Source organism: Dipteris shenzhenensis, chromosome 4 (assembly GCF_047967505.1).
Source record: "Dipteris shenzhenensis isolate YYH24624 ecotype China chromosome 4, Dip_SZ_1.0, whole genome shotgun sequence".
Taxonomy (NCBI): Eukaryota; Viridiplantae; Streptophyta; class Polypodiopsida; order Gleicheniales; family Dipteridaceae; genus Dipteris; species Dipteris shenzhenensis.
This window is the reverse complement of record NC_141599.1, coordinates 56,245,559-56,317,647: the sequence shown is the minus strand read 5'-3', so window position 1 is coordinate 56,317,647 and position 72,089 is coordinate 56,245,559. Positions and strand designations below refer to the sequence as shown.

Here is a 72,089-nt window from a genome sequence, read left to right as displayed (position 1 = left end):
CTCTCTCTCTCTCTCCTTCTTTTGTTCTTGCTTCCGTTGAGAGCACTCTCAATTGGTATCAGAGCCCGGGTGATCTAGCTAAGCGTGCGTGAATGCTCGAAGCTCAACAGCTCTGTGGGAGGAAGGAGAAGCTCTGTGGGAAGCTTTGTGGACAACTTTACTTGCATTCGAGTGTGCAGAGACCTTGGAGGAACCTTTGGAAAAGTCACTTTGGATTTGCGAAGTGGTTTTGAGAGCCTGTAAAGTGTTTTCAAAGAAAAAGTCATTTTTTGAGCTTTTCCCTGTTCTGTTCGATGACAGAGACTCTGTATCGACTTATAGAGGCAACTATTGCTTGCTTTTGGTGTCCACTTCACTTCAGGAGCTTGGAAACACCTTCATTCTTGAATCTGGGATCATTTCATTGGATTTCTGACTCACTGTGTCAGTTTCTGCGTTTTTTGCCTGGGTGTTAGAACTCAAGTTTGGAGCAACCATTTGCAGATCTGTCAGTTCCAGTGGACTCAAGGGGTCCTAAAACTTCTATGTTGCTCATCATTTGCACTCCAGTGGCATTTACAAATAGCTCTGTTTTCAAAAACGTTTTTCAGTCCGTGTGTTGGACCCTGTGATTGAGACCACGATTTCCAAAACCGTCTGTCCCATTGCATTTCGGACGCCTAAAAACCCCTACTTGTCAGTTCTTGTGCAATTCGGTGGAGGATTTTCAGAGTTATAGATCTTTGTGTATTCGATTTCGTCTCTCTATTATGCATTTTTCATTCTAAGGTTTTGAAACCTTAGATTTATGCCACATGGCAGTGGATAAGTGTTGACTCCCATTTCTCACTCATCGGTTGGGATTTTGGAGTTTTGGTAGAAGATAGATATTTGCAGATTTTCTTGCTGAGTCTGATTATGCAATGGCGCCCATGTTTTGAGGCATCTCAGGTTCTATTTTCAATAGCGGTCATTATCGTGGGACTATGATTTCTTGAGCATACCTTATGCAGATCACTCTGGTTGCAGTTTGAGTAGTGTGCGCTCATTCGTAGTATGCATCGGGTTGTAGTGGATGATTTATAGGCCATTTGGATGTATTGCGGTCCTTATTGGATTCGCTGATAGGCCCAAATTGCCTTGTGGGATGCTATTTTTTATGGACGCTTTGCACATAGATGCTATTTTATGCTGAGGGACAGCTTTGACACATTGCAGGTGATGCACTGATAGTGCTATGCTCTCTTGGATGAGATATTATTGATGCATATGCTAGTGGACGGTGTTTATGCTTAAATCATTTGGCACTTATTGGCGTTTTCTTTTGGGCCAGATTTGCTCATATGGATGCATAGTATATGCATCTTTTGATGCTTTGAGCTTTGAGTTTTGGTGATATTTCACTCTATTGTGGCATACACATTTGGGTGCACCTGGTATTTGGTGTGATTCTCTCTTACAGGCACTAGCATTTGGGATTTTGTTTCATTTGCATCATGGCATTCTCTTCCATGTCTGAAAAGGAGTTTTTCAGCATTAAAAAGTTTGATGGGACAAACTTTTCTTTGTGGAAAGAACAAATAAGCGATGTGCTTATTCAAAAGAAGTAGATTAAACCCTTGGCATGGATTGAAGCTAAGCCTGCAAATATGTCTAAGGATGATTGGAATGAATTGGATGCATTAGCAAAGTCTACTATTAGACTTCATCTTGTAGAGTCAGTTTATTTCACAGTAGTAAATGAGCAGACTACAGAAGATTTGTGGAAGAAACTGTGTGCCACTTATGAGAAGGAAACTGCCTCTAATAAAGCTTACCTCATGAAGAGGTTGTTTGAGCTACAGATGAAGGAAGGGGTCTCCATTGCTTCTCACTTGAATGAATTCAATATTATTTTCAGCCAGCTTCAGGCTCAGAAGATGAATTTTGATGTGGAGACTAAGGCAATATTTCTCTTATGTTCATTGCCATCCTCATGGGATACCTTCCGTACAGCTGTCAGTAACTCTGCACCTGGTGGAGTACTGAAATTTGATGATGTTGTGGGTAGCTTGTTGGCCGAGGAGATTAGACGAAAGTCTATGGATGGCAACAAGCAAGATGCATCCTTAAATGTGCAAAGGGGCAGATCACAGTTCAGGGGGAAGTCCCAAGAAATAGGGAAGTCTTGTAGCAAATCCAGGGCACAGAACATTGAGTGTTACCATTGTGGCAAGAAGGACCATATGAAAAAGGATTGCTACAAGCTGAAAAGAGAGCAAAAGGATAAGAAAAAGAATGCAAATTGGGGTGCAAATCAAAAGGAAGAGAGTCCAACAGAGGACAAAGGAAAAGTGAAGACCGAGGAGATCAATGTAGTCACACATAATAGTGACAATGACGTTCTCTTCATGTCTAGTTTATCTGCAGAGTTGCTTACCACTTTAGATGATGCATATTCCCAGGATTGGATTTTGGATTCTAGTGCTTCATTCCATGTTACTCCCCATAGGGAATGGTTCTCCACTTATGACAGTGGAAAGACAAGTTGTATGCATCTTGGAAATGACTATGCATGCGACATAGTGGGAGCAGGTGACATAAAGTTTTCTTTTGCAAATGGGTCTGCATTTGTTTTGAAACATGTGAGACATGTGCCTAAGCTGACCAAGAGTCTTATTTCAGTGGGTCAGCTAGATGATGCTAGTATTCACACCACTTTTGGCTTTCAGAGTTGAAAAATTCAGAAGGGCTCTATGCTTTTGGCTAGGGGTGCCAAGTGTGGGACTTTGTATCCCTTACATGTATCAAGGGTATGTGATCATGTTGTTGCAATAACCGAGCAGCCAAGCACTTCTTTGTGGCATTGCAGGTTGGGGCACATGAGCCAGAATGGAATGAAACTCTTATGCCATTTGGGTTATGTACCGCATTTGAGTTTCTCTGATTTTGAATTTTGTGAGCATTGTCTCTATGGGAAGCAGACTAAATCAGCCCATAAAAGAAGGGGAAAGAAAGAGTTTGAAAAGCTTGATTTGGTGCACTCAGACGTATGTGGTCCCATGCCTACACGGTGATTAGGCAGGGCTGAATACTATGTGACATTCATTGATGATGCAACTAGGAAAGTGTGGGCTTATGCTATAGCTCGGAAGAGTGATGTGTTCCAGGTATTTCAGAAATGGCTGGCCTTGGTTGAGAATCAGTTAGGTAGAACGCTTAAATGCCTACGGACTAACAATGGTGGAGAGTATCTCTCTCATGACTTTCAGCATTTATGTGATACACGTGGGATTAAGAGGGAGCTCACATCCCCTTGTACTCCAGAGCAAAATCCAACTGCAGAAAAGATGAATCGTACCATTCAAGAAAGGTTGCGATGCATGCTTTCCAATGCAAGTCTTTCTGGTGGTTTTTGCGTTGAGGCAATGAAGACTGCAGTGCATGTGATCAATAGATCACCTAGTAAGAGTTTGGATGGTGGTATTCCTGAAGAGGCATAGAGTGGCAAGAAGCCATCTTACTCTCATTTGCATATATTTGGGTGTGAGGCATATGCACATGTGCCAAAAGAGCTTCGAAAGAAGCTAGATCCTAAGTCTAGGAAATGCATCTTTCTAGGTTATGGTGAAAGTGGAGAGATGGGCTATCATCTCTCGGATCCAGAAGCAAAGAAGATCATACGCAGCCACGATGTGGTCTTCAATGAGAAGAAGATGCATAAGGCACCCATGAGGGATGTGGAAATGAGGAGAATCACTTTCCAGGATGTGAATCCACCTGCATATGTTGATAGACAGCAAGCTGTCCATGCACCAAATGTGCAAGAAATGGTACCACCAAGTACTCCCACAGGTATACAATCAAGGGTAGATGATGGAACATCTATTGGTGGAAATGATGAGCAAAATGTGGCTAATATGTAGGTGGGACAGCAAGCTGAAATGCCCTTGAGAAGATCTTCTAGAGTGTTTAGACCGCCTGATAAGTTTATTCCAAGGGTAGACTATGTGATGCTTACTGATTGCGGGGAGCCTTCTTGCCACAGAGAGGCTATGATGCACGAGGATCAATGCAAGTGGGAGTATGCTATGCAATCAGAGATGAGTTCACTTATGAAGAATAAGACTTGGGACTTGGTTTCTTTGCCACATGGAAAGAAAGTGTTGCCATGTAAATGGGTCTACAAAATGAAGGTCACAGGTGATGATGTGCCTAGGTACAAGGCCCGTTTGGTCGCTAAAGGATTCAAGCAAGAGAAGGGTGTGGACTTTGATGAGATATTCTCTCCAGTTGTGAAGATGACCACACTTAGATGCATGCTTGGACTAGTGGCATTGGAGGATATGGAGCTTATGCAGATGGATGTCAAGACAGCTTTCTTGCATGGGGATTTGCATGAGGAAATTTACATGGTGCAGCCGAAAGGCTTTGAAGAAAAGGGCAAAGAGCATTTAGTTTGCAAGTTGAAGAAGAGTCTCTATGGTCTTAAGCAAGCGCCTAGAGAATGGTATCAGAAGTTTGATGCTTTCATTCGGTCCCAGGGTTTTAGAAGGAGTGAAATTGATCACTGCCTCTACAATAAAAGGGCTAAGGATAATAGCATGATAATCCTAGCACTATATGTGGATGATATGCTATTGGCTAGCAAGAATACTTATGAGCTAGATGCATTAAAGGCCAAGTTGCATGAGGCCTTTGATATGAAGGATTTGGGACTTGCAGGTCATATTCTTGGTATGCGCATCATGCATGATCGGAGTAGGAAACTCCTTTGGCTTTCATAAAAAGAGTATGTTACAAAAGTATTGCAGCGTTTCAATATGGAGGGGGGGAAGGCAGTGAGTACTCCATTGCCTCCACATTTGAAACTGAGTCATACAGATAGTCCCAAATCAGATGAGGAAAGGGCCATGATGGCGAAGGTTCCTTATGCATTAGCAGTTGGGAGTCTTATGTATGCTATGATAGCTACTAGACCAAACATTGCATTTGCAATGGGAGTTGTTAGCCGATATACAGCTAATCTAGAAAGAGGCATTGGGAGGCAATTAAGTGCATCATGAGGTACATGAAGGGTACCAAGGAGATGTGCATCTGCTTTGGTAAAGCAGACATGCGTGTACTTAGGTACACAGATTCAGACTATGCAGGGCATGTGGATAGTAGGAGATCTACTTCTGGTTATGTGTTCATCTTTGCAGGTGGTGCAGTGTCATGGATGTCTCGTGCACAGAAGTGCGTTACTTTGTCTACCACAGAGGCTGAGTATGTTGCAACCACAGAGGGTTGCAAGGAGGCTATATGGCTTGATCGGCTAGTGGGACATTTGGGGATTCATACAAGTGTACCGACATTGCATAGTGATTCCATGAGTGCTATTCAACTAGCACGGAATCCGATCTTTCATGCAAAGACCAAACACATTGAGATCAGGTACCATTTCATCAAGGAGGTACTTGAGGACAAGCGCATAGAGCTTGTCAAGGTTCATACAGATGATAACCCTACAGATATGCTGACGAAGAGTCTACCTAGTCAGCGGTTTGAGTATTGTCATGTATTGATGGGCATTGGATAGTATGCTCACTGGTTGTTCTCCCTTAAAGGCACATTGTCCTTTAAGTGGGAGGTTGTGGGGGTTAAAGGTCACTATGCCTTTACCCCGATTATGTACAATACTCAAACACATATATAAATGAATGAAAAAGAAGATTAGGGTGGTTCTGCACCCACCAAAACAAGTGTGGCTCTCTGTCTCTCTCTCTCTCTCTCCTTCTTCCGTTCTTGCTTCCATTTATAGCACTCTCAATGAAGAAGTCATTCTTCGAAACGTCAGTAGCATCTTGGCTCGCTTTGGAGAGAGATTACCTCTTAAAGGTCAATGGAAGGGTGTTTCAGAGCATTCATAAGGAGGATATCGAAGCAACTATTAAGACTTATCATATGATGTCCCAGTGCTGGTTTACTTAGACTCGCTTTTTTAATGGTGGAATCCCAAGGCCTCATCTATTCTCTAGCCTATGGCCTGATGAACGTGCATGCAATATCTCTTTGTGTGTAGTGATGTATTAAAGACTGGAAAATAATATAAGCTTGTATGTGCAACTCAACAGTTGTTTCCTGCTTTGTATGAAAGAAGACAGTATAGAAGGTATTTATGACACAGTGTGCTATCATTAGCAAGTCGGCAGGAGGAATTGGGGTCTCTGTCCATAGTATTCGTGCAATAAGTAGATACATCCGAGGAACCAATGGAACTTCGAATGGCATTGTGCCTATGCTTCAAGTATTTAATGATACTACCCGCTATGTAGACCAAGGTGGAGGCAAAAGAAAGGGTATGGGGATTGCTTAAGACTGTGCCTTAGAATCACATTGGGATATTATATATAGCTTTGAGCCTTTTGAAAACAAAATTTACACATGCATGTGATGGTAGGTGCATTTGCAATTTATCTGGAACCATGGCATGCATATATTTTTGATTGGTTAGATTTGAGGAAAAATCATGGAAAGGTAAGAGTGAGTCCCGTTTTTTGAAATAGGGCCCACACTGATAATTGTATTGTGTGATTGGAGCATGGCATCTTCTTATGTGGAATACCTTTGACAGGAAGAAAGTAGTGCACGTGATTTATTTTATGGGTTATGGATGCTAGACTTGTTCATCAGGTGTGTTCAGATAATGGACCCTGGTCTCTGTTTTTCCCTAATGAAGCTCCAGAATTGATAGACTACTGGGGTGAAAAGTTTGAAAACCTTTATACCCAGTATGAGAGAGAGGTGGGTGTACTGTCAGTGCTTGATATGCTAGGGATGCATTTTTTTTAAAGCGCTTCTTTGATAAATCAGAGATTACCCTTGTAGGGGAAGGCAAAGAAGGTAATCAAAGCTCAGAAGTTATGGTTTGCAATTTTGGAATCACGAGTCAAAATAGGAATTCCTTATATGATCTTTAAGGTTTGCATTCCTCCAACCTGAAACTAGCCATTCTCCAGTTTTTATGGCAGGCATTTTGTTCAAAGTATTTTCTCTGTTTGTCTGCAGGACTCTTCCACTAGTCAAATATTATTATGGCTATATACCTCTAACATCTACAGCAAAAGAGTACTGAGGTTAGTGTTTACATTGCCAGTGCCCATTGATTGTGTCCTACTTGGAATTTGTAAAATGTCATTTGAGCTTATGAATCATCTTTGTGGAATTTTTGTTTGCAATGGAGAGTTTGTGGTGGTGACGCTAAGGTAAGAGGAAAGTGCCTATCTCACATCAAACGATTTGGTTTCTATAGGCAAGAGAACTGCCTATCTCATGTCGAATTGTTTCGTCTCCATCTCACACCAAACTATTTCGTCTCCATACTTGTGCTAGAGGTCTTCATTCGCTTTTCCTAATCACCCCTACCTAATACCTAATGGCAGGCCAAAAACATAGGAATTCAATGATGAAAATGTGATATCAGTATGAGAGTTTTGCAAAATGATACGATCAACTACACAGATGCTGGAAAATCAGAAGTAGGCTCCTCTATCCAGCAGAATCTCTCCGTATGGTTCTGTCTGATCTACAGAGATAAATCGGTTTGAAGCGAGGACTGCATGGCAACCACAAGAATATCGAATCAATTATTTTGCCGGTCGGCAGGCAACGCGAAGGAAACAAGGGTTGGCTTTGGCAGTACTGCATATGTGGTAGAACAATTTTACTGCTTGGGACTTGATCAGCCCTTTGGTGAGATTATTGGAGGAAATGTGGTGTGATGGCTGTCGATTGAATTGCTCACGCAGGGATCTGAGAAAACGTGGACAAGGATCAAAGAAATGAAGGGCGAAAGCCTAAGGAAGGACTGGGGTGGGATGAAAAAATGCGTACTGGACCATGGAAGATGAAATCTTGTCGATTGATTGCATCTGCAGATGAAGAGGTTCCTGTGCTGGCCACATTTCCTCTAACTCTGCAAGTACGCTGGAGACAGCCATTCTAAAGGGTGGCTAATTCCAAGTTTTAACTCAAATTGACTTTTTGCTATGATCGAATTATCTTACCGAATTGGCTTCGATTGAATTATCTTACCGAATTGGCTTAGATTGATTGCTACGAAATTCAGGAACCCTGTCATTGTGTAATTTGGAGTTATTGCCTCCTTGAGGTAGTCATCTGGCAGGAGCTCCAGCCCAGATGACATGTTCCTTACCAAGCCCTCAAATATGCGGGACCTAGTCGACCTGTGCAAAAGCGGAAATTTTATTGCAAATCTGTTGTGTCAGTCCTCTGGATATGAATTGTGGGTATATATTACCTTGTCTCTATAGGAAATTCCATGTCTTTGTCCAGGGAGAGCTGCCCTAAACCGGGCGTTGTTATTCTTATGGCTGTCCTTGAATTTCTGCTTTTACCTGTTGATCATCTTTGTCAACTTCACTTTTCCTGGGGCTGAAGAGAATTTGAGCTCGACTTTTCACAATGAACCTGGCCAAGGAGAGTTGAATTTGCCATACCTAAAAGCATAGGTGTAAGGCCCAACTGGTTTACCATAAGTTGATTGGCGTTCTCTGGATTGGGGGTGTGCATTGCGGATCGGAGTCTCTCAACAGACCCGTACTCTGCATAGTCTGGGGCTTTTACTCCATTTTGAATACCTTGAAGCTAGGATGATTGTAGAAAGCATTTGCTCAGATCTGTGTTTGCATCAGTGCCAGATGTAGTTGTGACTGAAAGTCCAGCGTCTTTCTTCTTCTTTTCAGAAGCAATCCTCTTCCTACATTCAGCAATTTCATGGCTCGGCTTCCTGCAATAATTGAAGATCACTACCAAAGTGTACTATTGCCCACTGTTAAATGGTACATCAAAAGCCAAGTCCAGAGACACAAGGGCCTTGCCAACTGTGCAACAAAAAGAACAGAAGCTTACCAGGTGAGCCTGTGGAAGAAAGACACCAAATGTCCACTAAAGAATGACCAAATATCAGCCCAGAAGCTGAGAAAAGTCAATGACAAGCACACAGCCTGTATGTAGCAGTCAATACTGACTGAAAATCAGCAAATGGTTTCTGAATATCACTCCAGATGCCACCAAAATCAATTCGTCCAACAAAAGGGAGGATTCTGGTGCAAGATCTGAGTGTCTCGGGCACAAATCCAAGTGGAAATGAACTAAATACAGCAAAATACAGTTGCTACAGCAAAACAGCAAATGGTTGCCTGAAAAGAGGTCACCCTGGCCAAGAGAAGCCACAAAACAGGTCGCCCAGGGAAAGAACAGCCAAGAGAAGTGTCGCCCAGCTCAAATCTGCTCTAAAGTGCAGTTGCCCAGCACAATGCAGTAGGTAGATGCAATCTTTCACAACAGAAATCCACGAGAGTGCTCCAGATGGCCAGAAAGGTAGGCAACCTGCTGAAAAACAGCTCTAGAAGTAGACAATCAGCAAATGATAGATCCACGGGAAGCTTGCAAGTGGGGGAAGACCAGGAACTAAGGCAAAGCCTGCTCTGATACCATTGTTGGGTGGAGTGGACAACGGAAGCAAAGGAGACGGAGGCAAGAAGCAAAACATGCTGCTGTAGTAGAATAACTAAGTGTGTTGAAAAGTACAAAGACTACACCCACACCCAATATGATGAAACCCTAAGATAGGTGTCCCAACACAACTAGGTGTCATAAAAGGTACATGTACTAACTGTGGCATGTAACCTAAACTCTAATAATTAGACCTACAATGCACATACCAAGGAATGAGCAGTTCCTATAAATAGCCCATAGAGTATCCTACATATGTGCTAAATGCAAACTACTATAAGCCAAATGCAAAGTCCTATATGCCAGATTCAAAATGCTAATAATGTTCAAAAGTACTCTATGGCAAATGCAAATTAAAATTAGCAAGAAGATGAATTCTGTTGAAGTATATGACAAGTGCAAAGTGCAATGTAACAAATGCAATGTGTTATGCATTAATCTCAAATTGCTATGTGCTAGATACAAATTAATCTAAACCTAAGGAAGGGCATATTCCTTGGTCTTATAATTTTTGGAGAGGAAGCATGCCAACTCTCCCCCCACACAATGTGTGGTTATGTGCTAAATGCAAAGTACGATAAGCCACATGCAAAGTGCTATATGCCAGATTCAAGATGCTATGTGGAAAATTAAAAGTGCTTTGTGGGAAATGTAAATTAAAATGAATAAGAAGACAATTTTTGCTAAAGTTTACAACAAGTGCAAAGTGCTATGTCCCAAATGCAAAGTACTATTTGTTAAACTCAAATTGCTATGTGCTAGATACAAATTGATATGAACCCAAGGAAGGGTACATTCCTTGGTCTTGTAATTTTTGGAGAGGAAGTGTGCCAACTCTCCTCCCACACAATGTGTGGTTATGTGCTAAATACAAAGTAGTATAAGCCTAATGCGAAGTGCTATATGCCAGATTCAAATGCTATGTGCAAGATTAAAAATTCTTTGTGGCAAATGCAAATTGAAATGTACCCAAAGAAGAACACATTCCTTGGTCTTATAATTTTAGTGAGGAAGTGTGGTAACTATATCCCAAACTCAAATTGCTACATTCTATATTGCAAATCCTATGTGCAAAATACAAAATCATACATTCCTAAATGCAAAGTACCATGTGCAAAATGCAAAGTGCTATGTTCTATATCCCAAACTTAAATTGTTCATGCTATATGCAAAATACTAAGTGCAAAATGCAAAATGATATGAACCCAAGGAAAGGCACGTTCCTTGGTATTATAATTTTTGGAGAGGAAATGTGCCAACTCTCCCCCCACACGAATGTGTGGTTAAGTTTATTTGTTTATGTGTTGGATACAAAGTGCTATGTCCTAAATGCAAAAATGCTAGTTGCTCAGTGCTATGTGTTATATGCAAAATACTATGTACAAAATACAAAATCATACATTTCTAAAAACAAAGTACCATGTACAAAATGCAAAGTGCTATGTTCTATATCCCAAACTCAAATTGCTACATAGTATATGCAAAATACTATGAGCAAAATGCAGAATGATATGAATCCAAGAAAGGGCACGTTCCTTCGTCTTATAATTTTTGGAGAGAAAATGTGCCGACTCCCCCCTCCACACGAATGTGTGGTTAAGTTTATTTGTTTATGTGTTGGATACAAAGTGCTATATGCTAAATACAAAAATGCTAGTTGCTCAATGCTAAGTGCTAATTCGAAATGCAAAATGCTATGTATGAAATTCAGAGTGCTATATCTCAAATTTAAATTGCTACCAAATATATACAAAGTGATAAATGAAAAGTGCTATATCCCAAATTCAAATAGCTACAAAACATATGCAAAATAATATATGCTAAACACAAACTCCTATGTACAAAAAGAAAGCGCTATTTACCATGTTCTATATTCGAAATGCTATATGCTACATTCAAATTGCTATATGCTATATTCAAATTGGTATCAACATAAACTAAAGATGTTATAAATTTTATGTGAAAAATATGAAGTGTTAACAACCTTGATATTTTGTTTGCAGATTATTCGAATTGGTGAATTTCAAGTCATTTTTCACACTCTGATCTACAACAAGAAAATAAAGTAGGTGCTTCTACTTTAACATATAATTTACTTTACAAATATGAAAAGGTCACTTATCGAAAGGAAAGAATGTGCTTTCTACGTTAGCATATGAAAAAATTTGAGTAATATATGCTATGAATTAAGAGTCCTTCAATACTATGACTTTACTATAGTTTTAAATAGGAAGTGCCAACACATTTCCTCTCCAAAAATTATAAGACCAAGAAACGTGCCCTTCCTTGGGTATATTTTGCATTTTGCACATACTATTTTGCATATAGTATGTAGCAATTTGAGTTTGGGATATAGAACATAGCACTTTGCATTTTGCACATGGTACTTTGTTTTTAGAACTGTATGATTTTGTATTTTGTACATAGTATTTTGCATTTAGTACATAGCATTGAGCAACTAGCATTTTTGCATTTAGCACATAGCACTTTTTATCAAACACATAAATTAATAAACTTAACCACACATTCGTGTGGGGGGAGAGTCGACACATTTCCTCTCCAAAAATTATAAGACCAAGGAACGTGCCCTTCCTTGGGTTCATATCATTTTGTATTTTGCACATAGTATTTTGCATATTGTATGTAGCAATTTGAGTTTGGGATATAGAACATAGCACTTTGCATTTTGCACATGGTACTTTGTTTTTAGAACAGTATGATTTTGTATTTTGTACATAGTATTTTTCATTTAGTACATAGCATTGAGCAACCAACATTTTTGCATTTAGCACATATAGCACTTTTTATCGAACACATAAATTAATAAACTTAACCACACATTCGTGTGGGGGGAGAGTTGGCACATTTCCTCTCCAAAAATTATAAGACCAAGGAATGTGCCCTTCCTTGGGTTCATATCATTTTGCATTTTGCACTTAGTATTTTGCATTTTGCACTTACTAAGTTTGGGACATAGAACATAGCACTTTGCATTTTGCACATGGTGCTTTGCATTTAGGAATGTATGATTTTGTATTTTGCACATAGTATTTTGCATATAGCATGTAGCAATTTGAGTTTGGTATAAAGAACTTTGCATTTAGTATATAGCAATTTTCTTTTAGGTATTAGTGTTAAAATGGCTAACATGCCATATCAACATCTTGGGTGGTCGTTGTTCTAGGTATATGTGCATTGAGCTATATGGTGCGCTGAGCTCCATTAATGATCCTCATACTGCATGAAGAGGGAAAAGCTATGAAAGGAAGCATTAACCCTGTTTTTATATACAATGAAACATCTAGTATAGCTTCTAATTTCTACAATTATGTTGGAAACTTGCAAAGAGCTTAGCTTTACAAAATTCCTATTGGAGTAGAGGGTTTCATTGTCTTACCTATAAGCTACTAATACGAGGAGAGCAAAGGGCCATGGTATCTGCATAGGATTGGGAGGCATGAGAGACAGCCCTGTGGGCATGAGGTATGCATGTCACATGGGCAAATGATCATGGGCTAAAGATGTAATAACTTTAAATGTTTAGGCATTTGAAATATGTCCGCACTTAATACATTCTATAAATAGTCTGGATCATAGGGAACCGAGTACAACTTTCTGAATGGACTATCTGTGCATGCTTTACAAGCCATTTTTTATCTATGTCCCAACATTACTAATTTTTTCCAAAACTCAAAAAATATTTCATGTATGAACTATTATTTAAAAATGCTTTTAAATACGTCATTTTTTTAGTGATATATAACTCCATTTAAAACAAATCCAATAATAACCACTTTTAAGTATACTACATAAATTTTCATGTATTGTTACTCTTATAAAATATTGTATTGTATTTCAAATATTTCTACTATTATAGTGCTCTTCTTGATATCATAATTAATTCTTCTCAAATTGCAAGTTTACATAATGCATCCTATAGATACATATTGCGGTCATCCAAGTGTCATGGAGAAATTGACCTACTCAAATTGCAAGTTTACATAAATCTATGTTATAAATTCACTTTATAAATTAAGTCAAAATGGAAAATGTTATTTAAAAATTTATAGGAAATAGCACTAAATTCATTTATACATATTCTAGCTCAATACAGCTACCTGCTCGAATCTAGTTTATATTATGTGGATTAACATAATATTAAAATCATAATGCTATTATTATTAATAGAACTTTAAATTTATAAGACTATGAAAATAGAATTGATTTTTTCCATAAATTTGCATAATGAATGGTTATGCCTTTCTTAGATATAATTAGGAAAAAAAGAAAAAAAAATAAAGATATTGCAAAAAAATATGTAGAGGTACTTCATAATTAAAAAGTAAAAAAAAATCAAGATATTGCAAAAAAATATATAGAGGTACTTCAGAATTATTCTTTTTGGAAATTAATGTAATTATTTAAAATATAATTTGGTTCTTCAACTACTTATTAATAAAATATCATTCTTGATCTTTAATCTAAAGAAAATAAAATGAAATCTTATGTCATCTATGCGTTATAAAATATGCAACCTTATAATTTTTAAAAACTTGTTGATTAAAGAAATTGCATTACAATTCACAAAAGTGCCACATTGCAAATTTTAAAAGCAAACTTTATTGGCTACAATAAAATATAAAATACAAGCGTTGCAGTATAAAGGTTTGGATTGACATAAAATTGGGAACAAATCCGAGTAAGGCTTTGTTGGAGTTGCATCCAAAAGAAAGTTTCATCTCTTTGAAGCGTGTGACGTGTCTTGAACAGTGTCATTTCTCAGGCTAGGTTTTTGGGGCTACACAAATACCGCAGAATCATCTAGGCAGCGATGGCAGGTCGGAATTTCTTCTCGCGTGTTCTTCAGTACGTCGCGAATGAATTGATAGTTGAACGCCTCGCTAATAGGTATGTATGGGGACACATACCAGGTAAGAGGAGAGGGGTGGGGGGTGCGTGCGGGCGGGAAGGAGAGAGACTTAGGGAGATCCCAAATTTCCAATTTGCAAGCTTTGCGTCTTTCGATCACTTAATTTCTGCTATCTAATAAACGTCAACTGTGGACCTTTTCGATAAAACAGTCACTCGTTTCAGAGGTTTGCCGTGCGATCAGCAAAAACAATCGAGGATTTGGGCCAGAAAGGTAATTCCATGCATCCTTTGTTTTCAATCGCCAAGGACGAATTTTTCGTGATCTCCTGAATAGGCTTATCATCTAGACTCAAAACTCGGACAGACGTATTTCTTTACCATCGCGTCGATAGGCTTATCATCTGGACTCAAAACTCGGACAGACGTATTTCTTTATTATCGCGTCTACTATTTGCGCCCAGTTTCATTCCCGTTTCATAAGTATAACTGGAATATTTTGAATCAGCATTACACACTGTCTTTCATAAACTGTCGTAAATATCAGAGAACAACGAAATGGGACTCGTTCCTTTCAATAAATGCAGGTGTAGGTGTCGGTAGACTGTACGAACCACACGTGCGAGATGGCTCAGCAATTAATGCAGTAAAAAGGCTGAAGTTCTGCAGCACTTCACGATTCTCTGCAAAAGACACGTTGAAATGCTGATTTCCTACGCAAGGAAGCAAGTTCTCGTGATGGAAATACTTGAGGAGGCCATAGGTGCTCACGAATGTGTAGAAAACCAGCAGACTAGCAAGAATGAGGGCTCAAGAGGCTGCCAAACAGCTTGGAAAAGCTGTCAATGGTTGAGGGAATGGATTCCCGACGTGCTCTAAAGCCTCCAAGATCCGGTGGAGAGAAGCCGGGGGTGTGGGTCGAGGAACCACTCTGAATGTGATCCCTGCACCAAAAGACCTACAACCCTGATAGGCTGGAAAGCAGACTCAAGCAAGATGTCCTCTGTGGACCTGAGCAATCTGCCACCATCATGCACACTAAAAACCAAAGCATCCTCATGTGCATCTCGAAAGGCCAAAACCTGAAGAGAACACCGCCTCTCGCAAAAGTACCTGTCCAAGTGGAGCAAGTGAGTGGCATATCATCTGTGTCTACCCAACGTTGGAAGGGTTGCCTCAATCCGCAAGATCCTCCCTGCACTCCCTCTGAGATGTCCTGTCAATTGAGATTTGGTCTCCTCTGGAAGCCTGCGGAAAGCTTTCCATGACCCCAATGATGAGGTGGGTCCCCTCTCCCACTTGGACCATTGCATGTAGAGTGAGGCACCAAGTGGTCTGCCATGATCATCCAATATACTGTCATTCCACATGATCGGTTGCCTATCAATCTCTTCACGAGAGGAAGGAGGAATCCTCTGAAGAGTGCTCTTGAAACTGGACCATGCTTTCAGTATGGCAACCATGAGAGGGGACGAAGGTGATCTAAGGTGTGCTGTGGTGAAAATCCACCTAATACTGCTCATCCAGTCTCCTCCTGAAGAAGGTGTGCACGTCTGTATGCTGCTAATAAAAAAGGCCTTCCACGGTTCCCGCCCTGGCATAAGTCCCCGCACCACCATCTTGCAGAGTAAAGCTCTGCATTGTAAATCTGGATCAATAATTTTGAGACCCCCTTCCTGTGTAGGGAGGATGAGGGTCTCCCAAGCCACTCTGGCTAGCGCATCTGCTGTGCCATCAAGCCCACTCCAAAGAAAATTTCTGATCGGTCTCCTGAGGTGAGTGATGCAGTCCCTAGAACGGCACCAGCATGAACAAACAAACGAGGCCGTGACCAAGAGGACCTAGTTGACCACCACAACTCTAGAGGCAAGATCTAGCTTGGTTGGGCTCCAAAAAAGGAGCTTCCTCCTGATGCTCTTTAACACGGGAGCAAACTGCTATGTGGAAGAAAGGGAAAACGATCTAGACGGTCCCCTTCTGTTCGGAGAGGAAGCAGTCCTAAGCCCCTCAAAAAGCAGAAAAAGAAGCATCGACGGAGATTCCGAGTTCTAGCCCATCCTCTTCTAGTTTCTCTTCCTAATCTTCTTCCTCCTCATTCAGTTCTTCTTCTACTTCCCCATCTCGAGAGTGCTCTTCATCTGAGCGTAAGAGCCGAAGATCCAGATCAAGAAGAAGAGATTTCAAACAAGGTGGCAAGTCTATTAAATTTACCACTTTTGATGGTAAATTTGGGGTAAGCGACAAGGCTGTGAATTTTATTTGTTAGTTCGACATCGCTTTTTAGACATGGCATTACCGTGAAAGGTCAAAGTTAAAGATTGTGAGCTTGCATCTCACAAACAATGCGTTTGCATGGTGGGGAGCACTTCTAGTGGCAGATGATGCTCCCAAGACATGCCGAAGAATTTCTATGATGATGTGCACACCACTTGGGAGATGTGATCATGACAGCCGCAGATACTGTTGAGTCCTACAACTAGAAGTTCTTTTCCGCCTATCTCCAGATCACTCCTTTCAAAGACATTTCAGAAAAGTCTGAGCTTCACAAGTACCAGGTTGGTTTGCAGCCCCATATTTAGACTCAAGTGAGCATCGAGCGCAAGATAAAGTTACGAGACCTAATGAATTCAGCCATCATAGTTGAAGCAATGAAGGCGGATTTGTTGCAGTTCTTGGCTGCCTCTAAAGGCGAGGATGGAGACATCACCACGAGAAATACGGCCGTGACAGTTCCAGGAGAGAAACAGCCCCAATTTCAAAAGCTGAGGGGTTTCTTCAAGCCCTATAAAGGGAAGTCAAAGTTTCATCTAGAGCAGATCGAGACCTTCTGAATGGAGGGTAAGTGTTTCCACTGTGGAAAAGAAGGGCATATGGCTGCCAGTGCCCCAAAAAGCCTCTGGGTTTTAGGGAGCAGAAAACGCCAAGAGAACCGCCAAAGCCCACGGCGGGAGGAATTTCAGATACGTTGGGGAGAACAACAGAACTAGAAGATTGAGAGCTTTGCCTCGCTTGGGGTAAAGTAAGAGACCAGATTGCGTTGATCCTTTTTGTTCCAGGAGCTACAGACAATTTTATATCGGAAGATCTAGCTCTGAGGCTAGGAATCAAGACTGAAGAATTGGGATTATCCCTAGATGCGGAGCATGTTTTTAAAGGGGATCCAATCAAAGTCACTCCTTTGATTGGAAAGCTCAAAATTCATGTACATGATTATGTGGACCACGAGGAGTTGTATGTTTCACCCCTCAAGCATTATGATTCTATCCTGGGTATGCCATGGTTCCACCGAAAAGTGGTGCACATTGATATCAAAGAAAGAACTCTCAGCTTCAAGCACCGGGATAGAGGCGAGACAATTCCAATTGTTTCCAATATTTATAGGATCGATAGGCAAAAGAGAGAATACAAAGAGTCAATGATAATCAGCTGTCACGTCAGCTAGGATAATGGGAAAAGGAGTACAAGGTACAAGTACCTAGACCTAGGACTAAGTGTCCTAGGTGTCACATAGGATTAAGTGTCCTATGTGGCCTAAAAGGCACTAACACTACAAGTGCCTATATTTATGCCTACAAGGCACATACCATGGCCTATAGGGCATCACTAGAACCACGAGGAGATGGCCTACAAACCCCCCTCCAAGGGATGGGCTGAAGTATTCTGGAAACGTCTCAGAATACCTGGTATTTTCTGGTCATGGTGGCACATGTTCATCTAAAAGGATATAGCCACCTATGAATATACAAGGGATGTCAGATCATGTAACAAAGGGAACCGAGTGTAAAGCCTGTCGGAAGACTTCGAACTTGGGACGAGGAAGTGCCTTTGTAAACATATCTGCTATGTTGCCCTCTGTGGGAAGATAGGACAACTGTATGTCTCCTACTGACAACCGCTCCCGAACATAATGATAGTGAACTTCAATATGCTTGGTACGCGCATGAAACACTGGGTTACGCGCAAAGGCCAAAGCACTCCGGCTGTCAGTGTAGACAATAGTGGAGGATGTCCGGGGAATACCAAGATCTGTAAGTAACTGTGGAAGCCAAACACACTCTACTGTAGCGGTGAAAGCTGCCCTGTACTCAGCCTCACAGCTAGATGTGGCAATTGTTGGTTGCTTCTTGCTGAGCCAAGAGATACATGAATTGCCAAGTAGAAAACAATTGCTAGTATGTGACACTTTGGTGTCGGAACATCCTGCCCAGTCACTATCCGTGTAAGCATGCATGGTAAGTGAACCCTGATCACCATAGAAGAGGGCTAAATTCTGAGTGCCTATGAGATATCTGAAGACTCTCTTCACTGCCTGCCAATGCTGTGAACTGGGCATGTGCATGAATCAGCTGAGCTGAGATACTGCATACTGCAAGTCGGGTCTGGTGTGACATAAATAAATAAGGCATCCAACAGCTTGCTGATAAAGAGTGATATCACATGGTGGGCTCCCATCATGAGCTGAGAATTTGAAGCCAAGGTCTACTGGAGTAGAGATTGGCTTGCAATCTTCGAACTGAAAACGATCAAGGAGCTGTCCAATATACTTGGACTGTGACATCATGATACCCCCCTCAACCTGAGCAAACTGAATGCCCAAATAATAATGGAGCTGTCCCATGTCTGACATGTCAAAAATCTGTTGCAAATCAGCCTTGAAAGCTGCAATTTGCTGAGTATCTGGGCCCATGATGAGCATATCATCCACATATAAAATCAGCACTAAAAAATCAGATCCACTCCCACGGACATAAAGAGTGGGTTCTATGGGACTACTCTGAAAACCAAGGGATAGTAAGTGTGCATGAATTTTGGCATACCATGCCCTGGGTGCCTGCTTCAAACCATAAAGGGCTTTTCTAAGCCGGCATACCTTATTTTCAGAATTAACAACCTCAAAGCCAGGAGGTTGTGTGACATATACTTCTTCCTGCAAATCCCCATGAAGAAAAGCAGTTTCGATGTCAAGCTGGTGCACTTGCCAATGATGATGGGCTGCAATGGCAATGCCACATCTAATGGTAGTAATCCTTGATGTAGGAGCAAAGGTCTCCTCAAAGTCAATGCCTTGTTGTTGGGCATACCCTTTTGCAACAAGACGGGTTTTGTGGCGATTTATACTGCCATCAGATTTTCTTTTTAATTTGTAGACCCACCGGGTTCCAATGGCATGCTTGCCGGAAGGGAGATCTACTAATTCCCATGTCTCATTTTTAGCAATGGAATGTAACTCAGCTCTCATTGCATCCATCCACTCTTTGCTGTCAAAAGCATCTTTATGGCACAGAGGCTCTTCATTGCAAGCTATAGCAAGGAGTGCAAACTCAAGAAAGTGACCATGCAGTCTATTCCCTGATCTTGTCCGGGCAGCAAAAGACTGATCTTGTTTGCTGTCCCTCAATGTATCAAGAAGCCATTTGGGAACTTGCCTTTGTTGTCTATTGACAGCTCTTTCTTCAATGACTGCATCATAATAGTGGGATTATTTTGTGCCGGAAGAGAAACCTGCAAATCTGCATGAGGTAGTGGCTGATTATTGCTTGGTGGAGGGCCTGGAGGAGGCTCATGTTGCTGGTCAAAGTCCTCCTCTGAGGATGGCAGAGGTAACCAAGATTCAAAGGCATCAAACATGTCAACATCTGGCTTAGCTTTGCAGTCCACAAGAGGAGAAGCTGAATGTTCAGCAAAGATTACATCTCTACTGACAATAATCTTCCCAGTATTTGGTTGGTATAACCGATACCCTCTGCTCACGTGGCTGTAACCAATAAATATGCATTTGATTGCCTTGTCATCAAGCTTATGTCTCAGCTGAGATAGTACATGAACATATGCAAGAGACCCAAAAACTCTCATGTGTGAAAGTGAAGGCTTCCTGCCTTTCCGTGCTTCATAAGGTGTAACAGTCTGCAATGCCCGTGTAGGTGATCTATTCAGCACATAGTTGGCACACATCACTACATCAAGCCAAAATTCATTGGGCAAAGACTTGGCCTTAAGCATGCATTTGGCCATCTCCATTGTGGACCTGTTTTTCCTTTCAGAAACAGGATTCTGCTGAGGAGTGTAAGGAGTAGTGCATGAGTGACCAATGCCTCGTGAAGACAGAAATGCATCAAACTCCTTTGACATATACTCTCCCCCCCTATATGTGTTGAGAGTGACAAGCTTGCATCCTGATTCATTCTCAACCATATTTAGCCACCTCTGAAAGGATGAGAAAACTTCAGCTTTGGCTTTTAAAGGATATACCCAGCAATATCTTGTGAAATCATCAATGAGAGTCATAAAATATTTGTACCCCCCAATGGCATTTGTCCTCATTGGGCCACAGACATCACTGTGCACTAGCTGCAATTTCCTTTGTGAGAGTTTTGGAGAATTCTTTTGAAAAAAAAACCGATGCATCTCACCCAAAAGACAACCCTCACACACATGTTTGGAAACTGTGTGAGTTTGAGGGTGACAAGCTTGTATCCTGATTCATTCTCAACCATATTCAACCACCTCTGAAAGGATGAGAAAACTTCAGCTTTGGCTTTTAAAGGATATACCCAGCAATATCTTGTGAAATCATCAATGAGAGTCATAAAATATTTGTACCCCCCAATGGCATTTGTCCTCATTGGGCCACAGACATCACTTTGCACTAGCTGCAATTTCCTTTGTGAGTTTTGGACAATTCTTTTGAAAAGGAAACCGATGCATCTTACCCAAAAGACAACCCTCACACACATGTTTGGAAACTATGTGAGTTTGAGGTACATCATTTGCCATCTGCTGTGAATGTAACTTTGCAAGAGCTCTATAATTCAGATGACCCATTCTCTCATGCCAAAGATGAGTTTCAGCAAGCTGTGTATCTGAAATTGCAAATGCTTCAATAGAAAGTGCAGCTGAGTGATGATCAAGGTGATAAAGCCCCTTTTGCAAAGTGCTAGTGAGAACTATGGCATTGTCATCACGAAGATCATAAACTAGGCATCTGTAGCCATCAAAAATCACTCTGAAACCTGAAGTAGCAATTGCTGAAATTGAGATCAAGTTGACTTCAATTCCAGGCACAAAGAGAACATTTGTGAAAGTGACAGAAGACTTGAAATAGATGTGAGCTGCACATCTCCAATTCCTTTTACAGCATATGAAGCATTATTAGCACATGTGACAGCCCCCCTCGAGGAGCATCAGCTAAAGAGTGAAACAACTGTGTGACATGCTTGGAAGCACCACTATCAAAGTACCAGGACTGAGCATCATCAGCAGTAAAGAGTGCATCAGCTTTGGAGGGATCAAATGAGCAATGGACAGCCCATGCCCAATCATCCTGAAGAGCATGTGCATGTGAAGCATCTGCTGGCTCATGGGATTCAATAGCATGTGAGGCATTAACTGTCAATCCTGCTTTCTTTTTCTCCGAAGCAATGCGCTTCCTGCATTTTGAAATGTCATGTCCAGGCTCACGACAATAGTTGCATCTTTTCTTCTTTGACTTATCTGCTGTATTTTTAGATGCATGGGAGGAATTGTAGCTGCTATGCACAGATTTTGGCTTACCCATAGGCTTGGACGCCTTGCCTCTTCCTATCTGCTGTGAAGCAAATGCATGATCAGGAATAATGGCTTGTCTATTAGCTCTACTTTGCTCTTCCTGCAAAAGCAAAGTAACTAGCTGATCAAAAGAATAGTGGTTTGGATTACCCATGGCCACTAATTGAAGGGTTATAGCAAACCCTTGATATGTATCTGGCAGCCCATTCAATGTGGTACTGACAAGCTGTGAATTTGGCACCACCTCATCAATGTTGGCAAGTTGTTCCATGAGGTCTTTGACCTTTGTCAGGTATGCATCCATAGAGTCACCTTCATTCATACTGACTTCCTGTAATTGCCTTCTCAAATATGCAACACGTGCTTCATTGCGAGAGAAGCCAATTTGTCCCAAGCATCCTTTGCTGTCCTGCAAGACCGGATGTGTGGAATAATGATTCTCTTGCATGATAAAGCAATACATGAATGTGCATTTGTATCTCTTGCATCCCATCTTGTCTGTTCCTGAGTTGGAAGAGTAGTAGCAGCAGTGCTAGAGGATCAGGCATCAGGAGTACCCCCTGCAGAGGAACCAGCAGTAGAGGCAACCACTGTAGCATTGGCTGGCCTCAGATAAACCCCAGAAACAATATTCCACAAATGCTTTGCAACTAGAATATGTTTCATAAGATAAGACCACATCGGATAGTTGGTGCCATCCAACTTATCATCTTCATGAAGAACGCCAAATAGATCTTGGTTGTTCCCAGCCATAGCAAATGTGATACCTTGAAAGAGACCTGAAAACCCAAAAGCCTCAAGGCTATCACTATCACTGCAAAAGCTGGCTGTCCACAAAAAAAATGACAGCAAATATCTGCAAATTTCCAACCCAAATCAAAGGGCACCCAAATATGACTGTGGCAGGCAATGTTCACTGCAAAAAATAGCAAATCTGGCAAAAGCCCCAAATTTAATGAGGGCAAATAGGCCAAAAAGAGGGCAAATGCAGAAAAGCCCCAAATTTTGCTGAAATTTTGCAAATGTGATCCAATGTACGCGAATCTGACTCAATGTCTTGCAGAAAAGACTCAATGTGTGAAAATCTGACTCAATGTCCTGTCCCAAAGTATGAACCTCAAAATGTAGGCTTTCCAAGCTGTTGAAATGTCTTGAGAAGATTTCAAACAGTGAAGGAAGATAAGGAGAGCAAAAGCCCTCAAAAGCCCCAAATTTTGAGAATACTATGCAAAGGATTTCACGCAAGGCTGTACCAAATCTCGGAGCAAATATAATGCAGGTACAACGTACGGTGAGCTGTATAATTGTACGGATGCAGAGTACGTTGGCTGTACGGAATGCATGACGAAGGTACGGAAAGCAGTACGGAGCACTGTACGATGGCGTACGGAACATGTACGTTGTACGGACAGCTGTTGTGTACGGTTGTACGGAGCAGATCCAATGTACAGTGCACAGCGTAGGTACGCTGTACGGAATAGTATGAAAGATATACGTGCAGTTATGATGTATTGAACTCAGGTACGGAAGTACTGAAGCAGTTACATACCTTTTGTACGATTGTACAGAAGGTGTATGGCGCATTACTTCTGTCGTACGGACGTCTGGTGTACGGAATCACTGGCACAGAGAAGAGTGTACGGCTATAGCAGGTACTGGTTGTTCCGTACGACAGGGGTCCTGATTGCAGGCTTGTTTGTACGTGGGTCCGTACAGTCGTACGGATGGAGGAGAAGGTAGCTGAAGGGAGCTTGTGCGAGTCAAGGAGCAGGAAACGAGTCAAATCGTGGCTCTGATACCACTGTAGGATCGATAGGCAAAAGAGAGAATACAAAGAGTCGATGATAATCAGCCGTCACGTCAACTAGGATAATGGGAAAAGGAGTACAAGGTACAAGTACCTAGACCTAGGACTAAGTGTCCTAGGTGTCACATAGGACTAAGTGTCCTATGTGGCCTAAAAGGCACTAACACTATAAGTGCCTATATTTATGCCTTCAAGGCACATACCATGGCCTATAGGGCATCACTAGAACCACCAGGAGATGGCCTACAATATTTCCATTTCTAAAGTAATAAAATCTGCAATTTCTACGTACATGGTTTTTGTCAAAAAGAGAGAGGATGAACCTCAAGTGGAGGTAAGTCCTGTGGATAAAGAAAAATTTCAGTTTCTAGAAACTTTGAAAGATCGCTTTTCAGATTCTATTTCCAGGAGAGCTTCCTCCAAAGCGGCCAGAAGATCATATCATAGAGCTCCTTCCAGGCAGTGCGCCTCCGAACCGCCCGCCTTATCGAGTGAGCGCAGCCCATATCATGGCTCAGGTACAAGATTTGCTCTCTAGAGGACTTATCAAGCCCAGTTCCTTACCCTTTTGTTCTCCCATGCTCGTAGTCCAGAAGGAGGACGGCTCCTACCGTATGTGTGTGGATTACATAGCTCTAAACAAGATGATGGTTAAGAACAAGTTTCCAATTCTAGGCATAGATGATATCTTGGACAGATTAAAAGGGGCTACGATTTTCAGTCGTATTGACTTGAAGAGTGGATACCACTAGATAAGGATTCATCCTCAAGATGTGCATAAGACAGCTTTCCGGACCACTTTTGGGCTTTATGAGTTTTTGGTGATGCCCTTTGGGTTAACCAATGCCCTAGCCACTTTCAATCGTATGATGGACAGGGTCTTCAGACCTTACAGGCACTTTACAGGTACTTTCTTTGATGACATCTTAGTCTTTTCAAAGACGGAGGAGGAGCATAAAGAGCATTTGGCCACCGTGCTCCAAGAACTCAGAAATCATAATCTCTACATCAATGCTAAAAAGAGTGAATTCTTTCTGGATGGGATTCACTTTTTGGGACAGAATTTTTTCAGGAAGGGATTCGGATGGATCCAGCCAAGGTAAAAGCTATTCAAGAATGGCCAGAACTCACCTTGGTACATGAAGTACGCAGTTTTCTTGGGCTTTGCTCCTATTACATACGCTTTATCAGACACTCTGCTGATATAGCAGCCCTCTTGCATGATTTGACCAATAAATCGGTAGTCTTCAGGTGGGGAGAACGGCAAGGACAGCCTTCACCACTTTCATAGAAAAATTAACGACCGAGCCGATTCTTATTGTTCCAGATCTGCACAAATAGGTCGATGTGGACTGCGATGCATGTGGAGAGTGTGTCGGAGCCGTCCTCCACCAAGAGGACGAGTCATAGCTTATGCTCAGGAAAGCTAGCCCCGGCTTTTTAGAAAGCTTTGCTTTCGGATTGGGGCCAAGCCTATAAAAGAAGAGCCCTTGAGCTCTAGAAAAAGAGGAGAGTTGTACTCAGCCCAAGCTTTTGTGAGCTCCAGTTGTATAAAAGACTATTCTATTGCAATAAAGACCTTTGAGGCGGTCACTCGCTTCCTTGAAGGCGCATGAGCTCCCATAGCCTCACCAAGCTCAGCCAGTGAATTCCAGCGCCTAGTCTGCATCCCTGGACTATTGCGATTAGTTCTAGAGCTTCCCTATCATGTGGCAATTGCAGCCCAGGCTTCCTATGTGCACCCCAAAGTGCTGCGATCTGTCCCATAGCCTCTCCAAGTGCTGCGATTCCATGCCAGAAGACCTTTCGTGCTGCGATCTGAGTTGCTAGCTGTATGCTATGTCCGGGGGTGTCCACAAACTGTTCCTTGAGTGCCCAGGATCAATTGCGATTTGATTGGGAAGGCGTTCCCTTGCTGCCCTTTGGAGTCCGGTCAGCCCAGAGCTCCATGAGATGCTGGAATATTATTGTAAAGGTGGACTTCGAGGTCTAGTTTCAGTTTCAAACAGCCTGGTGGAGGGACTATACAACCAGCGAATCCCTCACAGAGTAAAAATGTAGAAAACTCTTGTGGGCCAAGCCTTGCAGAAACGTGTGCGCCTCGCGACATTCACCCTAGAGCCCGAGGTCCCACGCTCCCAGGTGGAGCGCATGGTGTAGATGATATCCTGCCAGATGGCGACCAAGGTAGCCGAGGGTGGAACTGGATGCTCGCCCATCACCAGAGTACAGCGAGCAACCCAAATGTTCCATGCCATGATACTAGCTACTACCTCCCACACGCTATCCTTTGGAGGGGAATGACGATCTGGGCTATCAAGAGGGACCGCCTCATGGAGCTCTATGCTCTGAATGCTTAGACCTTGTATCTAGGAAGCTAGAGAGACCTCATTAATCTGGAATGCGTGACCTTCCTCAGACAACCACCCCAGGTGTAGTCCCTCCGAAGGCTCTGCATGCGGGTTATAATCCTAAGGGCTCCCATCCAAATCCTCACTGCGCTACGACAGCTCCAGAGGCAGTGAGGGAACATCTCCAGAAATCCAGCAGAGCAACAGTGACATTGCCCCTCCATCCTCATCTGCTCTAACCACGGGCCAACGGGCAAGCCTCCATGGGCGGCCAGTCAGAAGAACTAGGAGATCTTCCTTGGTCGCAAACTGGACCATAGATGCGTCCAAAACTTGGAACGGACCTTCTGGGACACTCTGTGGGCCACCCAATGCCTCTCCTTTGTAGGGGTCCAAATCGAAGAGTCCATCTGAAGCCTCTTGCCAATCCGAGTTGTGTAGGAAAAGAAGGGAACCTGTCCATCTGCTCGACGAGGCCGATCCTGGAGGGCCAAAACCAATCTCCCGGATCCCACTGGACCTCCCTCAGGGGCCTACCCTCTGGCGCCATCTGGGAGCGTCCTGCTCTAGGATGCTGGGAGGATCAATGTGCCACTCCTTCCCCAATCAGCCCACCACTCTGATCATCTGCCAATGAATCCCATCCAGACTCCCGTCCATCTCTGGGTCTCCCTTAGTGAGTGCCTACAATAGGCCTCCAGGCCCCACACGGAAAAAACCATGTTGCGTGTTGCCTCGCTGCATCTTCATCCTCAAGGGGATCCCAATTCGAGAAAACTGATCCAACCATTTGCTGTCCATCTACACAATTAGTTCCTCCCACCAAGACTCAGGGATGGCTAGGTTGATCTTTCTCATCCGCTGCCCTGCCCCTCGCATATGTGCTAAGGCTCCAAGCCTTGCCTCTGCCTCAATGGGTAATCTGTTCCATCTGCCAAAGGAGCAAGCTGGGCCACTGTCCCACTGTGCCCAACCAATGTGAGTCTGCATACGCCCATCCCAACCCCTAATCTTGGGTGCCAAATGAGGGGCTGATGCTTGAACTCCTTTGTGCGACGGGGCTGAGCACGGATGGTTGTACGAAATGCGTGCTCTCAGATGGATGCCACCATGACCCCTTTCACATTAACAAAAGGGCGCAATGCACCATTCATTCGGCACCAATCTGTCCCTACCCCTTCCTTACATTAGTATTAGAGCTCTGACCTTGGCACCTTTGTTTTTCCCTTCCTCCTATTTCAACTTAGCACCAACAAAACCAGCAATCGACGCTATGCAAGAAGTAAGAGAGTTGGGCACAACAAGTGACAACTTGATTCCTTTGCTGCAATCAAATCCAGCAATAGGCAATGGGGTGTAGCAATCGAAGTAAGCTATGCTTGAATATCTGACTATCGGATGCCCATAACACTCTCTCCGAACTGCCTCATTAGAGTACTGAATTGTGGCATAGGGAGGGTTGTGGAGGTGCTATACAGTACCCACATCACCAAGTCTTTGGGTCTTGAAATAGAGTCCTTCAAGGGGGCTGTGTGTAAAGGATTTGCTGTTTGCCGGTTTTGTCGCCTTGGAGGAGATTTTTGAGCATCTTCAATGTTGGAGGTCACCTTAACATTAGCTTGCCTATGTTTAGGGGGCGCTGCAACTTCAGCTTGAATTCTTGGAAACCGCGGGATCCGCATGTGCAGCCTTCACTCCCTTCTGTGTGTTGTCTGCCATCAACAACCAGCCCCCGCATCGACTATGCCACCTTATGCCCTTGTCTTTGCCACCCTTGATTACTGGCAGGACTGTCAGTGACACATGCATAGGTGCGTGCGTGCGTGTGTGCAGGTAGGTAGGTGGGTGTGTATTTATATATGTATGTATATATGTAAAGGGGTGTTTACAAGCATCCAGATGCCAAGTCCAAGATGCTTGCCCCACCAATGAAAAGCCTACTAGTGATGCAACCCTTTCACAAATGGGCTGACGGGCTGAAACCGGTCTTCAGTATCAACCAAAGGGCAGTAGACCAATAACTTGCAAGCACAATTTACTTAACTCAGCGAATCAGCAAATAAAGTCACAGCAAAGGGAGCTAGATTGCTCTTACTCAATACAAGAGACACAAATTAGCCCCAAAGCTTGGCGCCCCTTTGGGTATTTCTTTATAGATTTGGAAAATCCCTCAAACCAGGTCCCACAAAGTTTACACTTCCTCTTGCATCATGGGTGTTCCACTACCCAACACGCATCCCAGTCCAAAGCATAACCTTTGCAATCCTTGCTCTAGCCAATCATGGCAGAAGGCAACCCATTCCAATGCATATAACCACTTCAGGCGGTCCCAGCCTCACCAGAAGAACTCAAGGCATATCCGTTCTTTCCCAAGCTGTCATCGCATAAATTCATTGGCATTTAAGGCTTGCACACAGCCCAGAGCTGTTACTAGCAGCCACACTTGCAACACAGCTCTTCAAAGCTGTCCCTAGTGCTTTCCCTGGCTGCCCTCCTGTGAATTTCAATGCTATGGATTTGAAACAGGTCTGCCTTCATGAACGGCAGCCCACAAAAACGGAGAGAGAGAGAGAGACGCTCTAAGACCAGATCCGCCACCCACTTGAAGGGGAAAAGAGACATTCTCTGCCCCACCAAGACACATGACCAAGGAATCCCATGTGATGTGGATTCTCCATACAATTCACACACCAGCCAAGGCTGGCGACGAGATGAAAGGAGTCCAATGACATGAATACTCCGTACTATTTACGTGTTAGCTAAGACTAGTGATGAAATGTGTCTCGGCCCTCAGCCAACACAGTTGCCATGCCCCATAGAACTCCTACTCTATGTTTCGCCAAAAAAACCATGTGACGTGACGCTGAACACCCACGCAACGCGAAGCCTCTCATCCCATGCTCACGTAGTGAGCTCCTGGTTTAGAATCCTGCCACGTGGCATACGTCCCATGCCTCCCTTTTTAACAATCCAAGGCCTTGCCCACATATTCACATGTAAAATTCACAAATTTATCAGTTGAAAATTCACGTCCTCGTGAGTCGTGATATAGCCCCCACTTGAAAAATACCAAGCGACCTTGATTGCATGTAAGTGTGGCAAGACATCCATAAACTCAAATACGTATACAAGTAGGCATCTACTACCACCATAAACATGTTCCCACATGTATTGCAAAACCAATGCTACATGTATGATTCTTAGAGCCCAAGATAGTAAACCATACACAACTGCAAAAACTATCTCATAGTGACTAGTACACTGATCATAGAGGTCCCAAGGCAGATATACTGTCAGCAAGCTACTAGTATGAATCCGGTCTTCAATAAATTAAAGGGCAATAAAACTAACAGGTGTCAACACTGTCACATTTACAATTCAGCAAAAGTATTACCAGGAGATTGGGAGCTAGAGTGCCCCTGCACCAAGACAAAGACACAGATTAGCCCCAATCCTTGGTGCCCCTTTTGGTATTTCATTAATTAAGTGAGAGAGCCAAAATCCCGGGCTACATAAAGGATACATTCCTTCTTACAGTTGGGGCAATCCACATCCCAGTGGGCATCCACATACCCTGTAAAGCCTTTACTGTTCTCTGCTCTCACTACTCCTGGCAAAAGGTTTTCATCCCTAATCTAGGAAGCTTGCACACAGCCTGCAACTGTCACTAGTGACCACACGTAGCCACACAGTTCCCCATAGCTGTCACTAGTGCCCAACTAGTCATCCATCTGCTCGAAGCAGAGAAAGAAAGCATACAGGAGCTTTCTCCACTGTCCAGGACTCCCATGACCAATCATCTCTCACCCTATGGGTCGCACATATCCTGATACATCAAATTGATTCCCATAAGAGAGCTGGCATCACAACACAACAAATACTATGGCAGTCACACCTTTACCATCCCTCTCGGGGTTCCGGGGATACTTCCTATTCCAAGCATGGATTTCCCGACCCTTGCCTACTCAGCAACGAGGTTGTACCAACGATGTGTCGTCTACCTAGCAACCACTACCTGCATGTGACCCATCTCCTAGAGAAACCTAAAACATATTCCCACACGGAACATGTTACTTGCCAAAGCCAACAAATAGGAAACACAATGAATTCGAACCCGCTCGCATTTAGTGCTCTTCCCACTCCCAAAAGGCATCAGTATCACAAGCACTAGCCTTGCAGGGCTCTGCTCTCACACCCATGTGACCCTAGGCATGCATTCTTAGTGCAAACACCTGCATCTAACCCGAGAGCGTTTACTAGCAGCCCACACAAGGCCATACGCTCCCCAAACAATCAAAAGTGCTTCTGACTCAGTGGAATACCCAAACAATGATTGAAAGCATAATCGAACTGCCCACGGTGCTCAGAAGCATGAACAACCTCTGCAAGCATTCATTGTAATCATCCTGCGAAGCAAGCCTTCAAAAACCAGCCCAATGGTCACGAGCAAACACAAGATGGGATGGGTGCACCCTTCTCCTGTAGCTCCCACTTGAGCATAGGCACATAACCAATGGTCAACTATAGAGGGGCCAATCTCAGCATGTCAACAACTTTTACAAGCAGCCCATGGACTAACCGTGACCAGCCAAGAAGCATTTGTATTGACCGTACATCGTCCGTATAAGCTGTACGTCATCCATTCCCTTAAGTTCCTGCAACCGTACCAAGGCCATATGGAGACCGTACGCACAACTATACGCATGCCAACCTGCTCAAGTGTTAGTATGTACCTGACATCCCGTACAACAAGCATACGGTCGTCCGTACATATGTGCAAGCCCGTACCAAAAACCTTGCAATCATTCATACAACCGTACACTTAACAGAAGCCCGTGCCCACGGTGATCAAAAGGTACGGCTCCAGCCGTACAGCTGCATTAAATACTCACGTACGGACTTCGGTACAGTCTGTACGGCAACAACCTTTCCTTTCCTTGCCCATCCGTACTCCTGGCTACACCCGGCTCTCTGAATTCTTCCGTAATGTCGTATGGCCACCACTTTTCTCTGCTCCGTCGGTGCCTACTCCCTCTGTCAAAATCCCGTCGCCATTTCATTTTCCAAGGCCTTCCAAAGCCTTCTTTTCCAAAAGGGAGCGCATGGGCATGCCACGTGGCAGCCATGCCTTAGGTTGCCTCAAGGGCTCTCATTTGCCCCTAGGCATCAGCACATCTTGTTTCAGCCGCCCCCCGTTGCGTGCCAGTTAGAGTTGATGAGCCAGTTCCACCTTAGGAGGCTACTCATGGCGGCACGGAACCTTCCTTGCATGCAGGAGATGTTCCAGTCCTTGTTCCTCGTGCTGATGAGGTTGCTCCTATCCCCTCAAACGTTCATGTGGAGGAGCTTCCATCTAGGGAGCGACTCGTTGTTGAAACCCGTGCCTTACTCCATGCTAATGCTACTTATATGGCCTCGCTCCATCCGTAGCCCCCTTTCTTTTTTGCTCTCTTTCTTCACCTCTTGACAGAGGCAAGGGGACTATTACTTTGTGCAGGCCTAAACTTGCTTGTAGCATCAGAGACAACCATGCATCTGAAGGAATCCATCTCTGCAAGTATAATGCATGTTGCTATCCAGTCATAGAACCTTGCAAACTCCCCATCCTCTGCATACTAGTCCTTCATTGCATCCAACTCAAGACTCAAAGCATATGCCTCTCAGACAACCTAGTTTGAGTGAGGAAAATATCTCAAGGTCTGATGATCTGTCTACACAGTGAAATCAGCCCCTAGCAAGTAATGCTCACATGCACAGAGAGCAAGAGCCACAACCAGCAACTCTTTCTCATATACTTGCAAATTTCTTTCAGCATCTTGCAAAAGGCCATATGGAGACCGTACGCACAACTATACGCATGCCAACCTGCTCAAGTGGTAGTCCATGCCTGGCAGCCCATACAACAAGCATACGATCGTCCGTACATAATGTGCAAGCCTGCACCAAAAACCTTGCAATCATTCATACAACCGTACACTTAACGGAAGCCCGTGCCCACGGTGATCAGAACGTAACCCCACCAATGACTAACTTTAAGTCCTAAGGTTCTTTGGGCCCCTCTTGGCCCTAAACCTCTCATTTGCCCATGGGTTCTAGCACATCAAGCAACCCATGACCTCGCTCTTTGTTCTCCCAGAGTCTTGCCCACATGCACGCCCATCGCCAACATGCATGCGCCAGAAATCACGCCCTCATGACAAGTACCTCAGGTGAAACATACAATGTCACGAAGCGACCTCTAGATATCTGAGCCTGTCATAGCAATGGAGGTACTTACCCCCTCTTGAGCATCAGACAATGCTCCAAACCTCGCTCTGCTGAGCCTGAAGGAGCCACAATCAAAGTTGGCTTAAGCTGAAAAGCTTCTACGTAAAGTTACAACAATTCTGGTGCAACTTCTAGATCACTATCATCCAACCACTTTGCATGCATTGGTGAGTAGTTACAAAGGAAGAACATAACATGACATAGACACCTAGACACAGAGGGTGTACCTAGATTTGTGCCAAAGGGTCAGTGTTGTGAATTTCACCTTGCCTTGAGGTCACTTGTGCATTTTGGGATTTGTGATGTTGCTTTGATGCTCTGAGAGGCTAGACACTTGACTGTGGGATTGCCAAACACTCTTTAGCAAGCTGGATGCCTTGTGGAATGCATTGTCAACTTTCAGTCGGTCACAAACACTTTGGAATCTTAGCCTTGACTTGGCAATTGGGTACTAGTTGTACTTGGAATTGGATGACTTCTGAAGCAAAGAATTGGCTTGGACAATGGAATTGCCAATGAGGACAAGTTGAACGGAGTGCCCTTGTTGTAAAAGAGCACATTACACTGACTGAAGAAATAAATAAATACCAAAAGAGGCGCCAAAGCCTTTGGGACCAATCTATGTCTCTTGTGTATGGTTTATGAGCGCTGAGCGGGGAAATTCTAGCCTCCCTTCCAATATTTTAAAGTTTATTTCTAAGTGGTTCTAACTAAAGGAAGTGCCTAAATGTGATGCATTATGGTTGTAACGAGTGCGGATGATTATGGATTACTGCCCTTCACTTTGCTAGAGGCTGGTTTCACCGCCCACGGTCTTCAGCACGCTCTCACGCTTCTCTAACCCCATGGGAGTCCCGCGCCATTGCGCCTTGCTACATGTGGAATTGCCGCTCCAGCCCGCTCCATTGAAGCAGCTTCTAGAGCACAAGTACTACAAGAGCGCCTTGCATAGGCGCTCCATTGTGCAGTGCAAAGGCACCTCTTTTCACCTCACATAAGCGTTGCCATGCGTCTAGTAGAGGCGGGCTTTATCGAGCACCTAGTAGAGGCGGTCTTTGCAGGTGTGTGTCTCTGGGAGACGCATTGTGAACTGAGTAACGAGCAACCACAATTTAATTCGAGGCAACCATTGGAGGTCTCTCGCCACTAGGCCTGGGTGGCTGGTGAAACCAGCCTCAACAACGTAAAGGGTGGTAGGATCCACGCAAATACAGCATATACAGTAAATAGACAAGCAAATTTGCAACACACTACAAATCACAGGGGAGCTAGAGCGCTCCTACTTAGAAACAAAGACTGCGGTATTTATTTAATTTTCATTTGAAGCTAAAAGGCTGATTACAAAGGTCTCTAGGAAGCTGCTCCACAGGCAAACCAACACCCTCATACTTCCCGTCCAGCCCTCCCTATAATTCCCTGCTCAACTTCAAACGATGAACGACATCCAATCCCTAGGCAATCCTGTGCCCTCAACAGCTGAACTCTGGTGCAATCAAACAACCAAACACTTCCCAGCGGGTTGCCACAGTCTATAGCCTCCCTGGCCACTGCCCAACATCATAAATCAACCCTTCTTCGCGAGGAAAGAAACCCAAACGCAATAACTAGCCGGCAACCAACCTGGGAACAGCAAAAGTAAGCAAAGACAAGCCCTCTTCTACCTGAAATCTACAGAAGAAAGGTCACCTTAGCTAGAAAACCCAAGATCCTGCGGAGATAAGCTGATTTTGCTTTGGCACAGCCCCAACAACAACTTAGAAGCGAACACCCACACCTGGAAAGTTGCCAAAGTCAGCTAGCACAGCCCGAAAGCCACTAGAATCAAATCGCAATCTTCCTGGACAGCTTGGACAGCCTGAAAAATGAATCGCAATTTTCCTGCACAGCCTGGATATCCCAGAAAAGAAATCGCAATTCCCCTGCACAGCTTGAACAGCCTGGAAACTCCTAAAAAGAAATCCCATTCCCTATAGCAGCCCGGAAATACCTGAAAACAGTACCAGAACAGGATGCAATCACCTCGCACAGCCCGAAAGACCTGGAAATTGGATCACAATTTTCCAGCAGACACCCCTGGCAGAAATGACAATCTGCTACAGGCCCTGGATCTGGTGCGTTTTCCTCTGGCAGGTCCTAGATGTGCTGGTACAGGCCCTGACTGGTGACGTTTTTCTCTGGCAAGCTCCTGGGAATCTGCAATTTTTGCTCTAGCAGCTCTTGACAGGCTCTGGCAGGTCACAACTGATGATCTGGCTCCTTCTGAAACTAATTTGGCCAGCTGAACCCAAAATAAGAGCACTGGGCCCCTTTTATAGTCCTGTGCTAAAAATAGCAGTGTTTAATTGCACCACTCTTTTGGCCCCCCTGTTGCACACTTTGGCCCTAGGAATTAATTGCCTAGTAACTGGGCGCACATTCACTATTTCCAAGGGTCCACTAGGAATTTTAATTCCCCAAGTCCCGTCCCATGGCTAGACCCTCGCGTCCTAGAGGCTCAAGGCAGTCACGCGTAAATTATAGGAGTCGCAAATCAAAAGTCCCATAATTTCACGTCCTCGTGACAGATCCCTCTCTTGAAAGAAGGCAGACGTCCTCGATTGCCTGCAAAGAAAAACAAAAAGAAAGAGTAGCAATGGAAAAATCAAAAGCAAATGAAATAACCAAAGCTGAAATAGAAAAATAACCAAATAACCAAATCTGAAAGACAGCCAACAATGCCATCAACACATCAACCAAGTCTGAAATGGGAGCGACCCAACAGAACAACCAAACCTGAAAGGACAGCGTACCAATGCCGCCAACAGGTTAACCAACAGTGAATATTTATCTGTAGAGCCATTGTAACAAATACATAATACATTGCGCATTAGATGTGTTGGACTGCTGCTGTTGACCATAAGGGATCTGAGAGGGCTGATCCTGAAAAGTAACATGGGGTTGCTTGTTAGCTCCAACATCCCTATCCCCATCATCAGGCTTCCTTTTGTTCGGCTGCACCTCTGAGTTCATCATCTTCTGGAAGCGAGGATCCTGTGTGAACTGCGTGAAAGCACTCACAAAGCTCTGCATCTATGCCTTGAATAGCTCCACATCCTCCACATCCATCCGATCATCCTGATGCTCTGCAACATGCTGGGTCTCCTCTCCTACATCCTGGTCCCCTCCAAGAGACTGAGACATGTGCTGCTGCTCCTCAGTAAGGCTCACAGATCTCTCCCTATGTGACATATTTACTGAATAGATGCTATCTTCTTCACTGGACTTGCACCAAGCCAACCACAGGCTCCCCTCTTGAAGAAGTTAGGTGGATCCCAGGAATGGAACCACTAAAACCAGCCTCAACAACATAAAGGGTGGTAGGATCCACGCAAATACAGCATATACAGTAAATAGACAAGCAAATTTGCAACAAATCACAGGGAAGCTAGAGCGCTCCTACTCAGAAACAAAGACACCGTGGCCCCAAACACTGGCGCCCCTTGCGGTATTTATTTAACATTCATTTGAAGCCAAGAGGCTGATTACAAAGGTCTCTAGGAAGCTGCTCCATAGGCAAACCGACGACCTCAGACTTCTCGTCCAGCCCACCCTGTAATTCCCTGCTCAACTTCAAACGGTGAACGTCATACAATCCCTAGGCAATCCTGTATCCTCAGCCAATCAAAGCATGCAACAAAGACTCCAATAGCATCCACTGTGTGAACCACTCTTGCAATCGCACATCCAAGTGCCCAACCAGCCAACACGGCTGAACCACTGCAAGACAAAGCCCTCAACAGCTGAACTCTGGTGCAATCAAACAACCAACCACTTCCCAATGGGTTGCCACAATCTATAGTCTCCCTGGCCACTGCCCAACAGCATAAATCAACCCTTCTTCGTGAGGAAAGAAACCCAAACGCAGTACTAGCCAGCAACCAACCCGGGAACAGCAAAAGCAGGCAAAGACAAGCCCTCTTCTAACTGGAATCCACAGAAGAAAGGTCACCCTGGCTAGAAAACCCAAGATCCTGCGGAGATAAGCTGATTCTGCTCTGACATAGCCCCAACAACAACTTAGAAGCGAACACCCACACCTGGAAAGTTGCCAAAGTCAGCTAGCACATCCCGGAAGCAACTAGAATCAAATCGCAATCTTCCTGGACAGCCTAGACAGCCTGAAAAATGAATCGCAATTTTACTGCACAACCTAAACATCCCAAAAAAGAAATCGCAATTCCCCTGCACAGCCTGAACAGCCTGGAAACTCCTGAAAAGAAATCCCATTCCCTGTAGCAGCTCGAAAACACCTGAAAACAGTACCAGAACATGACGTAGTCACCTGGCACAGCCCGGAAGACCTAGAAACTGGATCACAATTTGCAGCAGACACCCCTGGTAGAAATCGCAATCTGCTACAAGCCCTGGATCTGGTGCGTTTTCCTCTGGTAGGTCCTGGATGTGCTGGTACAGGCCCTGACTGGTGACATTTTTCCTTGGCAGGCTCCTGGGAATCTGCAATTTTTGCTCTAGCAGCTCTTGGCAGCCTCTGGCAGGTCACAACTGATGATCTGGCTCCTTCTGAAAATTGTTTGGCCAACTGAACCCAAAATAAGAGCATTGGGTCCCTTTTGTAGTCCTATGCTAAAAATAGCAGTTTTTAATTGCACCACTCTTTTGGCCCCCCTGTTGCACACTTTGGCCCTAGGAATGAATTGCCTAGTAACTGGGCGCACATTCACTATTTCCAAGGGCCCACTAGGAATGTTGATTCCCCAAGTCCCGCCCCATGGCCGGGCACCCTCGCGCCCAAGAGGCTCAAGGTAGTCACGCGCAAATTACAGGAGTCGCAAATCAAAATTCCCATAATTTCACGTCCTCGTGACAGCCGGAGTGCTTGTGCGCAGGTCACAAGCTTGTAGAGGAAATTCTGCCCAGTACAAAGTGGTGGAGGCAGCTCAAGGGATTGATCTCAGCCCAAGAGCGCCTACACAATTCTTTCTTGAGCTTCCTCACCTTGCTCAGGCTAGGGGGAAAGCTGTATTTTGGTTCGAGTTTCTGGAGCAGCCAATGGGCGTTTGGTGGTTTGTGGCATCCTCTTGTGCATTATGTTGTTCTCAGGTGTCGTGGAGGTACTTGCGATTGGTGGTATGGTTTTTTTGGGTGGCGCAGCGGTTCTCTTAGCCTACCACAGCATATAAGTCCAAGAACTCTTTCTCTTGACTTAGCTTGTGGCTGGCTCCTTTCTTCTCCTTCTTCCTTCTTCCTTCTATCCTTCCCCCCGTTCTTTTCCCTCCCTTTCCCACCTTTCCCCCCTTTCCTGGCAGCAAAGATTTTGCTTGGTTTGGAGAAAGTTTTTCTTGTTGGTGACCCTTGGTCTGGCCAGAGGGGCTCTCTGGCAGCACCCTCAAATCCCACAACCGTTAAGGCTCTTTTATCTCCAGCTGAGTTAGCAATGCAATCATTTCAGGACATGACATGGTGTCCCTCGACTTAGGATGGTTGGAGAGAACTCATAGTCCCTTCTCGAGGTGATTCTTCTAGAGACCCTTGAGGGCGGAACGCTCAAGCAAAGATTGGAGGTTCCTGGGCTGCCGAGACAGTGTCTTCGTTGTAGACGGATGGGTCACTTAGCGAGGCCGTGCACCAGAGGTCAGAGTCGCCCCCTACACCCCCCCCCGCACCCCCCGAGGTCGGTCAGAGGCAGTAGAGGGAGCCCTAGTGTAATAAAGGGAGAAAAAGGGCTATTTCTGAGGCCCTTCAGAGGCATGTCGAGCGACCGGACAGCGATGGCGTAGGTAGTCCTAAGTGTATGCAAATACAATATGCATACCAAATGAAAGCTTTCTAGTAGGGCTATCCAGCCATTAGTTCTTACATCTGGAAATAACGAGAAAAAAAGGGCCATTCCACAGGAGATGCACACGATAGCATTTAAGAACTCAATGCTTAAGAATATCTTCCTTTGTGATCATACAGGACTGCAATGTTGGTTGGCACTTTTTGTGTTTAAAGATGAAATAGTCTTTAGTGAAAATGTGTGGAGGGAAGGACTGAAGGATGAGTATAATAATGTTTGAAATAGTTTTGGGTGAAGCGTTAGGGCTGTTTCATTTGTTCTTGTGCTTGCATATTCACGTTTGAAATGTCAATCTATTAAAAAGGCCAAAGTTGGCCATGTTGTCACTAGTTAGAATGGTCTCAATTATGTCAGCTTTTGTGGTTGCCTTGCTTTAAATACTGGGCTATGTTCATCAGGTGCACAGAAGACCGAGCAAATGAAGGAGCAAGCGAGGGAATTTTTAAACTCTTTGAAGTCTGAGGTTTGATATAGATTTGAGCTTACATTTGCACATATCATTGTGTAGCGTACTCCATGACCGTCTTGGCTCCTTTCTCACCATAATAAAAAATTGTGTTTGTTGGTTGAATACAAAAACAAAGAAACTTGGGAATGATTGATGCTTGTGGTTTTGTAACATTCAAAGACATTTTTTTCTTCGTTTTTGGACAATCATGTCCAAAATTTGAAGGAAATTCGTAGGCACATGTCTTCCTTACTTGACATATTTACTATGGTGCTTGTAAAATGAGGAATATTGAGATGAAATTTTTGCAACATTTAAACAACACTCGATAAAGGAATCTTGGAGTTATTGCCTTTAATATTTTTTTGGGGGAAAGAGGGGATTTATAGGGGAGAGGGCATAGCAATCTTTCATTGCACGTATTTGATGATTAACGGATGACCTTGGACAAGTTCAAATGCACAACTGGAACGTTGTTTTCCAAAGCTGCGGCTCTGTTTGTTATATCATCGGACCATCATGTAAGTTCCATAGTTCTATTTAGTGAAACAAGGGATGTTTTATTGATCCTTGCATTAGAGCACTGTTTGTATGTCGTTGGCCCATCATGCAAGATCTATAATGCTATTTAGTGAAACAAGGATTTTTTTAAAAAAAAGAAAAGAAGATATATATATATCTGTGTGTGTGTGTGTGTGTTTGTGTACGCATACACACACACACACATATGTTTGTATGTATGTATGTGTGCGTGTGTGTATGTATATATATATATATACATATACACATACATACACAAATATATCTAAAATGTATATGTACATAAATAAATAAATATACATGTGTATGTATATATATATATATATATATATAAATAAATATAATACATAAATATATGTTATATATATATATATATATATTCCCAAATCTATCCATGATGACGAGAGGATTGTCGAGCATAGACAAATGCAAATTCAAAGATATCACCCTGTACAAGGCATTGCATAACCATCCATGTGCCTTGTGAATCATTAAAGGCCATAGAGGGATTGCTTGATCTTTTGTTCGAGGATGACGGCATTCATTGTCCATGAAGGATTGGGCGGAGATTTTGCTTGATTTTCTTGAAGATGTAGCCTTGACTTGGCATGAGGCCTTGCTGCACTCTACCAAGGAGGTCTGGGACCAAGTGGTGGCTGCAATGAAACAGAAATTTGAAGTAGTGGAGTCGCCAAATGCTTTGACGTTGAATGTATGTATGTATGTATGTACAAAGACGCTAGAGCTTTTGGAGAAGGAATCTATCCTCGTGACTCTTGTGAACTGAACTGCACTTCAAGAGGGGATTCTTGTGTTTTCTTAGATCTTAGACTTTCTCAATCTACCATAGGACTAGAGGTTGATATATACGATAAACGTGAACAACCTGAATATAGTGGTTTACACATTATAAAAATGCCTCACATTGACTCAAACATTTCTGATTTGGCAAAATATGGAGTCATTTCTTCCCAATTCCATAGATTTTCCCGCCTTTGTACAACTAAGGAGTCTTTTATCACTCAATGTAGTAATTTGATCACTTTACTATTACACAAGAGGTATAATCCAAGGAAGAGGTATAATCCAAGGAAAATAATGAAAAAAGTTTGCACATTCTTAGATATGAAGTCTTTTATCTATGGTGTTTCGGCCTTAGGTTTGTTTAGAATGATTGAACATAAGCTGAAAACAAAAAGCGGGGAGCTGAATAGCCCGTTTTTCTTTTAGTTTCAAAAGAGAGTTTGTTTGAGTATACTTGTGCTTTCTAAGTTAGAAATGTATTTTTGCCTCTTTGTAGAAACGAGACGTAAGTGTAAAGTGCCATTTAACTTTTTATGTTTTAAATAAGAGAGAGAGAGAGAGAGAGAGAGAGAGAGAGAGAGAGAGAGAGTTTCTAGTTTTTTGGAAGTTTTTGTTTCTTGACTTGCTTGTTTATTTTTGCTTAAGTCACCTGCTTCGTTTCTTCTTTATTTCTTGTTTTCATTCTCTTTTGTTTATTTGACGTATTTTAGTAAGCACTGGGTTTGCCCAAGAGACTCCGCGGGTCTTTAGAAATCCAGTATAGCTGCTTATGCTTGGGCACTGATGACGACATAAGTGTTGCTTTGCTTGCTAAGTATGTCTTCCTTTTGCTTTTCATAAAAGTTTTTGTCTACCTCTTTTTTCTTCTCTTTCATTCTCTTTTATTTTCTTTGTAGATTTTTGATCTTTAGAACAACAAAAATTCTGAATTTGTATGATTGGACTTATTCTAGTCTTACAAAGGTATACATACATACATGTATGTATGTATGTATGTATATACATGTATGTGAATATATAGACATACATACATACATACATGCATATACATATATACATACATACATATACATGTATGTATGTATGTGAATATATAGACATACATACATACATACATGCATATACATACATACATGCATATACATATATACATACATACACATGCATGCATACATACATACATACATACATACATATACATATAGACATCATATCAGCTAGATTTAGATGCTCGTTTGGGAGAGACTAAAATGAAATCGTTTAGACTTCACAAGTAGTTGTAGCTTGAATGAAGAGTTTTTGGACTACTTTTTGATTAGCCTTCTCCTTTAGTGCTATAACCTTCGTCATGGAGTGCCGACAGAAACTTAGTACGAAGACTTTGTATAAATGGATGCTCAAGTATGCGTGGGTGTGTGGATGTATATGTGTGAGCATATTTTTATACTATGGTCTACACCCACTGTTGAGCGCTGATGACGTAAGTGTCATAGTGCAGTTTCAATCTCACAATAGTCACTCATAAGATTGAAAACCATAAACTTCATCACGCATAGTAGGGACTATGTTGTGTTTTTAGAGGATGAGTTTGGGAATGTTCCTGGATTCATCTAGGTATACATACATACATACATGTATGTATGTATGTATGTATGCATATATATGTGTGTGTGTATGCATGTATGTATGTGCATATATATATATATATATAGAGAGAGAGAGAGAGAGAGAGAGAGAGAGAGTCTATCCACGGGAGACCAACATGTCTATGGAACATCAAAAAACCATCTAGTACATCTGCTCTAGTACATCTGCTTTAGGGAGGGCACATGGCAGCTCCCAGGGAGTGCAAAAGCAACCCCTGGATATATATATATATGTATGTATGTATGTACACACACACACACTTTTTTTTTTTTTTTTTGGGGTAAAATCCAGTGCATTGTATTTATATTCTTATAAATTTACAAGATGGGAAGTCTCCAAAATGGAGAGTATCCCAAAGATCAGAAGCATAAAAAGAAAAGCTCTATGCAAGAAGCATGTATATCACCCTCATGGCAGGCATCATATAAAGATTGCCGCAATGAGGCTCTGAAAGATTCATATGACTTGTGAATCTGGCGGCCCAAGTATGCCAAATTATGCTCATTCCAGATTGTCCAAAGAGCCCAATATCTCACCCATGAGAGAAATAGTGAGTATTGAGACGAAGACCTCAAAAATCTGCCAAATAACCAAAAAAGTTTCCCAAATCTGTGACTCGGGAAACGGAGGCGAAGATAATCTCCCAAGGAGGTTCCGAGAAGACGGGCAGTGCCAAAGCAAATGAGGGACAGTCTCTGAAGGAGCCTGACACCTTAAACATGTGGATGGTGTAATGTGACGTTTGGCAAGTGTGATTCCCACTGACAATGTGCCGGTCATGCATCTCCAAAGAAAAAGTCTTTGTTTCAAAGGCATTTTACACCTCCATAATATTCGGAGATTCTTCCGCCACCATGAGAGGGGCTGCTTGATATGCCACAGAGTACTAGCATATTGATGAATCCATGGGGCAGGCTGAAGAAGCTTGTAGGCTTTGATGGAGGTCAAAGCAGGCAGAGGAATAGGATGAGAGCAGTAGAGAAAGGGCAGCCAGGAATCTTCCCTACAAATCTCCCAATGACAACCTCCCAATGATCAGTAGTCCAATGGCCATAAGCAGATGTCCTCATGTTGACACACATGGATGCTTCATACAAGTCCATGGCTGTTGTTGACGGAAAAAAGTATGGAGCATAGTCGTCTTCCTTGCAAGTACATGATATCTGATATTGAGAACATTAAGTCCCCCATGCATCCTAGGAGAGCACACCATTTCCATCTTCAGCAGTCTCAATGCTTTCACAGCAGTTTTTGTCCTCCATAACAGCTCCATAGCTTGAGTCATAAAGGTTGAAATATATCTCGAGGATCAATGTAGCAAAGGCAAAAAGAACTGAACATAGGACATTACAATAGACTGTACTATTCTAAGCCTGACATGAAGTGGCCGAGTAGAAATTTTTCAATATTCCAGTTTATGTTGAAGTCTTTGGAAGATCCATTTTGCTGCTTCTTGGTGATATGCCATCCTATAGGATATCCCAAATGCCTGACTACATCTTTGGAATGCACTACCTGACCTGGCCAGAGAATAGAATGCCAGTCATATTGTTTCAGGGGAAGCAATTTGGATTTGTCAAAGTTGACATGCAATCTCGCTGCTAATCCATACAATGATAATGTGGTTATAAGCATGTGGACTTCCCGGGGAGAGTTCTGTGGCATAAAGGAGGAATCATTAGCATATGCCTGTGCCAAAAAAGATGCAGCCCTAGGGATTTTAAGACCAGTCATCTGTCCTGTGTTTGTAAGATGATCAAGATTTATCAAGAGGGGATGGGTGCAATGGCATAGAAGAGAGCACTAAGAGGGCAGCCCTGTCTGACTGATCTACCCAATGTCCATGACCGAGATAGATGACTCCCAAGAATGCACTGAGAGGTAGAGCCAGAATAAAGCCAATAAATTGCATTTGCTATCTTGGGACCAAAGCCCAACTTTGTCATGATTTGAGAGATAAAATTCCATTGAACAGTGTCAAATGCCTTAGTGATATCTACCTGCAATATGAGCACATCTTGATGCGAGTACTTAGCATATTCAATTGCAGTCAATGCATTGGAGATATTGTCATGGATTTGTCTTCGCGGCACAAACCCATACTGATGAGGAAGAAGGCCCGCATTCAGTATCCCATGAAGCCTATACACAATCATTTTGGCAATGAGTTTGTAAACTACAGGCATCAAAGTAAAAGGCCTCCAATCTGACATATGATCACACAGATTTTTTTTTGGCACAAGTTTGATTATGCCGTGCTTCCAAAGGTGCGGCAAGTGATTTTCTTGCCAGGCAACATTGATCATTTGTAAGAGAACATCTTTCAAATCATCCCAAAAGGAAATATAAAATTCCACCGTAAGACCATCCCAGCCAGGGGACTTGTATTTGCCGAGGTGGGACAATGCATTATCAAGTTCTGTGTCAGTGAAAGGTCTCTCGAATGTAAGAGCATCATCCATTTCCACTATCTCAGAAACATATTGAAGAAATTCAGTCCTCGCATTAGTCATTTGATTTGATGGGGAGCCAGGGGTAGAGAACAATTTCTGGAAGTAATTTTGGCATTCATCTTGGAGATCAGAGAAAGAGTGCGTCCAAGAGCCATCTAGCTTCCTTACCCTTAGACATGAGTTTTTCTTTCGAGTAGCATGCAGGCCCTGGAAGAAGGCTTTTGAAGAGCAGCCCTTATCCATGAGGGGCTTCATTCTTGCTCTAATCTGCCATTTGTGCAATTTCCTGTGATCATTATCAGCCAGTTTGATCCGAGCTTGTGAAAGGGAATCATTTTCTGATTCAGAGAGAGGTCTTAAATGTGAAAATTCAGTCAATTGTTGTGCTGTCCTTTTTGCCCATTTGACCTCATTCCTCCATGTAGCCATGTGCCAGTTTCCATACTCCCTAATGACATTCTGTATACGAGAGACAAAACTGTCCCAAGCATAATTCATGTCCTCCTGGGCATGCAAAGGCAAGGGATGGATTGCAAGTCTGATCATTTGCTGGAAATATTGATGTCGGAGATAAGCCTGATTAACATGCAGTAATCTGCTGGAAAGAGTCGGCAAATCATCTAGTGGCATACCAAGTTGCAGATTTATCCATAATGGGGCATGATCTGACAAGCCCAATGAGAAATCTATGAGGAGATGAGGGCTAAAATCTGCATATTGTTGTGGATAAAACAAATACCATCTGTCAAGCCTTGCCCAGGATGTAGTAAATGCATTATGATGAAAAGTATATCCAGGCACTGACGCTTGTAGAAGCAGCCATAAATCTTCAGCCTGCACAGAAAGAAGCATGTTATTCCATTTTTGTCTTTCCGATGATAGCATATGAGATCTTGAAGTGGTGTTATCTCTCGGCAGAGGGGAATTATTAAAATCTCCACAGATAAATGCATTGGATCTCCATGGATATTTGCTTAAAGAATCCCATAAAAAAGCCCTCATGGCAGAGGTCTGGGAGGCATAGACTGATGCAAACTCAAGAATATCACCATTGACATTACATTGTATGACCATCCATCGGCCACTGCTGTCATTGAATGCTATCTGAGGCTCCAGCTCATGTCTAACCATTATGCATACACTTGAGTAGGTAGTGGTACCAGCATAATATATATCATAGCCGCCAAAGTGATCACGATGACCAGCCTTAGAGTGTTGATTATGCTCTTGCAAACAAACAATATCTGGCTGCATTTTATGTACATAATTCCAGAAAAGCCTCCACTTTGTGACATTGGAGAGGCTCTGTACATTGTATGTAAAGCACTTAAGTGTTTGATGCATGAAAGAGATATATACAGAAGTATACGTATGAAACAAGATATCAGAGAGGCAAAGCCTCTGCCTGCATGGGCTGCATGTCTTCATGATCCATGAAAGATATAGCATTCTCCCCTTCTTCAGAATCACATATGGGGATGCCCTTCTTCAAAACCCCCACCCAATTTTGAAGGACAGGAGCTGAAGTGGAAGCCTGTTCTAACGTCTTATTTTTATCAATACCTGTCCTATCATTGTACATAAGATTAGCCTAGTAAGGCGTTTTATAGATGATTTATTTGTACCAAATGTTCCAGACTTTCAAGACTTTATGTACAAAGACGCTTTTACTTTTGGAGACGGAATCTATCCTCGTGACTCTTGTAAACTGAACTGCACTTCAAGAGGGGATTCTTGTGTTTTCTTAGATCTTAGACTTTCTCAATCTCCCATAGGATTAGAGGTTGATATATATGGTAAACGTGAATAACCTGAATATAGTGGTTTACACATTATAAAAATGCCTCACATTGAAACATTTCTGATTTGGCAAAATATGGAGTTATTTCTTCCCAATTCCATAGATTTTCCCGCCTTTGTACAACTAAGAAGTCTTTTATCACTCAATGTAGTAATTTGATCACTTTACTATTACACAAGAGGTATAATCCAAGAAAAATAATGAGAAAAGTATGCACATTCTTAGATATGATGTCTTTTATCTATGGTGTAATGCATTGCCTTAGATATGTTTAGAATGATTTATCATAAGCTGAAAACAAAAAGCGGGGAGCTGAATAGCCTGTTTTTCTTTTAGTTTTAAAAGAGAGTTTGATTGAGTATGCTTGTGCTTTCTAAGTTAGGAATGTAATTTTGCCTCTTTGTAGGAAGCGATACATAAGTGTAAAGGGTCCTTTTAGCTTTTTATGTTTTAAATAAGAGAGAGAGTGTAACAGTAGCTACTTCCAGCTTAGTAGTTAGCTCTATTTTAGTAGGAAACTACTATTTCCTTTTGTAAATGCTACTTTAAATCATGTAATGCCACGCGGCAGCCCTTATGAGTTATCCCATAAGCATTTAGTGTTGCTGGCCCACTTTCCCATAATATAAAAAGGGGCTTCAGCTGTACTTCCAGGTACCTTTTGATCATAATACAAATTGGAGTCTACTCCCTTTGGTGATTGACTCAATCCCAAGAAGGATCCCCTAGCAATGGCTAGCCGGCCCATGGAGCTGCAAGTCCATGCCCTCTCATGTGAGAGTGTCTCTAACCCTACCCCTCTATCTTTTCTTTTTTTTAAAAACTAGTTTAAGTGACAGATTAGTAGTCTAGTAGTTGCCCTTGTTACACTTGGTATCAGAGCCGTTTTCATGGGAAATCGTGGGGTAAATCATGTCCAAACTTGCTGAAACTTGGAGCATGGCATCTTGAGGCCTATCCCTACTTCTGTGCAAAAATTCATCGCGGTCAGGTGTCCCAGTCAGTTGCTGCCACGTGTCGGACTGTGCAGAGGCCCTAAATTTTAGAGTGCTCAGAATTTTGGGCTTTTAGCATCATTGGATAGCTCTTGCTTCCCTGATCACTCCTATGTGCAAGAAACACGAAATGGTGCAGGTCTGGCCGAGAAATTGCTCGAAAATATGACTGGTGCAACCGAATTTGACCTAAATTGCAATATAGCCAAGTACTGCTCAGAATTTGGGGCTTCTTGCACCAAGCTGGTCGCCCTAGGGATCTATAGGCTGCTCCTAAAGTTTGGTAGACATTGGAGTCCAAGTGGGGGAGTTATCAGCGTTTTTGACTGGTTGTACCTGCATTTCTGCTTCGAATTAGGGTTTCCCTGCTGCAAATAGTGATACCTCTGCTTCCAAGGAGTCGCCTCAGCCTCTGGAGTACATGAACTAAGTTTGGAGCCCATTGAAGATTGTTTACCTTGAAATCTGCTTATAGGTGGCCCAATTGTATTATCCCATCAGATACTTAGAAATTTTTGGGGCTTTCTGATTTTGCAGGCCAATCTACTCTGTTTTATCTTGCCTAGCCAAAGAAATCTTATGGCACCAAAGAAATCTGCATCTAAGTCCAGAAGGGGGAAAATATCTCAAGATCTAAGATCTGAGATGGAGTATGATGAAGCTCAGTTAATGAGCCAGGCAGAAGAGCATGTTGGAGCCCTGGAACTTGGGGATGAAGTCCATATTAGTGAACAAGAGCCAGAAGATGAGGGATTGGCAAGAAGGTCTACCTCCCAATCACCTCTCAAGTCTCCTCTTTCCAGGCCTGGAGTGGATCTTGAAGGATTTCTGGCTACAATGCTGCAGCAACAACAAAGTATAAGCAAAATAAAATGATGCAGCATCTTATGGATCAGCAGCAAAAGCTATCTGGTCAAGTTGGGCAGCTCAATGTAATGCTGGAGCAGAAATTTGATGATGTGTAAAGAGAATCTAAGACTAAGTTTGGCTATGCTTTCACTCAGCTAAGAAATATGAGGAGTGATGTGAATCAAGTGAGGAATAGAGCTGAACCTAGAGGGAAGGAAATCCTAAGAGAGGATGTTCCCAAGAAGGTTATGGAACCAAATCAGGATGGTTTGAACTCAGGAAAAGGTGGATTTATGGCAGAGGCTAGAAGATCTCATCCACAACCACCTTCCTATCATGTGCCCCCATGGAATGCAAATCTGTTAGGTACTACAGAAACAAGTCCAGCTCATGTGCCAATTCCAGAAGGTGGAACCAGTTCATCCAAAATGTACCAAGTGTCACTTAAGAGGGGTGAAATTTTGACACACCAGTTGATGGCTTATAATCAGTTAGATGCAGATGTTAAAGAGGCTATGTCTTTCACTCAGTTTGTGAAGACCACTCAGATTGATATTAAAAAAGAAATGGAGCAAGGTTCTAGTATGGGCAAGGACTACAAGGACAAAATAGTGCTGCAGAAATTTAAGGGAGAGTCCACCTCACCAAATGAGCTTTATGAGTGGTTAAGCAAGTTGGAAGATTACTTCAAGTTGAGCCCTAGAACTGATGCTGCCAAACTTCAATTCGCAGTCCTACATTTAGAGGACTATGCCCACACATGGTGGAGGCACTACTTACAAGAGGTGGAAGGGGGACTTAGAATACCTATGGCCACATGGGAGGAGTTCAAACAGGAAATGGTTGTCACCTTTCTCTCTCCTTTGGTTGTAAATCAATACTTGTGTCAATGGTATGATTTGGTTCAAAATGGATCAGTTAGGCACTATATAAAACAGTTTTGGAAGCTTTCCCTGTTTGTGAGAGGGATAGATGAAAAACAGAGAATGATAAGGTTTATTCATGGGCTTCAATCCTCTATTGCTTCTGATGTGATGGCCTCTAGACCCAAGTCATTGGATGAAGCCATGCAACTGGCAGAATTGTATGAGCCCAAGTATAATCCAAAGGAGAAGGTCATTGGGATAGGTACTTTCCAGAAGCCAAGTACAATGGATTATGGTGTGAGGAAGTCTATGGGTGAACATAAACTTCAAATGGGGTATAAGCCTTCTCAATCAGCCTCAGCTTATGGTGTACCTGGTAGAACAATTCCCAAATATAGGAGGGAGGTTCAAAAGCAGTTTCCCCAATCACTAATGGATGAGAGGAGAAAGAAGGGACTACGCTTTAGGTGTGGAGAAAAGTGGAGTGTTGATCACAACAAATCATGCAAGGCAAAGTCAGCCTCAGGTAAGCGGAGCATGATCATCGAGGTTTCAGAATCTGAGGAGGAGTATGAGGAGCCTGAAGAGTATCATGATTGTGGTCAAATGCTGCTCCTGTATGAGGTCTGCCTGTATCTCTCTCTCCGGGGGGGGGGGAGAGAGAGAGAGAGAGAGAGAGAGAGAGAGAGAGAGAGAGAGAGAGAATGTCAAATTTTGTCCTGTTTTAGATCAATGGAAGTATGCTTGTGGTTTATGCATGTGGGACATGTGGGATATGTATGCTGCTGATATTATCCTTGGCCCTTTTAATGTTAATAGTGCGAAGTTTGTAGCTCACCTGGGTGTTCCCAAAGTCAGAGGTTGTGCTTCTCAACTATGTTTTGAAGAGAGGGTTGTTCTCAAGGTTCTTAAAGAGTGTATAGTGCTCCTCCTCTGTTTCTGGAGTTGTCGCGCTGTGGTTTTGGTGTCGTAGACAGTTGTGACTCAGCTGACTATGCTTTGATTTTATTGTCGTGCTTTTAATTTCATAATCAATCTTACCTTGTTTTCTCTTGTCCATACTTTCAGCTAACAAACAGTTCGAGGGATAGTAAGCGATGATATATAGATTTTAACTGCGATGATGCCAGAAATTACAAGGCTGTGCGGCTCAAAAGTGATGCAGGTCATATGCACAAGTATACAGAACTGTCTCTCTTTTCTGTCAGATATTGGGACTCTAGCAACTTATAAACAGGAAACATGTTGAGCATTGCCTGTTATGATGTAGAAACACTCATTGTGGGGTCTATGCTTTGAGAGTTGAATGTAAAGTAGGCATGTCAATTTGGCCTCTGGTGTTGGGCTTTGATATATGTAATGAGAGGCATTCTTCTTTTTTGGATCCACTCTTTTTCAGTGCAAGTTACTTATAAAAATCTGTTCATAAGAAGCTATTTCTACTTTGAAATCTACAGGTCAGTATTGAGGTTGGAGATACCATGCTGTAGACTCTTGTCCAAAACTAGCGAGATATTTTTCTTATGCATCATGGCTCAGATTCGTAGAACCTATTAGGAATTGAGTATTTTTATTGCTGAATCCTTTCTGTAGAACTCCTTGCATTTTCTGATTAGTAATCAAATGCTGTGAAAATGCTCATGAAGAATAGGATAACCATTGAACAGATTCATTTCCCTCCAATCAAAAGTACCAAGTCATCAAGCTAAAAATGATGTTTGAGATGCGTTGTGGAATGGATTTTGGGTGCTTATAGAGATTTAACTTGGGTGATGTTTGGTTCTTACTTTCGCCACACTAGATGTTACATCTTTTGCATAGTTTGGCATACATGTTGGAGGCATATGGAGATTTGACATCTTGGTATGCATGATTTTAATTTGTTCACGTGTTCCTTGACTTAATTTAGCTACGATACCATTGCACTATGTCAATGGCTTCCACTAGTAGTGCCGTGACTACACAATAGTGGTTCTGTGGTATTCATAAGTAATAATTAATACAAGAGGGGTGGTTGCTGCCTATTGTTTGGGTTGTTACTTTGTACTTTGTTGTGTTGGGTGGCTCCTTCATTGATTGTGTGCCACAAGCACCTCCTCTCTCCCACTCATCTTTTGGTCTGAGTATCTTTTGAGCTATGAAACCTTGTGTCTTTTCCAAGTCTGAAATGGATTTTTCTATCCCGATCATCTTCACTGAACCGGAGACTAGGAAACCCACCATCCAACCATAGAGTTATTCTAGCTCATCCTAGGTCACAGGTAAGGTCTATGGCCTAACCCTAGCCCAGGAGATATCTGTCCCCCATATCACGGATGTCCTCTCCAAAAGGGAGGCATTGGACTAGTTTGCTAGCCTAGGCCATGTCTAACCTTAGAACTCTAATGATATTTCTTAACCTTAGCCCTAGGGCCTTTCACCCTAATTGTCTCTCGGCTCCTAGTGTCTATCGAGCTAGCTATTGGCAACAGGCGGTTAGCTAGGGATGTAACATCTTAAGGTGTTTATTTCTTTGAAGATGGATAAGGGAAAAGCCTCTCTTTGATTTTACAATTTTCTCTCTGTAGAGGGATCTTCTTAACATACATTTAAATCTTGACTAAGTCCTTAAACTTCTAGGAGTGTCGGCTCCTAGTGTCTATCGAGCTAGCTATTGGCAACACGTGGTTAGCCAGGGATGTAACATCTTAAGGTGTTTATTTCTTTGAAGATGGATAAGGGAAAAGCCTCTCTTTGATTTTACAATTTTCTCTCTGCAAAGGGATCTTCTTAACATACATTTAAATCTTGACTAAGTCCTTCAACTTCTTGGAGTGTCATGGTGTCCCATACTATCATAAGGCATCCCTAGGAGGATGCTTAGGCTAGTTTGAGTCATGAATAAGTTTTGGTTCAGCTCAGGCATGTAACTTATCAAAAGAATTCACATTTTGCCATCTTACTCTTAGATTCTCATGGGAAATAACCTTGAGTGCTTTTGATAGCCTTTCTTTAGTTATGCAAGACATACTCCTCTGCATTGAAAAATTAACCGGAGCTCAAACACATCTTTTTAAACAAATTGCAAACCTCCTAGTTAAATCACGCTTAAAGAATCACATGCATAGATGGCTGGAAACTACATGCAGTAAAATGGGTGATTTGCAGTTAAGTCTTTGCTCCAATCGATGGTTGGGACTTTGGAACAGCAAAGGAAACTTCATCGGAGAGCTAGGAGTGAAATTGTTAGAGAGGGGAAGAGAGAAGCAAGACACCACAGTAGGGTCCATAACTAAGGGCTGTTTCCCCTTGGTAGGTCTCTTTTGCAATTGAAAGTGGGTCACAAGGGATTAAGTAGCGTACGGATCTCAGCACACCAATTCATAGATTAGGGTGGGTAGCTAGAAACCACATGCTTTCCAAAGGTTACCCCCCTTGATTTCCAAAAGCTGAAGCTTTATTGGCTTTTCACTAAAGTGGGGAGCTTTCTTTGCTTTCCCATAAGCAGGCTTTAGAAAAGGGGGCACTTTCTCCTAGGGGGTGCCTCTTTTGCTTTTGCCTCACGTTGCCCTCCATCCAAATGCGGTGCTACTTGTCTTATGCTTCTTTCCTTGAAAAGTGGGGGATTATGCACTCTCCATGTGGATCTTCTAGTTCTCTGGTAGTTTTAGTCGCTATGCAAGTTCATTTATTGCTTCATTGGCGTGAAAAGGTCCATACTATTTGGTAGACACCTTTGGATATTTCCCCTTTATTGTGGGTTTCTCCAACTTGAGGAGTATCCAATTTCTCTCTTAGAGATTCATCTCCCTTCTATGCTTATCGGTTGCTCTTTTGTGCTTCTCTTTGGATCTTTCTATGGTTGTTTGAACCTAAGAAAAGCCGTCTCAAGGTCTCAAATGCATACTGACCACGCTACAAAAATCTCATCCTTAGTCCTAAGAATGGGGTGTTAATATTGTCTTCCCATAGATCACTTCAAAAGGAGCTTTTCCCGTGGAACTGTGCGTGGTGGTGGTGTACCCAAACTCCAGTAAAAGATATCAGCTTTTCCATTCACCTTTTTGCTTAGACACATAGCACTTTAGGAGATCTAGCACCGTGGAATTCACAATTTTGATTTTTTGACTGGGTTTGGAAAAAATGAATAAAAATTCACTCCAAAACACGCTAGTCATTCGAGGGTCTCAATCACTTACTATTGATTTGGGTAGCCATGATGCTTGAAAATCAGTGCCATAAACAACTTTGCCATGCGGTTTGCTTCGATGTTCTTCTTGATAGGAATAAAGTGAGCTTGCTTGCTAAATCTGTCAATAATAGTCTAAATCCCATTGTTTCCATTCATTGATCTTGGTAGATCAAAGGATGAAGTCCATGGCTATGGTTTGCCATGGAGCTTGAGGCACTGGAAGTGGCATCAATAGCCTTGAGGTCTTTTACTTGTCATACATTACCTTTTGGCAAGTAATGCATTCCATCACAAACTTGTGGATGCCCTTTCACATACTCAGCCAAAAGAAGTATCTTTCAATGACTTGGGTTGCAGTGGATTCCTCCATAACCCGCATAGTGTGGTGCATGAGATTCTTTTATTACTTCCATCCGCATCTCACGACGAGTCACACACAGATGATCGTCCTTCATGAGATACACATCCTTGAGAGAGTACTGGCTGGTTGGGTGGCCTTACTAAATGTTCTCCATGATCTTTCCTAAGTTTGGGTCCATGAGTAAATAATGCTCTTTGATGGCTGATGGCTTTTGAAAAGGACATCCACCACTCTATTCCATGCTCCTGGGGTATGGATAATATGAAAACAGAGTATGGACAAAGTTTGCCCATATCAAATGCTTTTCGGAGAGCTTGATTTGAGTCAAGAAGTACCTAAGGCTTTGGTGATATGTCTTGACCATGAAATCAGCCCCCAAAAGATAGTGTTTCTTGACATCTCATAATCTCCTACTTTCTTGGGCAACCACATGTTCAAGTTGATAAAGAGCAGCTCCAACATACTCTCCACAAGTGTTACAATCCACATCAAAGGGCTTGTGTAAGAGAATAATGAGAATCAGCTCCATGGTTAACTTCTTATTGAGAGTGTTAAAGGCTGTCCTTTGCTGCTCTCCCCATGTGAAAATTGCAACTTTCATGGTCAAATCATGTAACGGGGCTGCAATATCAACAAAGTGTCTGATGAATCTCTTATAGTAAGGATGAAGGATGAATCCCTAAAAGGCTCCGCATTTCATGTACCGTTCTCAATTTGGGCCATTTTTTAATGGATTTGATCTTTGCGGGATCTGTTTGTATGCCATCAAATGATGTGACCAAGGTAATGAATTTCATCCAAAACGAATTCGCTTTTTTTTCTATCGATAAAGAGCTTGTTATCTCTATGTTCATGGAACTTTGTGGCTAGATGTCTCCTCTTTTGACTTTGAGAACACAAGAGTGTCATAAAAGGAAGTACCTATAAAGTGTCTATGAGGTTGGAAAATTGGTCCATCATCCTATTGAAAGTAGCTAGAGCATTCCTTAAGCCAAAGGGGATGATCAAGAACTTGTATAACCCAAAAGTCGTCCACAAAGCTGTCTTATGACTGTCTTGGGGATGAATTTTGATCTGATGAGTGATAACCACTCTTCAAGTTAGTCTTATTGAAAATAGTGGCTCCTTTTAAGCGACCCAACACATCATCAATTCATGGAATCAGAAACCTGTTCTTGACAGTCATCTTGTTGAGGGCTTTATAGTACACATAGATTCTATACGGCCCATGTTTGACAAACAACATAGGTGAGCAAAAAGGAGAATAACTAAGTCGGCTAGGCTAAGTCCTTTGGAGTGCTAGCAGATCTTGTATCTGAGCTACATTGATTCTATAAGAGCCATCTTTCTTCTAGACCAACAACATAGGTGAGCAAAAAGGAGAATAACTAAGTAGGATAAGTCCTCTGGAGAGCAAATCCTGCATTTGATCCAAGATCTCCTCCGGTTGGGATGCACTCACTTGAGTAGGGTGGCTGACTAGGTGGTTCATTCCTTGGAATGAGCTCGATGACATGGTCCTCCAGTTTGCTCAGGAGGTGATTCTCCTGGCAACGAATTTGAAAAACAATCTTTAAAGAAATGAAAATTTTCTTGATCTGGAGAATGCAACTCAACCTTTGGTTCATTTTCTTTTTCATTAACATAAATCATGTAAGCTGAAATCGAAGACTTTAGTAAATTTCCGACAGAAACATTGGACACAGTTGGAATAGATTCTCCTTTTCTTTTAGCAGCAATACGATGTTCTCTTCCTATATGATTGAAAACAAGTATCTTTTTAGGCATCATGAGATGCACTTATTTGCGATAGAACCAACGCATTCCCAAAACTGCATCGTATTGTTACAAAGGTGAAACCATAAAATCCTCATAATCCACATAATCTTGAACATGGATCTTAAGTTTTCCAATGAGAGATGTCATAGGTATTGTCTTTCACTGGAAAATCTATTAGGCATCAAGAGACTATCCTAACTCTTTCATCTTGATCCCTAACCACATGGCTAGGTCATGAGAAATAAAGTTATCTATTGTTCCAATATCCAACAAAATCAAAACATTATGATCTCTTACTTTGCTACCATGAGAGACAAAGTTCTCTATAGAGCTTTTGATTCTGGCCACCCTCCCTAGCACGTCAGGCAATGCTCCCACCAAAGTCTTTGGCAGTTCTTTTGGTCTTTTTTTTTTGGTTCTAAAGTTTCCAGCCACCATCGATTGAGGAGAACTACAAATTTATGACATGCATACAATTCTGTTTCTTACATCTAGGGATAATAAAGATTTGGACTAAAGTTCCAATCTAAGCATTTCCAAGCTATATCCCATAGTCGCACATGCTCAATATAATAATGGGGTTTATTAGTACGGTACTGCTCTAAGTCTAATCGTCTTGATACATATGCTCTCGAAATATTCTCTAGTAAATTTTCATAGTCTCAAACACATGCCCCTAGTTGGCCATGGTGAGACTCTTGAGACAAGCTTTAGATCATGATTCGTATAGTTTGGTTCCTAGTACATTTGTCTCATTCTTTATTAATAATATTTCCTTTGTTGATCGTATGTCTTTGTTAATAGTATGGTCAAACCAAATGAGGCACCACACACACCAATCCTTTTATTCCTATATGGCATATTTTGCTTTAGCAAATACCAATTCATGGAAATTAGGAGCATTTTCGATAGTCACACTCATACATGAACATATATTGGAGATTATGCCAAATATTGATTAAGGTTTGAAGAGCATTGCTAGATCCTAGCCAAAGAGCAAGAGTATGACATTGATGAGAACTACAAGATAGGACTCAGCTTCATGATGAGCCACCTTGATTGTCCTAGATGCGAGTGCCATTTTGGTAAGTTCTCATGTGTGAAAAGATGCAAAGTGGAACATGAGGAGAAAGAAAAGAAAAACCTATATGACTCATAAAAATTCCTAAGGTCACATATGAGATGCTTGTGTCCAAGATGAGCTTGTTACAAGGCACATATCATGTGCTTCAACCATGGAGCATGGTTGGGAGTGTTAAACAATATTTCTCAATAATAAAATGTTACTTATTGAGAGTCGATTTGATGGAACTATTGAGAGTTAAGGTAATGGAACAATCAGTGTGGGGGTTTTCAATAACGCACAAACAGTTGCTAAAGCAACCATAATGGATACAAAAAGGGGCTAAAAATCCCATGCAAAGCCAAAAAATTTGAACTCTTTTCTAGTGAGAAATTCAAAGCACTTGAATTCATTGAATAGATCTGAAGCCAACTAGGAATATCAATTTCCATAAAGGACATAAAAAATTATGTTATTGGAAGGGGTAGAGAATGCCATGGAAAGAATCATAGAACTTGGTCATATCATAGAACCATTGCATCATAGAATTATAATATTCTATGCAAGCTATGAGCTCCAATGGGGGCAAGGGGATGATGGGAAAGAGACGCATCTTTGTATACCTCTACATCTGCATTTATTGATGATGTAGCATTATGTTTGAATTTGATTGTAGATTTAAATGTTCAACACTTTTTGAGAGTGGCATAAGTTCCAATTAACATATGGTAGAATTAGTTTTGAAGAACACAAAAAATCTCAACTATTGTATTTTTACATGCTACTTATAAATCAAAGATATATATATATATATATATATGGAATTTGACATAGACATTTGGAAAAATGTGGGATTTGGGTGGAAGTTCACAAAAAGTATTTACATAAAGATATAGAAAGATTGGCCATATAGAAACTTATGATCTAGGAATAGTCTTAGACAAAAACTTGTAGAATGAAATCATAAAAGGAAAGAACCCTTTTCCTTATAAATATAAACTATTTGGTCAATGCTATTTAAGAGAGGACAAAAGCATGTGTGAATTTACTTTAGCAACTATGCCTAATTTAGAAAATAAGATAGAACATCTTCACAACTACGTTTGAAGATGCATGTAAAGACAGCCTATAAAAAAAGAATCAACTAGGATGTTTTCTTGACATCAAGAGCTTGAATTAGAATCACAATAATGAATTTATAGCTTTGCTACAAGAATTTGTCCCAAAACAATGTGGCCTAAAGAGCTACTCCAAGAAATGATAATGACTAGATAGACTAGATCTCATGAGGATGCAACAAAATATGCCATGTGGAACATTTACATATTTATGAGTGAACTCCCCGAGCATCTTATAAGGCTTGTGGCATGTCAAATACTTAACTCTCTTGAGTTTTTGTCATCTCCTGTTACTAAAAAAGAAATTGTTAAATTGGTGGTTCTTTTTTTCATACGCCATCCTTCTAGTATAACTATTCCATATATGAAGGGCACTTACAAAATATATAAAAATGCTTTTTGATAGATTACTAATGCCCATAATTGTATATTCTCTAATATTATTGAACTTATAACTAAATGGCATACAAGAGTTTACAAAAATGCTACATAAAGATATTTCTAGGTGCTTTATCATATTTACACCAGTGCATATTGGATTATTCAAAATCAGCATGACTTTCATATTAATCTTCCTAAACATATATACTCCTTCTATACTTTTAATATTACATCTTGCTATGAGGCTATCCCTCATCATGGAGTTAATAGCCTTATTGAATCACTCCATAATTTAATAACAAAGTTGTATAGAATGCTGGATACTATGGTATCCAAAAACATAGGAGAGAATTTGTGCAGACTAAGAAAAACAAGGAGTGTGCTATTAACTTTAATGATTTCACTTGTCTTAACATCTTCATTTTGGATAATTGCTTTACTAAATTGGGTGAGGTGATTCTCATTCAAACTAAGGTATCCAAATGGGATATTCTTGCTCACCCCTTCGAGGTAACTTGTAATTAGCTTGCTTTGAATTATAATTTATTTAAAATTTATTTAAATTGGAATAGGTAGATATGCTTAAATATTTCTATTTATCTGCATGCTTTATGGATGATTTGGCATTCATTAATAACGAATTTATTCTAGATTTTCTATCTTTAAACGATCCATATAGGTTTTGATTAATAGATTTTTATTACATATGTTTTTGGCCCATCGATCCAGATGTCCCATTGTGTATCTACCTATTGGATATTATTAACATAAAACATATAATTATGTCCCCTTCGTCTTCTTTTGAAGCATGTGTCATACACCAATTTATCAATAGGTCCATGAAACTGCAAATCTATTAGAAAAGTGTGTCAACTCACACATGCCACAATCCTACCACACGAAAAGTTAGTACAATGCTTGTTAGGTGGGGTAATCCAATTTGCCAACACACAACTATTGCCTATATCATTCTAATATACATAACAAAAAAATAATTTTAAAACCATCTCTCTCCTCAATTGCCATACACATGTCATTCTAATAGACATAACACTAAAAAATTCTTTTTCACCAATCTCTCTCCTCAATTGCCATATATATGTCATTCTAATAGACATAAGACTAAAAAACCTTTTTTCACCATATCTTTCCTCAAAATAGGAGTTTTTAAAACCCCCTCTTTACACATTTTCACATGCAAAAGGGTATTGTATAAAGGGGGTATTCATAGATTAAATAGAAAAGGGTATGTTTTACACATAATAAATTTGTACATAAGGGTTTTTACAAATAGGCCTTGAATGCACGTCACATATAGTGTTTATACATAGTGACCCCCTAGAGATAAGATGTTTATAGATGAAGGTAGGGTTTTTGCAGACTCATCTAATCCACAATTATATAAGTGGTTAGTAAGGTAACTAATCATCCATGATATTAGGATCTTGAAACCTGGGATTTAATATTCACATAATCAGATGAATTTTCTTGTGTGATTACATGTCGTGATGACGTATTTTATGCAATCATGGGCACAGTCAGGCCTTCACACTATCTAGTGGCTATGACTTGTCAACTAGCATATTACCAGCATTAGTAACAAAACTATCATTGTGGTAGTCTTACTTCAAACTGCTACTGGTACTCATATATTAACATTGTTGGTAATTAAGTTCACGGTAGTAGTTTTAATAGTACCATTGGTACAAATAATACTACCGTCGATACTTTCCTTGCTACAGGAAGTAATAAGCTTAGTACCTGACAGTGTCTCGTGCAGTACCATGGGTGTACTATCGACCCAAGCTTTTATACCACTGTTGGACTCATTTTCACCATTGTTGGAATGAGAAGAGGTAAAATCTCCTCTCTCCAAGTCTAGGTCAGGGGATCTAGTTCAAGAAGTGGTTCCTGGTCCCACATCCTAAATAGGATGAAGGGCTAGTTGGGACCACGACCTAGATCTAGGTTCCCTCAGATCTCCACGTCAAGTGGGGATTATTTTTTTCATTTTTTAAAAAGAATTTATATAGCATGCTTTTCATCTATGCATTAAAAATAGTGAATAAATCTTTTGCATCTATGCATGATGCACGTCTATGCATTGGAAATAGTGAAGGAATCTTTTGCATTCATGCATGATCATTGATTTGCTTTCCATGTAAATTTTATTTAAAAAGTGCATAGGGTTGGTATGCAAGGAGTGAGAGTCACTAGTGCTTAGGTATTGTCAGATGGTTGCTTGCTCACTATTGTGTGGTAAAATGCAGTTGTTTGCAAGTGCAAAGGGTCAATCATTCAAGCTTTCTACACACATAGTAGCACAAATGCTTGTGAGCATGGCCTCAATGGCTTGGACCAAGCAAAATTAGGGAAAGAGAAGAGTAGTGCCCAACACAAAATAGTTATGAGATGCATCTGTGATGCCTTTTTTGTGAGGGTATGCAATATGCAAGAGAGTGAGATGCAAACAACACTATCCAACCTAGGGGGAATCAATAGTATGAAGGGAAGGATTCTCGAGGATCCTAAGAGCATTTTGTGATATGAAGGCAATGAGAATCTTGTTAACTTGGTGCAATGGGAGAGCGATGGAATGATGTGGGTTGAGTTTCATCAAAAAAGCAAAGACATGCTCTAGGAAACCATGTAATGTGGATCCCACCCTTGCCCAACACAACACTTTTTTGGCTAAGTCTCTCTTGGCTTCTCCTTGATCTGGCGACGGGTTATCAGATCACTATGGTTTGATTCTACGAGGTTCATCAGCACGAGAGTCATACACATACCATGAAAATCTATCTTCATTTCATGGCCCTATATGATGATGGTTACACTCTGTACTATGGTGCTCCAAATGTCCTTATCATAAGCATTAACTAGTGCCACACGTATCGGTATCATTAGCGATTCCTTCATTTGTCATTTATCATAGATCACCTTTTGCCCATAGATGGTACCATACATGCAAACCAAATCATGAGGCCCAAAAGTAGGAAGCCACATAGACATAGTGACACAACACTCATGGGCCATCAGCATGACAAACCATAATCTCTTGAGACAACACTCATGGGAAACATCAGCATGACAAACCATAATCTCTTGAAACCTCTTTAAAGTCTCGAGAGGTAACACCTATATAGTGTGTACAACCTTCTTAGTACCCCTTTCCTTTGTCATTCAATCCCATCTTCCCCTTTTTTAACTTAGGACATTGATCTCAAGTGTTCCCTTCTTCTAAGCAAAAGAAACAGCATTTGTCTTGTCTAGCCTTCTTTTAATTCGAGGACTTCAAGAAGTAGGTGGTACTTTAGGTTTCTTTACTTGATCAAACTTTTGTAAGGTGAACCACTAGTTGTACTAGGTGACTTATGTGCATTAGATGCAATGGCTACCTTTACTAATAGTGTCATCAAAGATCTCAACAAACTTAATCACCTCATTGAGTGTTTTAGGCTTCATTTGCTTGAGTGACTTTTGTTAGCCACATTGGTTAACAATGGTGCCATTTTTATATCGGGACATTTTGTGGATCCTATAAGGATGATAGAGTAGCTTGTATAGATCATGCCTTGGAGCTAGATAGGCCCAAGTGGATTGTAAAAAGAGAGAAGAGAGAGAGTGGAATGATGAGAATAGGGTTGGCCCTCCCTTTAAAAGGTGAGAAATATATAAGACCAAAAGTTTGTTGTTGGTCTTCACTTGTTGTTCGCACCTTTTGGAATACAAGCTCTCTTTCTCTCTATGAGTTGTTGGAGTGATCTCTTCTTTCCTTGTTGGGACTTTGTAATTGCCACTCCCCCTTCCTCTCTTCCCTTCTCCTTCTCCTTCTTCCCACTCTTTCCCCCCCTCTCTCTGTCCATTCCTCCCTATCCCCTTTCTCTCTTGTGGAATCACATTTGTGGAATCACATTGCAATGGCTTAGAAGCTATTAGAGTGACACTTAGCACTTGATAAACACTTATATTGCTCCCAACCCAGAGTAGAATGGAGTAGACTTCATCGGCATATTGGTAGCATCCCCACAAATTGTGAGCCACCACCAGGACTACACATTTTTGGCGCCATTACCGAGGAGAGCTAGGTATGCTTTTGCATTGTGTTTTGTCTTCTTCTATTATCTACCCATTTCTCAATGCTTTCTAGCTTAAAAAAGAGTGTCAGTTTTAGATAATAGGAATTGGTTGATGAGAAGAAGAAAGAAAAGTTGTTTTCTATGTTTTTTGAAGCATTTGAGGTGAATGTGAGTTGTTTTTTGGTGTTTCTTGTTGTTAAATCATAATAAAGCTAGATTAGAGGATTGCTACGGTGTTTATATAAACAAATATCAAGGAAAATGTCATGAAAAGATGTTTTTGGGTGAATTTTGAGTCCTTAGGAAGACCAAAACTGCCACATCATAGAAGAATTCACAAAAACTTAAATTCATCAAGAAAATCATCAAAATCTTGTCGACATGCAGAAGGGCTGTTGATTAAGTTAATGTGGCATCACATTGTGATACCAATAACGTGACGGGAGTTGCAATATAACACAGTGAATGTTGCAATTATTCACCTAACCTTGACACTGTTAGTTGCCATTTAATGATGTCAACCACGTACCCATGTTACAAATAAAAAAAGTCAACTCATATGTTGCAATAGGTTAACACAATACCATAGCATTAGCCAACACAATGCATGGGGTGATGTCCACAATGTAGCACATGGTGTGATAACTCTAACGCAATGTCGTGATGATAGAATTAACACATTGCCCACTGACCAGATGTTGCAATGTCCATATCACAGTGCATTGTGTAGTGTCCAATCAGGTTGCTTGCAAAGGCTCTTGTGTACTCACTTAGATTGACCAATTGTTTCACCTACATGCACCTAAGGTCTAGAAGGGTGCTGGCATTTTAAGCCAAATCAAAAGATAGTGCTTCCATTAACATTGATCTGGTCGAGTGCCCACTTTACAATCAATTCAATTTAGTAATTCAACCCTTGCTTACACTCCGTAAATGGTACACTCAGGCTAACAAATCACACTCATAGGATTCCATGAGCCTCAACAAAGAAATGGGTGAAAACCCAAATCTTGAGGCCTGTATGTCTCCCAATTTCACTTTGGTGTGACTTGATTCCCCTATGCCTTCCAACATAGCCTCATAGCTCAAAGAAACTTTCTCAAACATGATGGGGAGGTTTGGGCAGTGTATCCCCAATGTGGTAAACCCATTTGCAGGGAAAACTAGATTGCCAGTGGAGCCACAAGGCTCACCATCATTGATGATGCCTGAAGCCATGCGAAGTGCACCAATACCCACCATAGCAATGAGCTCTATGGTACCACACATGAACCCTCATATAGTGGCACTTCTAAACCAAGGATACCAAATAGTTATCGGATGCAAAATCCTATGGCACAACTGGGTGAGCAGAATAAACTTGGAGATGAGACGTTACTTGGGACCTCAACTTCTAGACCCCCATTGTATCCAACTTAGGGAAGTGGCTTAGGTGGTACCCCCTATCCGGTGACTTCACCCTCTAGACCGATGCCCAATATAAGTGGGCCTATGCCTAGGTGGTGAGACCAAGCCTACCTTGTATGCTAGTCCCAAGACCTAGTGAATCAGGAACCACCAAACCCACCTTTGTTTGACCCCCGACATTTTATAATCCACCTCTAGTGTAGCCCATTCATGGGACAGTGTCCTCTCCACCAATAAATTCTCTTGCACTGCAAACACTGTTTATTACTTATGAAGACATGAGGGTCCTTCACTAGGAGGGATACCAAATCCTCTGGTCCTCCAAACTCATCACTGAATTCTTAGGTGAAGGAGACCCAATGTGCCATGTGGAAAGATTTTAGCAAATATGCAAAACTGTTGGGAACATTAGAGACCTAGATAAGGTCAATGCCTTTGAACTAAGCCTCGATGGTGAGGTAGATCAATGGTATAAGGCTCTAAAACCCAAGGAGAAAATTAATCGGGACATATTATGAATATCATTCATAGCAGGGTTTTCCCCTAGTTGTCTCAAGTCTCCGGAGACCTATTAAGCAATTATACAAAGTTAAATAAAAGGAGACCGAGTCTCTTCGTGACTACATTGCCCAAATTAAGCACCTAAACTCATGCTGCAAGCCACATGAAAGGATGAGCAATGTGCAACTCTTTCCAAGCTTCCTTATAAGGTTCTGGGACTCCAAACTCTATGCCATGAACCCTACATTGTTTGAGCTATGTAGCAAGACTGCTATGTGCTTAGGTGACAATATGAAGGGGAAAGCCTGAGGAGAGAAGTCATTAGCAGCTTCATCAAAAGTATTGTGGACCAAAGAAGAGAGAGTTGATGCCAGAAGTAGACATAGACATCCATTGTTTTGTTGCAGGTCGACCATCGGACGATGAACATGAGAATGTGAAGTTTTGGGTTGCAAAACTTGGATGACCAAGGGAGAGAGCTCCAACATCTACAATGCTATGGTATGAGCCAAGGGGTAGGAAGGAGAACCAAGGTAACAATACATTGTATACTGGTTGTCTAAAAAAAGAATGGGTCCCAAACCATGAAGTAGTTTTAGAGCTTTCCACAGAGACAGTCATAGTATCCTAGAAATCAAGGACAAAGAAAACAAAGAAGCACATGGGGTATGATGTAGAAGAAAAAATAAGAATACTACTACTAATTATTTCACACATTACGAAGTTTTTGAAGGTGCTTGCTAAGAAGGAAGTAGAAGGAGAGCTATCGCACAAATGAAGAATGTCCATGACAATACCATTCAAGCATCAATAAAGACTTAAAATGACGGTGGTCAGATGAGAGTGAATGAGGATGGCACCCAAGCAACAAGTGTTGATGAATTGTACATTGAAACCAACAAATGTTAGGATGCCCATTTGTACTTAACACACTATAAAGGTAGAATTGAACCATTGAAAAGGCTGCATGACATACTCCTTTGTACAAAGACTCATCGAGACCAATATTTTTTGTGTTTAAACATATGACGATGTAAAATTGCAAGCATAGCTATTACTATTTTTGGAGCACAAAAGAGTGTCTCTTGTCTATTTAAATCTTTTAACTTTTTGAAACTTCAAGAGTGTTATAGTTTTCTACATTAAATTTTAAGGGCATTATTTTGGATTAAATTATATTAATAAGTCTTTATTTTGTAAGTGATTTTTCATGGATTTAAATAATAACTCATAATTTTTTTAAAACATGAATAGGATTCTTAAAAATAAGAAGTACAAAAGTAGGATTTAATCAAAGTTCTTGCATTATTAGTGCAACATTATAGAGACAGATTGTGAAATTTATTATGTGGAAATGACAGTGCCAAAAAGTGAACTTTGATTCTCGAATGAGATAAGTAAACTTTTCATTTAGGAAGGATTTTTGGGATTAGTCAAAAGTAGACATATGAGTCCAAAATTAATGAAATATGTGTTGCAAGCATATAACCATTTCCACATAACCACAGCACCATGTAAGAGCATAACCATATAATCGTATAAGCATAACCATATAAGCTCAAATGGCCATAAGAGCACAGGAGCATAACCATATAAGATCATATAAGCATAAGAGCACAGAAGCATAACACTATAAGCATATAAGCATAACAACATAACCATATAAGCATAAGAGCAAAACCCATTAACCATACAAGCATATGAGTCTAAGAGCATAGGCATAATTGTATAACCATATCACTATACTTGTGCTTGTGCTTCTATGTTTACATGCCTATGCTTAAATCCCACGTCTGTTTAATCGCATATGTTCATCTAACCATACAAGCATAACCAAATAATCATATAAGATCATAACTAATATAAGCTCATATATAGGAATATCCAAAAAACATATAAGCACAAGAGCATAACATATAGGCATTAATTAAATCCATGGAAAAAACTTAGTCATGAGGTCAATAATCAAATTTCCACATCAAATTATTATTACATTTGTGTGCCCATTGACTTGTCATTTAAGAATTGTTGTATAGTTTTCTTATCGCATTTTGGCTTGCCGACAGGCACCAGTGTTGGAGGAGTTATTCTACGTGAGGCCTCCGTATAGCTTGTGCGATGTTGCCTCCATTTCTCTGTAAAAGTCTTAGCCCTTTGGATTGAGTTTCCAAAACCATCATCAATGGCCTATAGTGCGGTGGAGGGGTGTAGTGTTTGGTCATCCATCCTATCCTTGAACTTCTATAAGTCAATCACAAAACTAGATACCATGGCTACGATCGGGACAATAAGAACTCATCCCCCCTACAACATCCCAAAATCAAGATTGAGTGATTCAATGCACAAAACCCAAAGAATGCCAAGAGAAAACTCACATATGTACCCAGAATGTTTCCCAATAGGGACACACACACCGGCAGTTCATGAGTGAGTCTCTCCGTGATCATCTCTCCGTCGATCATGGTCATATTTGAAATGCTCAAATGTTTGTGGTATAGAGAAAGAACTATTTTCTTCTTTGACAACCTCACCCTCGCAAACAACTTCATGTCCTCTTGATGCAAGTTAGAAAGTATGTCAAAGAACAAAGTGACTAACAACATATGTGCCTTCAAAAAACCCAACAGTTCTTAGTAAACCTTACATGCGGAACTCCATGAATAGGCCACCATGCAAGCACAGAGCCCCAACTACCACCATCTCCAAGGGGATGCCTGAGAGGATCAAAACCTTTGCTTGGTCTTTGCAAAAGTTGCCTTTGCAAGACCAATCACAGTCACAACAAGCCCATTCATAATCGGCATTGTACATGGTATATTTTCCCCTGCTCTTGATATGCTTCGTATTGTGGCAATAATGTGATCACCTTCAAGGAAGATCACATGATCATCTGGAATTTCTTTCGCTCGACGGACTGCATTCTCTATAATGCCCTCATCTTGTCCAACAACCAATCCATACGCCGACGAAACCTGCTCTTCCTTCTTGCTAGAAATCTTGACTTTAATTTACTATGATAGGATTCAATGGCACCATGTGTGTCTTGATTTGCATGAGGCTAAGCACCTTGTTGCTCGTACCCACACGTCTATGGCACATAGAAACAATGGGTCATAATAGATGTGCCGTGTGTAGGTTTGATACCATCATGACATACTTATGTTTTAGAGTGCCATAGATAGGACATCATTGTGTTCATAGAACCAAGACACTACAGAACTTACCTAAGTGGGGTAGCCAATTATTTCAAAAATACGCCATGAATTTTGTTTGATGGTCGGTACTCTAGCATGAAACCCAAGACCAGATCCTTTGCATGCTCCTCATGGGTCTTCATCAGTTTCCTAGGTAAACCATGCATGTTCATTATGGCCCATAGCTCTTGAACATGGCTGCTCTAGTGGGCCAATCATGAACCTTCCACACAAGGTTCTTGAGTCACGATTGATGCACATGCGACAGGAAGAGGTAGATGTCCACACCAAAAATAGTCCTACAATGAAGTTATTGTTATGCCATTCTAAGCTGTAATCGGTGTTTAGTATGCATACAAGACCATAAGTACCTGAAGGGATCTTACTCGGCAAGGACATCATCCACAGTGAATGCATTGGGCTCCCACAAGTTCTTGTGATCAAGGATGCAGTCGTGGAATGCCATCAACCAACTTTGAATGTCTACCTTGGTGGTGGAGGAGGTGATTACCCATGCAATGGTGACCCCATTCCAATGCTTGTCAAATACCATCATTGTGTACAGATGGAACTACATGCCCCAGCATAATAAGACATGAGGAACAAACACTCATCCCCTTTAGCAATGCAATATAGCATTGAAAATGTATGTACGTCTGAGTGAGGACATGTATCTTGTACCGATTGGTGCCAAATGTTGCATCCATTGCCATGAGACCGCCATTGCCATGCATGTTCAACATATCCATTTGCCATCTTGTTTGGACATCAAGGATGAATGGCCTTTTATTGGTGATGTCCTACTCGACATAAATAAACACGTGCTCCGTGTTCATGGTGGCACAAATCTTGACACTGGCAACTTTGTCGTCATCATGCTAGAAAGCAGTCGAGTCCAGCTTCCTTGGAATATTGAGTATGTCACAGATCATTAAGAAATCATCCCATTGGATCCAAGCACTCAGATTCCCCTGGACACGCTACTAAAGGTCCTTGATGTGTTGATCCCACACTTGCCGGGGAGTGAAACCCCTAGCCAACATTGTGATAACCCATCTCTTCATCTTCCATGAAAGCCATGGTGCAAATGAAACATCAATCTTGGACACACCATCATACTATACCCAACCCATGGGAAATATGCCCAATTTTGTTCACATGCTTCATCTATAGGTATGTGATCGACACCACGTCCTAAAAAAGATAGAGCTGGCATATAGAGAAATGGTAGGTGCAGCCATGGGAGTGCATTCCTCTTTGCGTTCTTGGCCGGCTCCCTCCCTTTGCCAATCTTGGGAGAGTTTGTGGAAGCCATAATGTTTTGAGATTGATGATCTCAAAGGTCATCTGGACCAAATACACCAAGAGCTACACAAGAGTGTTGAGGCTAACAAAAGGTAACCAAACATGATTCACTGACTACATGCACAAGGAGTGGTGGGTTGTAGAAAGCATTACATTGTCTCCTTTGTGCAACTTCATTCATTCGGATTTGTCGTGCTACCGAGAGCCCTCCTATGATGAGACAATCTTTTGAACATCATGGGGAAGCCCCTCCTGTTGCCTTCTCCCATGATGAAGTCTTGGACCCTTACAAAAGGAACGTGTGACCATCTTGAAATGCCTTGTACATGCGGATCTAACAAAGGAAAGCACTAGAGGCTATCATGATCAAAGGGTCCATCAGGTGGTTTTGTACGATAAGATGCCCATGACCAACATAATTATGGAGGGGTACCCCTCGTTGGGTTGAGCCTCATGTTCCGAGAGGACGCTTGAATTTTCTCACCCCAAGGACATTTGCAATATGTCACTTGCCTTTGCCTTGGGGTGCCTTGGGTGCAAGTATTATCGTGGCTAGGAGACACTGTGTGGGAGAGCCCATCTACCCAATAAGATAATAATTGCGTATAAAGATTATGTCCATCGAGTGCCATCCTAGTCATTAAACGTATGCGTATAAAGATTTTTTCGATTAAGAATGTAACCCAACCATATAGACATAGAGCAAAGAATGAAAATCGCTCTCAAATGCTAAAATGTTAAGCTTACATCCCAAAATAAACCAATGTCAGAGTGTTAACATTAAGGGTGTCACCACAATCAAAGATGTATTTTGACGTCATTAGTGGTGTTAAGGTTAAGCTCTTCAATATTATGCAAATGCATATAAACCACCAAGAAACACTGTTATGGTATTGGGCATGGTTTCCAACTTATACGTGAAACAAATGCATATAAAAATAATCTTTAACATTATGATAAACATTCAAAAAAGTGTATAAACTCCAACCTTTAATTAAGCGTGCGTGTGGAAACCATAGTTGAGACGTTGTAATGGTTAAGTTACTAAATGTAATATCCACAAAGAAACATGCTTTACAGCTACACTGAATAGATGCGTGTGAAGATTCCGTCAAGTGACAATTAAAGAAAGCATCATGAGACATCACACCAACTATCCCGTAAAACATTTAACCATCTAGCATTCAAAAGTAGTAATGGAAGCCATTTTCTCAAATCGTGCTGAGGACATCATACAAATTCATTTTATGAATCCCAAAAAGACATGTTGCTGTTTTTGGACAAGAGAAATAAACAACTACTCGGTGTTGCTATTGCTTGTACTCCCATTGTTATCGTCATCCACATTGGGTGGGTCACTTAGCACCTCCTCTTTAGCATCTTCTTGTAGGCATAGGCACTATACACGGGTGATGTAGCCATGACTGTAGAAGATGTCCACACATCACATGATGTCTTTAACATGATCTTCTTTGGATAATTCATGTGTATACCTGTCTTGCCAAAGCTCCCGCAGGTCCCTAAGATAGACCTGGATAAAATTCAAAGCACATTACTCCAACCGTGCTCATTCTCAATCCCATCCACGTGCACACACCTGCACATTATATGAAATTTACTCAGCATCATGGTTGAGTTTCTCAGCCACGTGGAGCTGAAGCGTGTCCATGTGACATATGACAAGAATATGGGAGATAAAGTATGGGTTGAGCGAAGATACCTGAGGATCTAGCCATTCCATCGATCTAAAGATGAGAAACAAAGCAAGTAGAGATGTATATAAGGCATTACAACAATTAATTATTTAAAGATGGATGGATAAATTATTTTCTAGCATGCATGCACGAAACGGCCTCTTTCTTGCAAACATAGAATAGAATCTATCGTATGTAAAGAGCCATGGCAAAGACCATAGAGTCCCATATGAACATGGAGAGTATGGAAACATGATCAAAACCGTGTCCTCCACCATAAGGCATGATCACTACCTATTGCCATTCACAAAACATGTTCTATAAAGGGCAGTTGGGAATGAAGCTTATAGCTTCTTAGATGGGTTCTCAGGGTACAACTAGGTAGCCATTGCCCCAAAAGATCAACACAAAACCGCTTTTGCAACCAAATGGAGTGTGTTTGCATCCAAGGTGATGCTGTTTGAGCTCACCAATGTGCCCACCACATTTCAGTGGGCTGATGATCACTACTTCCAAGGAGTACCTAAGGGACTTTATAGAAGTCTTCTTAGACAACTTGTGCCTAAATTCCAAAGGGATGATCATCTATAACACCTGAAGTTAATCTTTGAGAGGTGTAGATTGTATAGGATATCCCTAAATCATTTCAAGTGTCAATGTTGGGTCAAATACAGAGTGATTCTTGGTCACATTATGTCCAAGAATAGGATCTCCACGAAGCACGCCCAAGAAGTGATGCTCTCTAACCTGAGAAATGGCGTACAGAAAGTGAAAGGGGTGCAAAACTTAGATCAACTAGCTACAAAGAGGGTGACATTAGCTATGTTGGTATCCTTTGAAACAAAGGAGAAATAGCTTGGGTGCATAGTGTCAAAGATGTTGTCAATCAGAGGCACCAGCAGTTGAGTGTAGAGCAAAAGCAATGCACGATCACCCCAATCCAAGAAGTGTGTGGGTTTTGATAGAACACAAGAAAAAGAGAGACAACCTAAGTGTGGAAGTTATTGCTAGAGTGACGACATTTTGGCACAAAAATACGAGAGTTTCTCCAAATAGAAAGGACATTTGTAAAAAGAAAATGGGATGCAAGGTGTTTGAGGAGCACATCATACACATGCTTAATACAACGTAGGTTAATGGTGCCTAAACCAGCCTGGACTTGTTTGTGATTGAGTTTTGGGATAGTTTACTCATTTTATTTCTTAAACCAACTTGGACTAAATGTGATTGTCCTAAACCAACCCAGTGGTTGGAACATCATGCAACAGTAGGCTGGTTCAAGTCAATCACCAGTTATGTGATTATCTTGAACCAGCATGGTTGAACAAACATTAGTTGTTGATGGTCCTTGTGGTTGAAATTAATGTGGTTCTTAGTACTTAAATTAGTTAAATTTAATTTCTTGCTACTGGGGTGATATACCACTTATTTTCTAGACCGAGATGGCTTGAACTTAATGTGATTGTCCTAAACCAACCCAATGCTAGTTCAAGACAAACATCAATTACTAATTAAAATTATAAAATTTAGAAATGAAAAGTAATATATTGCCATTTTCTAATTATGAAATGTTATTTTCTAATTGTGAAATCCAAAAATGAAAAGCAATATACTTGTTATTGTCTAATATATGTGAAGTTGAGACTGTCAGGCTAAACCAGCCCAGTGGTTGAAATTGTGACTATCTTAAACCAGCTCGGTAGTTGAAATTGTGACTATCCTAAATGTGTCATAAACTAACTAAATGGTTGACTCGGACTATCCTAAATGCGTCCTAAACCAGCTTGGTGATTGAAATTGTGATTGTCTTAAACTAGCTCAGTAGTTGAAATTGTGACTATCCTAAATCAACACGATGGTTGAAATTGTTTTGCTTCTAGTAGCTTGATTAGTTTAATTATTAGATGATTAGTCCAAACAATCTAGTGCATGGTTTACAGACACCACCACAATATGATGCCCACTCTTGTGGGTGGAGGATACTTCTCAATGCTCAATATGATACTGAGTCATATTTTATGAAGGATAAAATAGTAAGTACCATCATTACTTTCCATTCATCTATTTAAATTTCATAGATAACATTAAGCTTAACCATTAACTTGAAACATTTTTTGATGTTATTTATGCATATGACTGTAGCTAGCTATGATGAAGATTATGTGTTTCACTTCAGAGAAAGGATGATCCTGGACCTTCTAGATTTTGTTTGCTCTACCACAAAAACAAAAGCTACAGCAAAAGGCTCTAATATAGTAGCAGAGGGACAAAGCTCAAGAGGCATGGAGGACATCACTGTCGAGCATCACCTTCCTCCAACTACAGGGCTTGGTTCTAAAGACCCTAAGTCCCAATCTCAAGGTCCTCCACCAACCCCTAAGAATCCTCCTCTTACATTAGAGCTCAAATTTGAGGAGCCTCTTCTAGACTCCAAGCTTCCTCCTGACCACTAAACCTCAGGATACCTAGCCCCTTCCT

The 72,089-nt window shown here is 41.6% G+C and overlaps 2 protein-coding genes across 2 annotated transcripts; both read left to right on the top strand.

Annotated features, from left to right (window-relative positions):
- Positions 1-5,990: 5,990 nt before the first annotated feature.
- Positions 5,991-7,150, top strand: LOC147903089 (ribonucleoside-diphosphate reductase large subunit-like). The gene is made up of 4 exons (XM_087373999.1): positions 5,991-6,744; positions 6,829-6,921; positions 7,009-7,091; positions 7,144-7,150. The coding sequence occupies exons 1-4, from the start codon at positions 6,610-6,612 to the stop codon at positions 7,148-7,150; spliced, it is 318 nt and encodes a 105-aa protein (XP_087230125.1). The 5' UTR covers positions 5,991-6,609.
- Positions 7,151-14,189: 7,039 nt separating this feature from the next.
- Positions 14,190-49,939, top strand: LOC147903088 (UvrABC system C protein). The gene is made up of 4 exons (XM_087373838.1): positions 14,190-14,385; positions 14,559-14,620; positions 38,554-38,618; positions 49,627-49,939. The coding sequence occupies exons 1-4, from the start codon at positions 14,309-14,311 to the stop codon at positions 49,657-49,659; spliced, it is 237 nt and encodes a 78-aa protein (XP_087229964.1). The 5' UTR covers positions 14,190-14,308; the 3' UTR covers positions 49,660-49,939.
- The last annotated feature ends 22,150 nt before the right edge of the window (positions 49,940-72,089 follow it).

Excerpts from the sequence above, each read along its gene's own strand:
- LOC147903089 (XM_087373999.1), top strand. The coding sequence starts at position 6,610 with ATGGATGCTAGACTTGTTCATCAGGTGTGTTCAGATAATGGACCCTGG. Across the intron at positions 6,745-6,828 it reads ATACCCAGTATGAGAGAGAG|GGGAAGGCAAAGAAGGTAAT; the intron begins GTGGGTGTACTG and ends TTACCCTTGTAG. Across the intron at positions 6,922-7,008 it reads TTCCTTATATGATCTTTAAG|GACTCTTCCACTAGTCAAAT; the intron begins GTTTGCATTCCT and ends GTTTGTCTGCAG.
- LOC147903088 (XM_087373838.1), top strand. The coding sequence starts at position 14,309 with ATGGCAGGTCGGAATTTCTTCTCGCGTGTTCTTCAGTACGTCGCGAAT. Across the intron at positions 14,386-14,558 it reads GTTGAACGCCTCGCTAATAG|TCACTCGTTTCAGAGGTTTG; the intron begins GTATGTATGGGG and ends TCGATAAAACAG. Across the intron at positions 14,621-38,553 it reads CGAGGATTTGGGCCAGAAAG|GTGCACAGAAGACCGAGCAA; the intron begins GTAATTCCATGC and ends TATGTTCATCAG.